Source organism: Lissotriton helveticus, chromosome 7 (assembly GCF_964261635.1).
Source record: "Lissotriton helveticus chromosome 7, aLisHel1.1, whole genome shotgun sequence".
In the NCBI taxonomy this organism is placed as follows: domain Eukaryota; kingdom Metazoa; phylum Chordata; class Amphibia; order Caudata; family Salamandridae; genus Lissotriton; species Lissotriton helveticus.
Window position 1 is genome coordinate 744,821,653 of NC_136068.1, and position 72,089 is coordinate 744,893,741.

A 72,089-nucleotide genomic window follows, 5' to 3' on the forward strand; every position below is an offset into this window, starting at 1 on the left:
CTTAGTATTTTTAAATAATTAAAAAATATAATATATAAATACTCATTTTTATAAATTTTAGATTATGGAAATGTTTGTAAAAATATATAATATATAAAATAATAAATCAATACTTTTTTAAAAAAATATTTAAAATATAAAAAAATAAATCAATGCTTTTTTAATTTATATTAAATTATAATTTAAATTATAATTGTAATTAAATTATTAAAAATAATTTATTTAGCATTTTTTAATAATTAAAAAATATAGTATATAAATACTAATTTTTATAAATTTTAGATTTTGGTAATTTTTGTAAAAATATATAATATATAAAATAATAAATCAATATTTTTTAAAAAAAATATTTAAAATATAAAATAATAAATCAATGTTTTTTAATTTATATTAAATTATAATTTTAATTATATTTTAAATTTAAATATAAATTTAAAATAAAATGTTAATTTGATATTTAAATATTTTATTAATAATTTAAATATTTCATCATTTATCATTTATCAATAAACATACATTTAAATATAATGCGTTGTAAAAGTATATGCGTTGTAAAAGTATATGCGTTGTAAAGGTATTTGCGTGGTAAAAGTATGCGTGGTAAAAGTATGCGTGGTGAAAGTTTTTGCGTAGTAAAAAATGCGTGCTAATAGTATTGCGTGGTAAAAAATGCGTGGTAAAGGTTGTTTACCGTTCCTCGCACGCACAACAGTTCACTAGTTCTTGCACCAATCCTACACACACACTCACTCACTCTCTCCCTCCCTCGGAGCGAGGCTACATCAGTAGACCCCACACACACACCCTCCATCCAACACATCGCCCTCCGTCACAAGACTCTTCCCACTAGTGCAGGCCTGTCCCTCACTTAGTGACACCCAACAGTCCCCCACCTCACAGGGAGTGTCTGGAACGGGGAGACCGAGACATCTGAGACAACAATAATTTGGAAGTGCTCGTCCTGCTTATCGCACACTGTTTCATGGTGAAGCAGAGCATCTCTAACCCCAGGAATAGTCATGTGTGTCTGAAGCCATCACTGCATCCGTACGGAGACCCTAGTCAGTTGTTTTACCCCACTGGGAGGTGGTCTGAAGAGTGTCATCTATTCTGTATGTCTGCTGTTAAATTGGGATCCATTCTTGTTATGGGGGCAATGAACACCTTTACTTATACCCTTTATACATTCTAAGTGTTTCGGTGTACAGCTGTACATAAGTACTCTTGTGTGACATATAGTTTTATCTAAAGAGTTCGGAGTAGCATTAAAAATGCAATAGGTCTCGCCTTTAATTAAGTTAAATTCATTTGCTTTGCTGATGGTATTGTATAGCAAAGCAAATGGCTTTAACTTAACGAAAGGCAAGACCTATGGCATTTTTAATGCTTGTTATCCTGGCCCTTCCTTCACCAGATTCGCAGCTTCATACCGGACTCCTCCTTTCACCTCAGCCTGTCATCTCTCCTAATGGCCCCCCCCCCCTTGTCCTCCTGCCCCTACCCTCTCCTCGTTACCCTGTACCTCCCTTCATCAGAGGCTGGCACTTTTTTTATTTCCCATTAGCTCGTTCTCCAGTGCCACAGGGTCGTAAAAAACATAATTTTCAATGCCAATAGCTCCAACTTAAACAAATGCGAGACCTATTGCATTGTAAATGCTTGTTTTATTGAAACTATATCAACACTTCTCAGTAAAGGAATAGCTTAGCTAATGATGTTATGAAGAGATAATGCTATTGGTAATAGATTACCGGATAGCAATTCATCACCAATAATGCTGCTTAGACTTTAATAGGGCTGTAAAAGATCACAAGTGTTTCCTGAGGTTATTTTTAGGAAATTAGTTCAAAAGTTTGAGTTGCAAACATACAGGGTAAGTAAAATTGGTCAAAACATGATCTAACATTGGGTTGGTTAAACACAAGTCAAAACACTGACACATTTAGATACTGTTTTATAGGGAATTTAGTGATAATGGCCATAATTCTCTATATATAAAGTGCTTTAACAACCACTTGGCAGACATTACCTTTTTTCTTGTCTCCCACTCTTTCTCAGTTTGCTCTTTTATGCTGTCTAATCTAAACTTATCTCACAATCTGTCCCCTGTTACACAACACCCTGTCTTTCTCTGTATCCGTGTATTCCCCTTCCTTTCGCTCCATCTTCAAGTCTCTCCTCTCTTCCATTCATTTCCGTCCCTCCTCTTTCTCTCCAATTCTCTTCCACTCTCTCTCTCATTATTTTCTTGCTCCTTCTATAATCACTTTTCACTCACCTCCTTTCACTCCCAAATATTCCTTTTCCATCACTCCCTGATATTATCTTCTGTATTCCATTTTTTCAGCTATGTTACCTTTTGTCTTTCTTAATCATCCTCTTTTCCTCTCACTTTGTAGCTCTTTGCTCTTTATCTCTTCTTTGTGGTTTTGCTCTCATGCCTTCTTTCTACCTCCTGCTTTTTCATCTTTTTCTAGAACCCATTCCTTTTTCTCCTCTCCCTGCTTTTCACTCTTTCTCCATTGTTTTCTCTTGAGCAAACCTCTCCATACGGGTCTGCGAGAAAGCGTCTTTTTGTGTGTGGTCACTCCCATTTTTTGTGGACAAATGCTGCTGTTTTTTTTTACTTTGTGTCCTGGGTCCCCGCTATCCAGGCTCTATTGCAGGTGCTCTGAACCCTATACATGTAAAATTGGCACATTTAACTTTTCTATAAGGCCATGGGATATGGTGCCTAAAGTGCACCCATGACATACCTTAAGTATTACCTATGGTGTGACCAGGCAAACATGACTCCGGGACTGCCACTGCAATCTGGCAGCCGCTGTTTAAACCTGCAGCTCAACCTGTCGCAAAAACCCTTTTTTGACCTGAGAAAACCTTCCTTTATAAATATTAATATGCTGCCCCTAAGTAGTGCCTTGCAGCCCACAAAGCAGTGCATATAGTTTAGGATCAGGACCAGTTAGAAATATGGCTAAACCAATAGTGTTTTGTATACTTGGCATGAAGACCAGCTGGACTGTGCCCTGGAACGTAATGCACTTCAACGGGACCTCCCCTCTTACAAGCAGATTTTAGATGACACCTGGACAGGCCCATTCATTTGTCCTCCCAATCAGGCAAGTACCAAACCCAGTGAGGGTGCTGAAGAAGCTGCCCCTGGTTTGGCGTGACCACAGAGGAGAGGCTGCTTATTACCCTGGCCAAACCTCTAGGTGGGCACACAGGCTCTGCACAAAAGTAGAGGGTTTCCTCCATCTTGAATTTAGTGAGTGAGGGGCACTGTGGAATTGTCTAAAGTACCACCAGCATGCACTGCTGCAAAAGTGGGTAGGGGTACCCCAGGAACATAATACCCATTGGTTAGGGAGGGGCCAGGAGTCACCCCCACCCAAAAACTAGTGTCAGGCATTGATATAGCTTCCCAGGCACCCTCTCCAGAACATTTCTTGGACCTGTGGAAGAACAGAAGAGGATGGGGCCTGCTGCCTGTGCCCTGAGAGATGCCCTGAAGCAATGGACCTGCTCCTGACTGTAGTCAGGACAAAGAAATGGTCCTGCTACTCCCATCTGGCCCGTACCAACTGGTCCTGACCTCGACCCTGATGGTGGCCTCTGCTAGAGTGAGTCTTGATTACCAAGTGCTGCTCCTGAGGTCTTTGGACCATGGCTGTTCTAACTAGACGACCCCTAAGACCTCTGAAAACCTTTGACTTTGAACACTTTTTGGACTTCAATTCCTCCAGAGCATGGGGGCAAAGCTGCAAAGCTGATTCGCATAAGGTGTGACCTCGCTGGGCTGAAAAAAACAGTTTTCCCCCGGTTTGAGCTTTTCCGCAGCAGCAAATCAGTTTCAGCAGGACGTAGGGAGAAGGTATCCAGCCTCGCAGAGCCCTCATTTTACATCACCTGTAGTTTGCCCCCCTGGAGGATTCTGAGCTCCGAGAAAGAGACTAAACCCAAGGTTAAAAGTTTGACTGGGCGAACGTGCCAAAAGTATCCAATCCTCAAGAGGACTTCCCTGGGCACAACATTTTAATTTCCCTAGCCTTTTCCATCGAAACCAATGGATTGAGAGATAACTCGCCCAACACTTATGCAACTTCATGGAAGCTTCCTCAGATACAGCCTGCAGACTCATCCTGTTAAAAGATTTTGATTTCCAGAAAAAAGACTAAGACCCGAGGTAAAACCTCTGAACCAGCTAAACCTGTTTGGCATATCTGAACCAGGATCCATTGTGGTGACCCTCAAATCACAGTCTACTGCAACCATTGGCTACTATTGGCACTTTCTGCTTTTTTGGTGCTATTTTTACTTAGATCTTTAAAATCGTTTATCTCTGTTTACTCCTATTTCTGGTTTATTTAAACAGTTTGATAACATGCCAGTAAGGCACTACAAGCAATTCATATTATATAAATTTCTTTAAAATTAAAAATACATCATGTTTCTTTAAACCTCTATTCATAGTCAATAAGATATTTCTCCCCTAAATACATATACATCTATTACATTACACAGATCATAAGTACAGACTATTCTAAAAACCGCAAAATGGAATTTACCTACAGTATAACAATATCATTATTATATTTTATAATCATTTTTTGTGTGCAAAATACAGTTTTTGTACAAAATACAATTATTACAAGGGGTAGTGGGCCTCAACTTCTTATTTAAAAAAAAGCATGGGCAAAAAATGATTATAGAAGGTGAATACAGTGCTAGAACCATCCAGTTTATGCTTCATATCTTATAATAGACTGTAAAACTAGTAATTAAAATCTATTTCTTAAAACCCCCAATTCTTAAATAGGCAGATCAAACCTCCACATTCCATAAGTATAAATCTATAGCTATTTGCCACTCAAATCAACTAGCCATTGACAGAAATATCCTTATGTCAAAACACAATTTCATAATATTACACTTTAAAGTTGGAGGTCATTAAATCACTAATATGGTGGACCTGTAAAATTCTAAAAACGGGAGTAGCAGACTTCTTATTTGATCAAAAAATGTGCCAAACACAATTATATGCGTAAGAGACAATGGGGCATATTGACAGAAGGGACAAATACCCATTTCCTCCCCAACCTGTTTGACTGACTTCCACTTTATAAAGGCTGGGACCTGCCCAAACCGGACCTTAAAGGACCACTTCCTGATGTAACCGATTTTTATATTGTGTAAATATGGCTGGATAATATACCCATCATAGTCTGACTCCAATAGGTGCTGCAGGTTGTCTCCATTACCCACATCATCTAGATCACCCTTCCTGGAGCTCTCTTTTGTCAGGCATTGTAATATTTGTTTCTGCTGTGATACAGCCATGTTTTGCAGTTCAAACCCTAAGGAAATATCCAGAGAGGCCTTAATAGCTTGGAGAATGACAGCCCGTTGGACACTTTTCCTGCAGGTAAAATTGTATTATTTGCCTCAGGGAACCCTAAGCCGGCTTTAAAAGACAGGACCAATAATTAAGGATCCTCTGCTTGTATTCAAATATATTAGTGAGGCCCAGCTCTAGCCTAAGGGCACTGTTGGCAGAGCCTCTGGGCAAGCCAAATCATCTTTTCCAGATATTAGATTCAATGATCTGCAGTTGCTTTATGTTCTTTACTGACATAAACTCACAAGTGAACAGTACTAAGTTTAAAATTTTTGCATTATACGTCTCTCTTAAGACTTCGATGGACTTATGACCCAAAGCGAGCTCCAACTGATGCAAAGCACCTGCTATGCCCTTGGAACGGACCTCTTGAAAGTCTATATTAGCTTTAAAGTTTAGGTTACATCTGAAAAGAAGGCCTTAATATCTATATTCTTTTACCACCTCCACTTGATCGCCACTTATCCACCACCTGTGCCTGATGAACTTCACACTTCTTTTCGAAAAGACCATTATCTTTGTTTTAGACGTATTTTTTTTCATATCATTGGCCTTGCAGTATTCTGAAAAAAGCATCCAGTTGCCTCTGTAGGCTAGCCGTCGTAAGGTCCAATAGCACAGTTATCATCAGCATAGAACATTGCTGAAATGGCCTCTACTCCTAATTTTGTCAGAAAAGAGTAAACCTGGTTTAATACTGTCATAGCATCTGCAATATGAATTGAGAACAGGAGCAGCACCAAAATGCACCCGTCTAAGCCCATTGAGCGTGACTGTTTTTCTGGACAAGGCTCCATTGACCTAGTTCAATCCTTGTCCATGAACCCTCATGAAACTGAATTATCAGCGTTAACAAGTCAGATGTACAATTCCATTGACACATTTTATTCCAAAGTAACAATCAATTTATTGTGTCAAACACTGTTGACAAATCAATGTTTGAAACATAGCGGGCTGTTTCCTTTTGAGGGCATGTTCTTTAGCTAAAAGATTTCAAATTAAACAGCTCTCAATTGTTGAATACCTTTACAGAAACCCATTTGGACCTTTGGTAAAACTCTGGCACTGATTGCCCAGTCTTCCAATAAACCCAGCAGATGTTTTGTATAAATCTTACTGGGAATGTCCAACAGGGTAATCATGCGATAATTTGAGGCCGGTCTCATCCACCTTTTTTATACAACAGAACCCTGATACTTCCTTTCCAGTGTATTGGTAGGTCATGTCCACTTATTATCACACCAAACACCGGAGCCAGCAATTAAGCCCACAAACTCTTTGTTGTCATTTAGTTAATTAAATGTTACTTTATTTTTAGAAATCAGAGTGGGATTTTTATTGTGTTGTATTTTTGACTTTTTAACTGTTTTGGTATTTCCAAATACTTTTCACATTCTCTCTAAGTTAAGTGGTCTGCTCTGTACCATAACTACAAAGGTTGAGCTCAGGTTTAAATTACTGAAACCTTTAACTGGACCAAACAAGATAGCGTTATCGTCAATGGACGTCAATCCACCCCAACTACTAAAACTCTTAATAACAGTGCCTCTCACTGTGCATCTGCTTACATACCCTTCTACAAGCGGTCCAATCACTATTCTCATTAGGTCTATTTGAAGAGAGATGCAGGTCTAAGAGTTGAAAGACATTAAGTCAAATCAGAGGAAAATATTTGAAAAGGCGTGGCAGATAGTACCCACTGTGAAACTATGCCGCAGCATAACATTTCATGTGAGTTAAAGCTGTGCTCTTCCCCATATCCACCCTGCTCACCAGTACGGAGTGTGGGAGCACTATGGGTATGAAATATTTTTGGGGATGCAGTGGACTCAAATTCCTATTTTGGGGTTTTAAGATCTTGAATGTTAAATGATTTTTATTAGAGAATAAAGCACAGAAAGTATAAAAACTAGCATGTTCAAGTAGTAAAGTAATTAAAACAACTTACAATTAAAACATATGAAAAAGATGCAATTAAGCCAGAGATTAACGAAGAGTACATAACAAGAAAAAAATTGAACATTAAGAAAATTGAATAGAACTTATCTATGTATGAACTAGAATATAAGAAACTACAGTAAGAAATGTTATTATGAAAAGGGGAAAAGAAAGTAAAAGAAATGGGGAAAAGTAAGAGAGAAAGAGAAAAAGAGAAGAAGAAGGAAGGATAAAAGAATAGGAAAAAAGAAATTATGGAAGAGGCAAGTTAGAAGATAAATAAGTAGTGAACGGTAACCATAATAAATCAGATTTGATTTGTAGGTAGGTTGATACATAAGAAACTGAATCAATTCTGTGTTCATCACAAATTACATTCCACCACTGTAAGAAGGATAACTTAGAAGTGTCTTTCCAGCAAATTAATATAACCTTAAATGCAACAGCAATAAATAAGTCAAATAAAATAGATTTGGAGGGAACCTGGTCAAAATCAGGCGACATAGTGCCTAGAAATATATTATGGATACTAAAAGGGAGATTATAGGAAAAAATCAATTAACATTTTGACCAGATATTTTTCCAAAAAGTATTAACCTGAGGACAATAAAAAAAGTAATTGTAATAATGAACCTTCAGCATTAAGACAGGACCAACAAGAGGATGAAACCGAGTGGTTGAATTTGTGAAGTGAAGAGGGAGTAATAACAACTCTATTGTAAATAAAATATAGAGATTGTGTGATGTTTTCAGCCTTGGAGGTTCTAAAGAGTTTCTGCCATATTTTGTCCCATTGATGAACAGTCAATATTTGAAATAAGTCAAGTTCAACCTTAGACTTAGTGCAAAGGTATGGTACATTAGATAAAGCTTTATATATGACGAGGTACTAGGTATAATGTTAGAGGGAACATCATATAGAGGAGTTTCAGGTGAAAATGAAAGTGGGAAAGGTTGAGAGGTGAATTTCTGTAGGCAATTTTGAAGAGATGGAACTAGAACATTATATTGTTGAAGACATGAATCAGGTAGATTATAAATCTCTTGTAATTGACGGAAAGGCAGAATCACATAATTAGCATACATTTGAGAAACATATAAAATGCCTTTTCTTTCCAGTCTTTGTAATAAAACGATTTGTGACGAAATTTAATATGTCTGTTAAACCATAATGAAGAAGCTAGGAAAGATTGATATTCATCAAAAGGTTTAAAGAAAAGTGTATGTAATAGGTGATGAGGGTATTTCAAAATCGGATACTGAGAAATAAAAGTACTGTTGGTAATAACTATCACATCCTGAAAAGAAAAATAATTTAACAAGGAACTTTCAACGGAAACCCAAGAAGGTTGAGATACATCTTGATAATCTTTAGACAAAGCATAAAATTGGCGAATCAAAAATGCATTATGATACAATCTAAAATCTGGAAATTGTATACCCCCTTCAGATTTGGGACGGGATAGTTTGGATAGTGCAATACGAGCACGTTTATTGTTCCAAAGAAATTTAGTACAAATAGAGTTAATCTGGGAAAAATAATAATCAGGAATTTTGAAAGGTAACATTGACAAAATAAATAATATCTGGGGACAATCATCATTTTATTTGTATCAAGTCTACCCCACCAAGACAAAAATAAGGGAGACCAAGAGGATAACAAATTGGTGACTTTGAGTTTCAGGGCAGTAAAATTATGGGATAATGTATCACAGATATTAGAAGAAAACCAAATTCCTAAATATTTAATTTTTTGGGGGCACCATGTAAAATTAGTAGAATCAAACATATGTTGATAACAGGAGTCATTTAAAGGCAAAATCTCAGTTTTGGAGAAATTTAGTTTGTAACCGGTAACTTGAGAAAATGATAACATTTCCTGTAGAAAATGTGGTAGAGAAGATATAGGGTCAGACATGTAAATAAGAATATCATCTGCATAAGCAGATAGTTTAATGTGATGGGATTTTACTTTAAAACCAGAAATCTGAGAGTTATTTCTGAGTTGTTGAGGGGAAAGGGGGCAACCTTGGCGTGTACCTCTTTGCAGACAAAAATAAGGGGAGAAAAGACCATTAACAAATACACACGCTTTTGGATTTGTGTATAGCAATTTAACATACAAAATAAACTTTCGACCAAAACCAAACCATTGTAAAGTATAAATCATAAAATCCCAATTGATCCGGTCAAAAGCTTTTTCAGCATCTAATGATAGAGCTGCTAAAGGGGAAGGGTATTTTTTGCTGAGAGTAAGAATATTAGAAAACATTCTGGCATTATCAGAGGCTAAACGACCTTTGACAAAACCAGATTGATCTGGATTAATAAGAGTAGGAATAACATTCTCCAATCTGGTGGCTAATATCTTAGCAAAAAAGTTAGGTTTGGGGCGGGTGAGGGGTAACGGCAACCTGAGGCAGGGGTGCTATTCTACTGGAACCAATCCGGTTAGATATAGCACAGGTTCTCCATGGGAGGAGGGGGTGGAGGGGGGAGGGGGCACAGGGATAGTGGGGGGGGTAAGAATATACAGAAAATTCCTCATTTGTCATTTTGATGTTTCCTCACACTTTGTCGGTTATACATCTTTTTGTGCTGTGCTATTAAATTTAATGGGGGTGGCCTGCTTAGCGGCATTTTTCTTGCTCCTTTCTTGTCTCGAACTGAGGTTGGGGGGGGTCTTGAACATTCATGATGGCCAATCTAAAGATACTATCATGGAATGTTAATGGTTTGCGAACTAAGGCTAGAGCCAGAACCTTGTTGCAGTACCTTAGAGACTCCGATGCTCAGGTAATCATCCTTCAGGAGACACATTTGGTTCAGGCAGAAATCGAAGCATTGGTTAAGGTTAATAAATGGATTGATTTCGCAATTTCTACTTCTCAGTCCCTGACATCTAGAGGGGTATCACTTATTTTTAAGAAAAGTCTTAAGGGTAGGCTTTTGGATTCGAAGGTCGATCCGGAGGGTAGATGGGTTATTGCTTCCTTGGCGATCTTGAGTTTTCATGGCCATAGTTGGATACTATGGTCCTAACCAAGATGATCCATCTGCTTTGAAAACCATCTTCTCCCATCTTCTGTCCTTCCCTGAGCCGGTACTATTTGCAGGGGACTTTAATATAGTTTTAGACCCCATTTTATACAAATCTCCTAACAATCGATCCAAAGTCCCGTCAAAATCAAGATTCTTTTTGCTGAATGCAATGAAGCAATATGGATACGTGGATATTTGGAGGTTAAGGTCCGGCCAGCAACAGGGTATTTCTTTTAGGAATTATAAGTACCATCACCAATCGAGAATAGACTTTATACTGATTAATGAGAGATTGGTAGACGCTGTTAAGACCATCAAATACCTTCCCCTACACCTATCAGATCATTCGGCGGTGTTGTTGGAACTTATAATATCATTAACAGTGCCAGCAAGGATCTGGTCTTTTGATCGTTCGCTACTCTCCCACTCTGAAGATCTTCCTACTTTAAAGACCGAGGTAGCGTCCTTTATAGAAATAAATGTAGGTTCGGCCGGAGTAGGACTCGTCTGGGACTCTCTTAAGGCATTTTTAAGGGGCTTAATTACATCCAAAGTTGCCTATAGAAGAAGAGAGTATAGAGAGGCAGTGGCCTCTGTTGAGGCGAATATAGCAAGGGTCCAATCAGACATTGACTCTAATACCACCTGTACGGATCATGCTCAGTCATCTTTGCGAGAACAAATACTTTCCTTAAAGGGTCAATTAGCCTCAATTCTAAATCAGAGGATACAGGAAAGATGGGAGGCCAGTAAAATTGCACATTTTCAGTATGGGGAAAGTGCTGGGAAACTACTGGCATGGAAAGCCAAAACGGATCAGGTCTGTAATAACATCGACATGATTAAAGTAAACAATGTCCCTCTGTCTGCAGATAGTGATATCAGAGAAGCCTTCAGAGATTATTTTCAGGACATATATCATGAGAACAAGGTATTGGATCCTGACTTAATTAAAGATTGGCTTGATAAAATCTCTCTCCCACGCCTTTCTGTTGATCAGAGAGAGATGCTAGATAGAGAAATCTCTGAAGGAGAAGTGATGACAGCTATTCTATTCGGAAGGTCAAGAAGGGGAAGGCATCCGGGCCAGATGGCCTACCTGCTGAAATCTATAAAAACCTGGAACAAGAACTTGTCCCTTTTTTGACAACCCTGTTTAATCAGATACTCTTGAATGGGGTGCCTCCTCCAGTATCATGGAATAATGCTTCCATTACTGTAATATTAAAACCTGGAAAGCCATCATCAGCATGTGGTTCATACAGACCAATCTCGATTTTAAATGGAGATTATAAACTATTCTCCTCGATTCTTGCGGATAGACTAGTCTCAGTTGCTCCCACAATTTTACATCCAGATCAAAGGGGGTTCATTAGGGGGCGACAGCTTTTTGAATTAACTTATGATCTATTGGGAGCAATAGACTTAGCTGTTTTGGAATCCCTTCCTTTGGCCACCCTTATGTTGGACGCCACCAAGGCCTTCAACAGGGTCAATTGGTTGTACCTGTCGGAGGCCTTGGCTAAGTTCAATGTGGGGAGCCGTTTTCGTCAGGCGATTAGTCTTCTGTACCAGCACCCTACTGCCTGCGTTCTGGTCAATGGGATCTTATCTGACCCTTTTAATATCTCCAGGGGTACCCGGCAGGGCTGCCCTCTCTCCCCACTCCTTTTTGACCTATATGCCGAACCCTTTGCCCAGACTTTGAGGGATAATGTTAACATCAGGGGTTTTGTATGTAGGGGTTGGGAGAGAAAGGTGGCCCTGTACACGGACGATATCCTCATTTTCACGTCTGCACCTAATTTGGCCCTTCCGGTAATTTTCAAGAATTTGGTGAGGTGTCGGGCTATGAAATTAACACAATAAAGACTGAGATGATGATTTGGAATATTGACCAGAATTCCCTAAGTCCTGATGTACGACCGAGCAAGGGGATGAGGTATTTAGGACTGGAGGTTGGTGGGGATATTGATCAGATTGCTTCCAATAACTTCTCGAGGGTGGCTAAGGAATGTCGCAAGTTGCTTCAAAATTGGGCTCATCTTCCATTATCTTTATTGGGTAGGGTGAATCTTATCAAAATGTCCATCTTACCCAAGATAACTTTCTTATTTAATATTATCCCTTTATATTTTGAACCTTCCTTGATTAAAAAATTACAGGCCGACATTAACTCTTTTATTTGGAATAAACATCTTCCAAGAATTTCATGGAAAAACATCAGGAGACGTAGGGATAAGGGTGGCCTTGCTGCACCAGACTTGCAGATCTATGCCTGGGCTTTACAGCTAGCACATGCTAGGATGTTATTAAAGAATCCAACTGATCTTCGATTAGGCTATATATATTCTACATTGTTGTTGGCAGAGGGTGTGAGCCAGTCATGCTTTCTTTTTAAATTTGGAGATACCAAGTTTAAAAAAAAAATCAAGCTGAAGATTTTACGTGGCATGGCAAGAATGTGGGCTGAGCTGACAAAAGCTATTAAAATAGGGTACTATGGTAGTAGAGCGCCTTTGTGGGGTCCTCCCAACAGTCCGACCTGGTTGGATGATACACTTGCTCAACCTATCAGAGATGCGGGCCTTTTGGTGTGGGGAGATTTATTTGTTGATGGTGTTCTTTTACCCTGGGAGTCTGTAACGGGGTCTACAGGAGGGCTCCGGGGGATGTCATGTCTCCACAGAAACTTGGTGCCTGTTACCCCCAAGGCGGAGGGCGGACCGAGGGGAATCCTGACTTAACGATTGTGCCTCCCCCCCCTCTCTCTCTTCCCTCATCGCAGGACCTCGGAGCCAGCGCGACGGATCAGGAATGCGAGGAGTGGCCCTTTAACTCTTGGACTGATTCGGAGTGGGAGGAGCCAGCCTATCACCGCTTCCCGACAAAAGGTGAGCATACCGAGGACCAGGGGTGCTTGTTCACCCGGAGGTCGGCGGGAAGGAGTGTTTTGTGTGCGGAATTGCAAGAGGAGAAGACGGAAGAAGGACGAACTGAGGACGAAAGGAGAAGAACATCGGAGGCAGGACGAGAGGAGGTCGGGAGGAGCGAAACATCGGAGGAAGGAGGTCGGAGGGAGCCCACCCGCGCCAGTGGAAGCGAGAGACCCCGTTACAGCACGAGAGCAGACTCGGCGCCTGCAGCGGACGGAGGAAAGCCAGGAGGCCACCGTTCCTGTGAGCCGCCCAGCCACTCACCCAGGGGAGGTGCGTGGCTCAGCCAGGTGCGTGACCGGATTAAGGGCTGGGTAGTAAACAAGAGTACAATAGGTACAAACCCACGGGACGTCTGACCACCCGGTACCCTTTCCCTGTGCACCTATCCCCCCTCACTTTAGGGCACTGTAGAAAAAGAGCACCGGTGTGAACTCCCTTCACTCCCTTCCCTTTCCTGTTTGTGTTGGACGGAACTCTTACACAGGTCTTGTCTTCTCTTTTACTTCTGGGCTGGAGAGCCACTCCCCACGGCGTGACGGACTCCGAGGAGGAAGAACCCCCGCCGCGAGTACCGGAAGGGAGTCGCAGAACCGAGAAGGTCCGCCACCGGAGGAGAAGCAGAAGCCGGTCTCCCAGAAGACCCCCTTCTTCGAGAAAGAGTTGTACCGACCAGTTATTTGCCTCAATAAAACCCCTCTTACCCAGAACACGACTACTGCCTATCCCTGCTGCGCTGCCACCCGCTCCCAGCGCTACAGAGTCTTTACGAAATACAATAGGTCCGAATTTTGCGAGACTTAAATATCTACAAATATCCAGCTGGTCTAGATCATACAGTACTTTACCATCTCGAGGACCTAAATTTCCGTTGGGCTCACACAGTTATCTTATCACCCTTCTACTGGACAAGCCCCGTTTAAAAAAGAAATTTCATCTTGGTACAATTTAATTCTGGAAGAACTGGATGGTGAATTTTTGTTACCAGATCAGCTTTGGGCATCGCATCTGAGCAACCCCAACCTGCAAGATCTTTGGACTACTTCATGTGACATGTTGTGGGATATTGTTAAGCCGGCATAGTTACGTAGAAACCATATTTTTACTGTACACCGAGCTTACTACTCGCCCCTGAGATTGTCCAAATTTGACCAGGGGAACAGAGTAGCATGTGCAAGATGTGATCTTATAGCCGCAGCTGATACTCACATGTTCTTTGAGTGCCCCCAATTAGGTATATTTTAGGAATCCATAAGTAAGACTATCAATTTCAATTGTAACTAATATTGTTCTTGACCTTACTTCCGTAATATTTGGTCTTGTAGATGGGTTTCCCTCTTTGGCAAGGAAGCTGATTTTCTATTCTATCCTACTCGCTAGGAGGAAGATAGGTAAAAAATGGAAAGACTTTTTATCTACCTCAATTAATGACTGGTACACTTCGGCCTTACAGGTTTCCAAGTTGGATCTGGCCAGAGCCGGGAATCCTGTGAAAAGATCTTTTTGGCATCTCCTGAGGTGGGATCATTGAGAGTCTGGGTTTTTTTTCCCCCCCAGGTCCAATGATTAAGCCATCATTCCCATCCTGGGGTAGAGCCGCATTAACATGCTAACCTAGCATTTTGGCTGCATTTTTGACACCTTTATAGGATTCTTTTTTGCGATAGCTGCAGGTCTAGGCGCAACTGCTGAGGGATGAGCACCCCGTTCCTTTCTTCTATCCCCACCAGTCGACAGTACTGAGGCAGCATGTTCCACTCACCGGCAGTTTGTACAATCGGAACCTAGGTGGCATATGAGGACAAAGAAAGAAAAAAAAAGAAAAAAAAATATCTTACCAAAAATGTTACAGTCATAGTTGATTAATGATATAGGGCGAACATTCTTACAGAAGGAAGGGTCTTTATTTGGTTTGGGAATAACAATAATAAGAGCTTCTAAAAAAGAACCAGAAGCTTTAGAATTGGATAGAAAAGAATTAAAAAGTTCCAGTAATTTGGGAGCAAAAATAGAAGAAAAAGCTGAAAACAATTCTACTGAAAAACCATCAGGGCCAGGGGCTTTGGATTTTTCAGAGACTTAAGGGCATCAGAGATTTCCTGGAGAGAGATATCATCTTCAAGAGAGGTAAAGATATCAGGAGAGGAAGCAGGTTTGGGAATATTTTGAAAAAAAGATGTGAAATCTCCCTCTGTTGGGTTAGTGGTTTCTGTGTATAAGATATTATAATACGATTGAAAAGTATCAATCATATCAGTCAGAAGAAAGGAGTTGATTGTTTACTTCTGAATGTATAGGGCCAATAGTTTTGCATTCAGATTTGATTTTTAAATAGTTTGCCAACATTCTTCCAGCCTTATTTTGGCCCCCATGATATTTGGATTTGATCTTAAGGAGGACGTTACAAGCATCTACTGTGGCAATTTTGTTTAGATTAGATTTGGCTTTAATTAAATCTTGTAATGCGGAGGAGGATTTAGAAGAGAAGTATGTATGTTCCAAAGTTTTGATTAGACTGAGAGTTTCTTTATATTCCTTACTCAACAGTTTTTTCTTCCTAGAAGCATAGGCAATGGTAAAGTCCCTAAATGATGCTTTGAAAGCGTCCCAATTATTATGTATTGAGGTATCTAGAGATTTGTTAATTTAAAAAAATTCCTTAATAAAAGTGGTCGCTTCTGTAAGAAAAGTACGGTCAGATAAAAGGTAATTATTAAACTACCAGCGACCTTGTTTGAGTGGTGTTAGAGATGTATCAATAACGTGGAATCAGGAGCATGCTCAGAAATAAAAATGGAACCAATTTCAGAGGATTGGTAATAGTGATTTGGAGACTAAAATATAGTCAATACCAGATCTTGTGTGATGAACAGGAGAGAAAAAGGTAAATTCAGAGACATCAGGATTACATGTTTTCCAGGAATCGAATAAAGGACATGAGGAAATAGCTGATTGGAATGATTTGTAGGTTTTATCAGGTTTAAATTTATAATTTGAAAGTCTGTCAGAAAAAGGATCTAGCCAATTATTAAAATCTCCACCAAGTATCACATTAGGGTTAGATAAAGATATCAATTTCATTTTTATAGTGTGCCAGAAATCTGGGTCTGATTTCACCGGACCATAAACATTAAAAAAAGTAATCAGTGTTTTGTTGATAAGGGCGTCAACTAACACCCAACGACCGGCAGAATCACATTCTGAGGACATAATTTGAGCATGAATAGATTTGTGAAACAATATAGCAGCCCCACCATGAAGATCAATAGCTGGTGAAAAAACAATCTGATTAACCCAATAGCGTTTGAGTTTTAAAGATTCAACATCGTTACAATGGATTTCCTGTAAAACAAGCAACTTGAGCATTAAGTTTAGTCAAATGAGACAATACCTTTTGACGGGATGACCTAGACCACGAACATTCCACGAGACAAATTAACCGTGTAGTTGGATTAGGTAATATGGCGAGAAACAGGAACATGAGACTGCATATTCAACATAAAAGAAACTGTGGGACCAATGAAAACAAAGAAAGACACCAATTATTCTGTGATTAGAAGAGAACAGTACAAAGGACAAGACGTAATGAACAGTAGGATCGCTGACATAAAAGAAGAATAAAAATAGGAAGAAGAGAAAGGAGAAGAAGGATATAGAGATAAAAAAGGAAGTAAGTAGACGGATCAAAAATGAACACTAGAATCGTCAGAAATGGAAGAAAAATAAAATGAAAAAGGAAAGAAAGAAAGAAAGGGGGAGAAGGACAGGAAGATAGAAGAGCGAAATAAGTAGACAGATCAAGGAGGAGAATCCAGACCTGAAGAAAGAGAGAAAAACGAGTTAAGAGAAGCATGGTGACTACGAAGAACACGGACACCCATAAGAGAAAAATATCAAAAAGAAGAACCTCAAAACGAACGAAGAGAACCAGCCACAAGTAAAGATTATGCAAGCCAAACATTTGTAAATAGATTAACAATCATGAAAAGGAAAGATAAGTTAGACATTTTGTGAGCAACGGATCGATCCTGAAATAAAAGGAACATTAGTTATTAGTCTCCATACCGTGAAATGAAATGGTATTGAGGAAAAGTTAAGTTTTGCAGGGTCATCAAAAGAACGTGACCGACCATCATGTGTGATTTTACAGAGGCATGGGTGAAGAATTCCATATTTGATGTGGAGTTGTCTCATTTGAGGACGTATAGCAAAAAATTCTTTACGACGGGCATTCGTAGCATTAGAGACGTCTTGGGAAATAAAGATGTTATGGCCTGACCATGTTAGACGACGTTTAAGCCTCACTGCTCTCAGGACATGCATAAGTTTGGTAAATTCCCAAAAAAGCATTATAATTCCACATGGCTTGTTTGACATGGGATGCAGACGGCCCAGGCGATGTGCTCTCTGAATGTTAAGAAGAGACGGTGCAGCTTGAAGATCCAACAATTCTGGAAGAAACTTCTCTAGAAATGCTACCAAGTCAGTCCCTTCAATATTCTCCGGAGGACCATAAAGGCGTAGGTTATTTCTGCGATTACGATTTTCAAGGTCCTCAGCGTGAATTTTTAACTTGTGGATTTCTAGTTCAAGTAGTGGGATTTTCACAGAAACATCTTGGATATCGCTAACCCTTTGCTCAAGTTCCAGTACTTTACGCTCCATGATGATCCATCTTGGTCATAAAAGGCTGCAGACCACGTACCTCATCTAATATAGAGTCCAAAACAGGATTCTGCGAGGAGAGAATAGGAGAGGGTGGGTCGTTCTTATGCCTTTTTGGTTTTGTACCAGTGAAGGAGGATCTCGCAGCGTGAAGGTCGTTGGCCATAATGAACACTTAAGATGAACAAGTTCACTTATGAGGCTTATGTTGATAAAGAGGTCGGTATGTCGTATGTTGCAACAAACAACAGGACTTGTGGCCACCAAAAACTAGGCATGAGCGATTTCAACAGTATATGGTCATCCAAATAAGGAAGCAAAAATTCACTATGAGGAAAAATTGACCCATAATGCCATACATTGAAGAAAAAAGCATCCGGAGAGGCAAGAACCTTTCAACACATGCACCAGGTTGATAAGGTGTGACTAATATCAAGAAAGGTTCATAGTAATTCAAAAATGACAGAAAAAACAAAGTCACTGACAGAAAAAAAAAAGTTCCATTAGAATGATAGAGATGAAAAACGGGTGAAAGGAGCCATAAATACTAGGAGGTTGAGGCTCACAAAGTATTATACATGAAGGACAACTCAGCGAGGGGCAGATTATTGTTGCTTGGCATGCTGGTACACTCGTAGGCGGCAAAAGCGGCAGAAAAACAAAGACGCAAGTGCTGCATTATAAAAGGGCAGCTGCTCGCTTCGTTATGAGGAGATATCGCCGCTAATAAAATACCGGGTAACGAAACAGTAAATGTCCTTGAAAATGCCCACCGCAGACTCACCGCATTGCTATAATGCCGCGACCGCTACAGTATAGTACAATATCGGGCAAAAGAGGTTCAAATAAACTAGCACAGTCCCACGTCGGAACGGAGCTCACGCAGGGTCCGCCATGTCGCTTCAGCAGCCAAGCCACGTCCCTGGGTTTTAAGATCTTAATTGAAAACATCTTGTATTTTGAATCCAATGAAGGCGGAGAACTATGCATCTCTCCTGCCTTCTCTATATCAAACGACAGAAACCTTGCTGGTGTGGACAAACAAATCTATTCAGCTTCTTCATATTCAGATGGGGTGTTTAATGCAGCAGCTGGCGACAGGGGCAGACACAACTATTCTTTACTTCTTTCTCCGGGAAAGAACCAATTTCAGTATTAGCCAGCAGAGACTATGGATAATATCCTAAAGATGTGCTCAGTGCAGGGATGGACCCAAGTCTGCGTCATCCCCTGACAGAGTAGTGAGATTTATCTAACCATACCTCACTTCTTTATCCAGAGAAAGTTCTCACCAAATATGTAAAGTCAAACGACACCCCGGCACTGAAGCTGCCAAGCATGATGGTATTCACATAGAAGGCAGCAAAATCACCATGTGTTTGAGTTTTATGCACCTCAGTAATGCGCAAAGGGAGGAAAGTCAGAGCCTACACGCATGTAAGTGAACCCATGGCAACTGTCTTCTCAAGCTGCACACAGTTGAATAAACGGAAATATGAAAACAGAATGTGCTAAGTGACACTCTAACAAACGTGACCTGAAAGGAAATGTGAAGAGTTTCTGACTTCTGACAAGAAGACTAGGGTCTTGCATCAATGGCAACCGGGAGAGTCCTTTAAATTCCAGGTATGGGATAACTACCACCTAATCCCCTTGCAAAGTTTGGAATCAGCAAGCTGAAGAAAACGTCATCAGTCTGTCAGAAAGGACTGCACGGTCCCAGCTTTGATGGAGAGAGAGCGGACTGCTCCGGAGGGACATTAGAGGTGCCCTTGCTTGAAGAAGAGGCTGCTCTGAAGGACAGGGCCTGCAAAGAGCAGAGGTGACACAAATTGAGGCCCCGGCTGCAACAGGGTGTGAGACCTGCACAGCTGTACAGGTCTACCATCCTGGGGTATCTCCACAGCATAAGCAACTGCAGAGACAACTCAGGGGGTTGTAGAACTAGATAGTGAGTGAGGATCACCACATCATCTAGCACCTGGAACCATCCAAAGTGCTAGAGAGTTTTCAACTGCGATCGGGTCCTGAAGAGCCTACACATACCAAAGGAATACTGACACCAACAGAGGAAACTGCAATCCTAAAGAGGGTTCACTGCTGCGACTAGGGTTGGGAAACTAGCTTGTTTTGGTGAAGGGTTTGTGACTGGGGCAGGGGAAGACCCAAATGACTAGATCTCATGGACCCCAAGAATCACCAACTGGTGCAACCTTCTCTTAACTGGTTGTGGTGCAACTTACCTAAGGTTGTCGGTGCCAGTGCCCCTTTTTCATGAACTGCTAGCCCGTTGGCTGGGTCATGGCCAGGCCATCTCCACTCTTTGGCCATGCAGGGCAAACACCTTCCAGCATAGTGCTGATCTGCAACTCCTGCAGTCATTGCCTGCCTCGATGGAGTTTAACAAACGTCCCAAAAAAGTCCAGGAAGGTACTGCAACATTGCATCGCAGGAAGGGAGCGAAAAGTGCACATATTTGTGGGACTGAATTGCTGTCATGAGAGTGAACCCTGCTACAAAAGCCAATTATCGCACAGAGATTGCCCTCGCGGGGTCAAGGGCCAATGCACTTTACCTTTAAATACTGTGCCCCAGATTACTCTTGGTACTGAATCCCATTAGTTCCACTGATGAATGCTCACTAATAATTGTGTACAGCGTTTTTAATTGTGCTAGCAAATTTAAAGTATTTTCCTTTTTAAAAACAAAGTACTGGCTGGTCAAGGATCTATTGATTGTTATTTTATGTCATGGCTGAATGGGGATAAGTGACAGGCACTGATCACCAGAATCTGCTCTTCCCTGGTTAATGAAACACCTTAACGTAATAGTCAGCTTCTCCTTCAGTCTTTGCTTTCACATTAGGATTATAATAATGATGTGCCATCAAATTTAGAGCACGTGGTGGCAAGCAGATTCCAAAGATTCCTGAAGTCAAAACATTGGGCTTTCCTTTCTTACAGAATATAACATAGAGGACCTAGCCTGGCAGTTCGGGCTGGACTGTTCCCAAGAGAAACAGGGTCAAGACTGATTTGCATATGGCTGGGTCTGAACTGGGGTGGCAGAGTGAGCAAAAGAATGATGGATTAAACCCAGATCTCTTAACTGGGGTGAGTGGTTGAAAAGTTTCAGCACTCCGTCCATCATCTTGTTGTGTTGGCTATAAAATAGATTAAACTGGCTGCTCTGCTTAACAATGGTTCTTAGGCTATTTTTGCCTGAAGGGGCGGGCTGACCAATACATAATTTGGCCAATACAAAGGCTTTTTAGGAAGGGAACATGTTGCTTTAGGTCCGGTCACCTGGTGGATTACTACTGTAAGTGTTCACATACTTTCTAAGGTACCCAGGTTTCTAAACCTAGTTGTAAATCACACCATCTACAAGGCAGCTCTCATTCCCTCGTTGTCACCATATAGACAGATACCAGGCCCTCAAAAGTAACTCTGCACAGCCCAGGAAAGATCTAGCCAGTGCACACAGGCCAGCAAGCATCTTTGTTGTCATCCTCCTGATGGATGCTGTTAGCAGATTATTGTAGCTCTGGGGTTCACCTGCGCCTGCATCGGCTTCTGTGAAGGATATTTGGCGTCCCACACCAGCAGTGTTAAGGCCATAAGACATGCTCCTCAAATGTGGTACAGTCCCATAGAAAATTTCGGTCACCTTAGATCTGGACCATTCACAGAAGCCCTCAGCCAGCGCTATCGAATGATAGGGACGAATACCAAGGTTGCATCGTCCTGCTTCTACCTCATGTCCCTTTCTTCCACCGTCAGGCACGCCCTATCTCCATCTCACACTTTCTAGGCTTTTTCATCCCTTCTTTCTTTCTTTATTTTCCACTCTTTTTCTGTCATTCTCTTCCTCCTTTCCCGCTTTTGTGTTTTTCTCTCTCTTGCTCTGGCTCAATGTCTGATGAGGAAAAATAAGTGCTGGTCGCCAAAAATGAGTGCCAGTGGGCCCCAACTGCAACCACCAACTCAAATTCAGCTCTGGCGATCCGGCCAGGGGACCAAACAGTTACCATCTAGCTCCTGTAGGGGTTCTCTCAGTTGCCCCAATATTACCTATTACAAATATATGGCACCATTTGGTTCGAGATAAAGGGGAATTGAAACACAAATCAGTGGAGGTTAATACCCCAATACTTGGCCATCCCTAGAGCGCCATTGCTACATGTAACATCGATTCTAAGACCGCTCGCAGACAACACCAACTGCGCACACATTCACAACAATTACTAATCCTCGCAAGATCTGCAGGGCCTTAAATGTACCCTCCATGGGCAATACCTGCTCCACACCCACTACCCAGCAAAGCTACATTATGCCAACTTGTTAGCTTCTTAGAATATAATAGATCCTGAGCCTGACTTTAGGCTAAGGGCACCGAGTGCAAATCCAACTCAAAACTAGTGCTTCCATGAGACTAAGTACCTGGCAAAAGCTGTACTGTACAAGAATACATAACAAAACATTACTTGAGAAGCTTTTTGTTCAAAATGTGGTACACCAAAAAGAGGAGAAATCTTAAAAGCAGTAAAAATCTCATCAAATTGTCATAAAATAGAAATGTGTATTTTATTTTCCTATTTTTAATCAAATCTACGGATATCCATAATTGCACCATGGCCCGTGAGATGTATTTTTTTAAAGAAAGTAAATCATTCCATTCTGGGACTTGTAGTTTTTCTGTTTTCATTATAAGTATAGGCTTAAAAAGCTCAGCACGCACATAGCTCCTGGTTACAAAACAAGAAATGCTTAAGGTGTCACATGACATGTGGTACCATTTTTTTTCTTACTTCTTGCACATCATGCTGTACACCCAATGGACATCAACTTCTGGCCACATTATACACACAGCCCATGTGCCTCTGAACTGCACATCACCCAGGGGTCTCCTGGGATACAACATCTAGCGCTCATCTGAGGGGTGTTACCCTGCGCTCCTCGGGGGTTCATAACTAGTGCGCCTGATGGGCATGAGATCCTGTGCTCAGCTTATGTGCATCACCGTGTGCCCACAGCTGCACATGGCTACGTGTAACTGTGTTGCTTTAAATGTACATGCACGGGTCTAAGCGCACACATTTCTAGGTCTCGCCTGAGCCAGTGCATGCGCTGCCCTGGCGAGACTCTTAGTAAGGGTTTCAGAAAATGCTACCACTGTGGCCTAGAGCTTGCGATTACGCGCGCGGGCGCATGCTTATGAGCAGAGGCGCCATCTGGCTTTCCTCTCTCGTCATGGGTCATCAGCTGTCAAGATACGAGAGCTTTCCATCACATTCCTGAAGTCGCTAGCTTCCTTGTTCATTTTGAATTCTGCATTTTCAGAATGTGTTGTAGTTTATCCTGTTTCCATACGCAGTTACACTTCTAAGAATACAGCCGTTATTAGAGCAGTATTCTCCGAATCTGAAGCAAAGATAACACCCCGTAAGATGCCTGCAGAAAACGTCTATTCAAGAAATATTCCATTGTGCCCTTTAAAACTATGAGAGTTTAAAATTGGAAGGCAGTGAGACAGCCTGCGTGAACTGTTTTCAGTCCAGTGTATGTCTACACATGCTAAGGCCTGGTTTACTCATGCAAATCTTGTGTTAGTCAAAGTATCGCTTAAACATTGATGTGAAAAGAGAAGCATTTTCTGGCAGGTAATTTCCCTTAACCCACCAGTCCATTTGCATGCATAAGAGGAAAGACAAACAATGCGCGTGTGCAGATTGCGCGTGCACTTGGGTTTTTTAAGCTTGTGCACTTGTGTTTTTAAACTCGCGCATGCTCTGGCCCTCTGCCTAAGCCTATGCAAGCAATTGGGGAGAACATAGCGCACCGGTCCTTTAATGTTTGTGCACTACCCTTGTTTAACAACTGGAGAGTCAAAATACTGAGCCAAAGAGGAAGGATCTGGCTTTTTGGAAATCTCTGCCATAAATAATCATGATCAGTATTAAGCCTAGCTCACTATCGCATACATTAATCCCAAGCCCATTCAATGCTTGTGCAAACATTGCAACTACTTACACTCGATGGAAACGAGCAGCTATGAACAAATATCTCAAATTAAGTGAAATAAAGTGCTGTCATGGTCTTCTAGTGGATATGCATATATAACTTACGTACAAATACACCAGTGTCTGTTTTACAAGTTTAATCCCATGCTGGACAATAAACTGTATAGTTACCTTTATACGAGGACAGGAACGCTATATAAAAAAAAATAACAAGCAAAAGGTAGTTCTTGCACCAGTCCATGGGATAAATATTTGATGTAGCCAAGGCAACCGATGTTTTCAATAGACGTTATTATAAAATAATAGCATCTCATCACCTGCTGCCTTGATTATTTGTTTTTAAAAAAAATATTTTTTGCAGAAATGAAGCTTTGATTATTGTTCAATTCCTAGGATCTATTTGTTTTTCAAACATTGCCAAGTAGGTGACAGTTTTGACGGACACGGTTTCCTGCAGATACTTCATCTTATAAATATTCACCAGGCCTCAAACTGATCTGGAAAAAGTATCCCCAGCATTAATACAACCAGGGCCATCAGGTTGACCCATGCAGCTCTAGGCATGACCCCACCGGCTGGAAATGAATCATGTCACCGGAATATATTAACTAGCAACGAGTGTGCTGGCATGAGCTCATGTTTTCCCTGAGCTCTCTATGTATGCTTCACGAGCTCCAACCGCATCTTGGTTAAATACCTCCTCTGAAGGTTTCAAGGTTCAAACCTTACTGTAAGTGCCAAAAATGGTTGCCTTTGTCAGTTCCTCATGACATCTGCAAGTGGTGTCTTGGCTCTGACTAAAACACTGCAGCTTGCTACATTTGTTCTCTAATACCTGAGGAACACGCCAAAGCCATACTTCTTCTCCCACAGGTAAGTCTGCTGTGAAGGGAATATCTACCAAAAGGTATTTTCCTGCAAAAAAAGCCATTGGAAGTATTGTAGGAACAAGAAATCCACAACCTTACATGAAACGGGACAGTTCTCAGGACCATTTCGCTGTTCACTGATTTCAGTCCTCTGAGCTGATTTTGAAGCTGCAGAAGATTCTGTCGGAATTTTTGACTCACTCTTCCAACCCTGTGCGGATCAAGGCCTTTCATCACGCCATGTTTAAAACCTTCAGGGCGACTCCAATACCCTCTGGGACACTCCCAAAGGGCAGATTTGCATTTTCTAGCTTGGGAACTCCGCAGCTCCTTCGGTACGCCTCTTAGTTCTTTGTCTCCACAAATTCCAATCTCCTCTCTTAAAAAGAAGTTTTCGACCACGGTGCCATACCTTGTCTGGGGAAATCTACAACTTTGCCCACTCCCCACTAAACAGTCGTAGTGCCAAGTTCAGTGTTGTAATCAGTAGTAACTACTGATATTTGCCTGGATAGAGGAGATATTTGGCTCTGACTCTATTCTGTCACCATATTTGATAAGATTTAGGGGTGCACATATTACTTAGAACCTGACAGTCTGCTTTGCCTTTCTTGCTCTGATGCAGGTCTTTACCTTGACTTACAGTATGAGAGTGACCTAGATAACCCTCCAGATGGGAACATCCCTTAGTCCTCTGGTGCCCTGAAAAAGGAGGTGTCATTTGCGATGGTGTGTGTCAAGTGTCAAGATGTCGAAACTCTGGATGTGATATTGCCATCTGAGGTACCCAAGTTTAACTTTTTTTTTTTTTTAATTTTATTGAAATTAAAACATAACAAGCAACACAATACACTTCACAAGGTAAAAAGTCATTTTCGGGAAGCACGTAGGGACGGAGAGCAAGTCCAGTACTTATGCATACAGGATTTCAGTTATCAATTCCAAGGTGAGGTGAGGGGCAGCAAGGAAACCATGCAATACATACAGTTAAAGTGCGAGAACCAGGAATGACATTTAGGGAGACAATGGGATATTAAGGGCAAAATCCTGAGGGGGAGTACATATATTCCCACGATAGGCATTCCATTGAGACCAAATTCTGCTCCACTTCTTAGGTCTGCCCCGGGACAAGTACACCGTCTTTTCTCTGAACATGCACCAGTCCATATTTTCCTTCCATGCAGATATAGTGGGCAGTCTGTGGGAACCCCATAGTTGCACAATGTCCCTTTTTGCAATCATGTTACCGAGGGTTTCCCAACAGATCTGTGCAGTATTATAATCATTCGGTTCCCATACATTAAGGAGACAACGTCTGGCCTCAGGCAGGAGTGTAACCCCCGTAACCCTTTCCATGGTGGTATGTACTCGGGACCAAAACCTAGCCACCTCAGGGCATTCCCACAGTATATGAAGGAAGGTGCCACTCATACCACATCCACGTTTACACAGACCATCCACCGAGTGCCCCATACGAACCAGACTCGGACCAGTGACATACACTCGATGTAGGATCTTGAGCTGGACGAACCGAAGGCGAGCAGGGATGGCCACCTCCTTAGGGGAGGACACGGCCAATTGCCAGTCCTCATCGTCCAGCTCCAACCCATCAGCAGTCCACAAGGCCCTAAGGCGCACAAGCAAGTCGACTCTGTTGTTAATGAGCTTTTTATAAATCAGCGAAATTGTGCTGTCAGGTACGTAGCCATCAAGGATACGGTCCTCCAGAGGCGAGGACTCGGGGATCTCCGTCCTCTTGGGGAAGGCAGACAACAAGGCATGCCGTACCTGGACATACCGAAAGAATTCCTTATCGTCAAGCTCATATTCAATCTTTAGTGCCTCAAAAGTCTTAACATTCCCTTTGGACCAAAGATCATCAATCTTGCTTATACCTATCATGTCCCATTTAACAAAACCTTTAGACCGCCACAAATTGCCCAAACCATCCGAGTCATACAACGGAGTTGCACGGGACAACCTATCCCTCCAACCCAGAGCAGCAATGCATCACGCAACACTCGCACAGCAATTTTAGTGGGCCCGGCCAAAGTCTTATAGGGTTCTTTAGAGTACAGCGCCCTGTTGAAATTTCCACCAGGCAAAAGACACTTATCCATTGCAAAGGCTGGCATCAAACCGGGGGCATAGGTGGCATGGTTAATAGCACTCAGTTGAGAGGCCCAGTAATAACGTCTGATGTCCGGGAGGGCATTACCGCCATCGTACCATGGAAGAGTGAGTTTGGAGAGGGCAATGCGCGCATGCCCATCCCAAATCAGCCACCTCTGAAGGCTCTCCACTTCTCGAAAATAGCCAGGGGGAATAGGATCGTAAGAGTTCTGGAGGGCATATAAAAATCTGGGTAGCGACATCATCTTGAAGAGAGCCGCACGTCCCAAGGGTGACAGAGGGAGCCGGCGCCATCGAACAACATCAAGCTGGAGCCGCTGAAGGGGGGCTCGAAGGTTACGGTCGTACCGAACGGCGGGATCCAAGGAAATGTAAATACCCAAATACTTGAACCCGGACGTAGCTAACTGGATCGGGAATCTACTGGGCAACGGAGGAAGCTCTCCGGCCAAAACATAAACACAGGACTTGTTCCAATTGATGACAAGGCCCGAGTTCTTCCCGAAGGAGGTAAGGACATCAAAAAGCACATTAAGGGACTTCCGAGGGAACGTGAGGTAAAGGAGGATATCATCCACATAGAGCAAAATGCGGTCCTCAAAGTCAGGAGTCCACCGAATGCCCTTCAGCGAGGGCTCCCAGCGAAGCCACTCAGCTAACGGTTCCAAAGCAAGGGAAAAAAGCAATGGGGACAATGGACAGCCCTGCCTGGTACCTCGGCCAAGCGTAAAAGTGCCAGAGACCCTCCCGTTAACAACCACCTTGGCCAGCGGCCTCTCGTACAGAAGCTTGACCCAGGCGATGAATGTCGGACCAAACCCAAACTTAGCAAGAGTAGCCCAAAGATATGGCCATTCGATGGTGTCAAAAGCCATAGTGGCATCAAGGGAAGCCAAAATGGCCGGCTCAGTCAGAGTCCCAGCTCTCGCGAGAACTCCATGGAGCCTCCGGAGGTTAAGGGCGGTGTTACGGTGCGGAATAAAACCGGATTGGTCCGGATGGATCAAATCACCAATCACCCTAATCAAACGAGTGGCCAACAATTTAGCAAGTAGTTTGGGTTCGGCATTAAGCAACGAAATAGGCCTATACGAAGCACAACGATCGCGTGGTTTACCCTCCTTGTGAATCACAACTATAGTGGCCAGACGCTGATCGACGGGGAGGACACCAGAATCAAGGGCCTCAAGGAACATGCTCCTTAAGTGAGGCGCCATTTTGTCTGGCCGCAGCTTATAGAGCTCAATGGGCAAGCCGTTGGGGCCCATGGCCTTACCCGACCGGAGGGCACGGATGGAGATTGCGACCTCGTCCATCGTGATAGGAGCATCCATTAAGGCCCTATCCTCATCAGAGAGGCAGGGCAAGGCAATATCACGCAGCAAGAGCGTTCATCCCTGTCACTGACCGAGGCATACACCGTCTGGAAGTGGTCCACAAAACACCCAACAATACCCACCGGGTCAGAAACGTGCTCACCAGTCAACTTCTCAATAACAGGCACGACTCGATTCATTCTCTCTTTCTTATCCAACCATGCAATCAATTTACCCGCTTTGTCACCCACATCATAAATTCTACCTTGTTGCTCTCTATTCATGACTTTCACAGCGTCAGTCACAAGGGCTCTATAGTCTGCCTGCTTCAAACTAAGGGAGCGCAATTTAGCAGGGGAGACATCACCATCGAGATCGCTCTCAAGCACAGTAATTTCAGATTCGATGCGTGCAAGTTCTTCACATTTAGCCTTTTTAACAGCAGCAATCAATGACAATGAATGCCCACGAACCACAGTCTTGAAAGCCTCCCACAATGAGATAGAGGAAGAAACAGACCCCACATTTTCAGTAAAGTAACAGTCAATAGCCTTCACCAAGGCGGAGCGGGTCGCAGGATTCCGAAGATACCACGGATTGATAGGAGCAACTCTACCTGCAGTACCCACCCCAGCCTCAACACTACACCAAAGGGGGGAATGATCAGAGATGCCCCTGGGAAGATGGCGGATCTCCCTAATGGAGGACGATTGCGATGCAGGCATAAGGAAATAATCAAGTCTGGAAAGGCTACCATGAGCCCCGGAATGGAACGTATATTGTAACTGTGTAGGATGCATGAGTCTCCAACCATCCGTTAACCCAAAGGTCTCAAGCAATTCACTGAGCCACATTTGGGACCTAGGCAAGTCCCGGGGGGGGGGGGGGTAACGATCAGTAGTGCCGGAAACCACAGAGTTAAAGTCCCCGCCGAGAATCAGAAAACCTTCAGGCAGCCCCAGGAGAAGCCGCCCCAGGTCTGCAAAAGTAGTGGCCTGTAGGCCTGGAGGGACATATACGGTGACTACAGAGAGCGTCTTACCCTCCCATCTCCCAGAGAGCGCAGCATAGCGACCTCTATCATCAAGCATGATATCGTCGATTTCGAGGGGAAGAGAGGACCTAATCAGAACCCCCACCCCTCTGGAGCCAGAGGTGAATCCGGCATGTGCGACTAACCGATACCCACGTCTATTCAACGCTTGGCAAGCATTCCCAATTAAGTGCGTTTCTTGCAGTAGGATAATATCAGGGGAGTAGCGTCGAAGGAACTGCAGCACCACCCCTCGTTTTATTCTGTCTCCCAAACCATTGACATTCCAGGATAGCAGTCTCAACTCACTAGCCCCCATCCCAAGAAAGAACCAGCGCCCCACCCCCACGAAGTCCCGCAGGAGAAGGAGCTAAGCAAACAACACGGTGCCTTGTGAAGGAAACAAAGGAACAAACATACCCAACCCCCACCCCCCAACAAAAACTCGTTACAACACCCCCCACCCTGCACCCCTGCATACGAACTAGAAACCACCCCAACTTGCAGTGTGCCTGTCGCCCAATCATTAAACTAATCTACACAAAGAACCCCAGGAGGAGGAAAAGTCCCCTACACCCACGCCACCCCTGGACCCATCAAAAACAATAATAAAAGAACAAATAGCAAAACTCAGGAGAAAAACGATAAGGAACAGACGTCGGGAATCGTAATGTCACTCTTGATCCGACGCGCCCCCCTCGGCTCCACCGGGGTGCTCAGATCGATCATCCCTTTGCGGCAAAGAATCAAGCCAGTCACTGACACTGTCCGGACGGTCAAAGAAGAAGGTTTGTTCCCCATGTTCGATCCGAAGTCGAGCCGGAAACAGCATAGCATACTTGAGGCCCAGGTCTCGTAGCCGTTTCTTCACCCCCTGAAACCCCAGTCTCTGTCGCTGGACCTGAGGAGTAAAGTCCGGATAAAAGTTCACGGTGTTATTGTCGAACTTCAAGGGGCCATGCTTCCGAGATGCTTGGAGAATAGCGTCTCTATCCCGAAAATGGAAAAGCCTAGCAACAATTGGTCTCGGGGGGGCACCAGGCTGCACCTTCCCGCCCGGGAAACGGTATGCACGCTCACCTGCAAAGAACTTGCTGAGTCCGGCGGGAGCTAGATGATTTAGGACCAGGTCCTCCATAAGGAGATCGACAGCAGAATTATCGGGATTTTCCGGCACGCCAATGATGCGCACGTTATTGCGCCTGGCCCTGTTGTCATGTTCCTCGAGTCGACGGGCCATCGAGTCGTGTAATGATCTCAGGTTGCCGATCTCAGTCTGTACGTCCGTGACATCAGCGATCAGGCTGGAGGTCTTTAAATCCAACACTTTCACCCTCTCATTAGTTTTAGCCATGTCTGCTTGAATCAGCGTGACATCCACCGCCACAGTGTCGATTTTAGAAGCAAGAGCCTCATATTGCTGTCCCATAGAGGCCTGCATGCTTGAAATGGCAGTCATGACTTCACGAAGAGAGACATCTGCGGGCGCGGTCGGGTCAGCCCTGGGGTCGTCAAGAATACAACCGGTACCACCGGGGGTGCCCATCGGTTGGGTGTATCTATCCATGGCGTTAGTCTGGGTATGTCCCCCGCGGACCGGCGTCTTTGTCTTGTGCTTCTCCAGCTCTGGTTTGGTGACCATATTGGAAGCTGTGCCCCGAAGGGGCCCCCTAGACCTGGTGAAAATGGCCGAACCTGGTGGGGCCAGTAAAGACAAGAAATGAGCCAAAAGATGATTAAACGGCAGCAGAGCAGGGGGGCCAAAACCCCTCAGGAGAGGCAGAGGCCGACAGCAAGGCAAAGCCACACCAAGTCCGGAATAGGTCTTAGAGAGTGTCAGCAACAGAAACCGAAAGTGGGGATGTGGCTGACCGGGGAGGCTCACTCCAGCCGTTGTTGTTCAACTACTCCCCGGCCAGTAAAACAACAGAGCACCCCGGCCACGTCCGGGGCAGGCCGGAAAAATGGAAGTCGATGTAAAAACAGCTCCCGACGTCCAAATTCAATTTTGAAAAGGATGTTGAGGTCCACAAGAGTTCGTCTTCAAAGGCCCATGTTCAAAATAAGGATATGTTAAGGATAGTTGCAGAAGGGCGGCACGGGTCTCGGGAGCCCTCTGCTCACGCGACCATCTTGGATGCCCGCGTAGCTCCTCCCAAGTTTAACATTTTGATGGAAATCTTGCAATCTACTTCTTCAGTTGCACAGCCCTAGCTCTAGTTTCATGAAGCTTATATAGCAACCTGCTGTGTCTTCCTGTGAGAAGCCATACTTGGGCCCTACAGTCAACAGTTCAAATTGACAGACCTTGTACGCTTGCTCCCCGTGGCCCTAACTTCTTGTCCATCAACTTGGTGGTTCAGGATTTGTCAAATCTGAATGCATTTCCTAGTCCTTCTGGACAGAAAGTGTCAGATGCTAGACTCCATAGACATTTGCATCAGGCAATTTCACTCTGTGAATGCTACATAAATGGTAGGATGCTATTCCCATGTTTTGTGGGAATTGTCCAAGCTAGCAGTCACAAGCGTACTACAACATAGGCAGAAATCCTTTTCCGTATTGGCCAGTGATTGCTTGATTGCCTCAAAACAGATCCTGAAGAACGGCTTGGTTTGTATGGCTACTGTGGCCTGGTTTATTGTAATGTTCGAAGTGTTATTCCAATTTGCCCGCGTGCGTTCTGCCAGCTTTTTTGGAAAATTCAGGCTTGTTTGATGGACGTGGCTGTGAATTGAAGATGGCTTTTCGATAAAGAGACCTACTCATCCCTGTGTACTTCAAGAACAGCAGCATATGACACACTCACTCGAACTAGCTTCACCAGCAAGGCAGTTCCATCTGTAATACAGAGTTCTTGTGGTTTCCAAAGCTCACCACTCTCAGCAGAGACAGCCTTTTCAGGCAGAGGTGGATCAAAAGGTCTACAGCAACAGCAGCAGATCTAATCCAGTCCCCACTTATTCTGCTAGATCTGCTGCCTCAAAACCTCCCCCCTGTTTTCTTGCCCCCCATTCCCCTTTACATGTCCCCCCTTACACCACCATCTTCTAGGGTGGGCAAAGGTCTCCCACTTTTCTGCCACATGAGAACCCATCATGACAGACCACTGGGTCATCTAGTTGATCTGCAGGAACTAACCCCTATTATGCCTGTTCCTCCCTTTGAACCACCGTCCTTCCTCCAAGATGTGTTCTCCAGCCCACACCTATTTCCTCCATGGTGAACGCAGGGACCAACAAGATCGTGACTATGTAAGACAAGCATTGGCATAGCCAATAAGGTCTCGCTTTTGTGACCTTATGTGTTTATTTTGAAGTTTTGGCTATGTTGTAGAGTATTGTGGCTGATGTGTTTTATGTAGAAAAGTTGTAATAAAAAGTGTTATATGTGGTACTTAGTGGTATTATGTGGAGTGTGTTGATGTTGCATTGAGTATAGTGCAAGTATGTGGTGTGTGATTATGTGGTACTGAGTGTTGTTATATGTAGTGTATGTAAATTGAATTGAGTGTAGTTATACATTTGTGGTGTGTTATTACGTGGCACTGAGTGATATTATGTGGATTGTATTAATATTGTATTGAGTTGAGTGTAATTATGTGGTATGTAATTATGTGGTATTTTATGGGGTGTATGTTGCATTTAGTAGACTGTAATTATTAGGTGGCATTGGGTGGTATTATTTGGAGTGTATGTAGCATTGAGTGCAGAATGAATATGGAGCATATAATTATGTCAACAAAAAGAGGGGGGCAGGAGCTTGTTAAGGTCCAGTGTCCCGCTCCTATATAAATGACTATATCAATGAGGACACTGTTCCGTGGTAATGTGATGTATTCCTATAGGTTCTGTATCGATTCCCCTATTCCTGACCCTGTTCTGGTTAATACTTAACTAGCAGCCGACCCACGGTGCAAAAAAACGTTATCTGATTAAGCCACACCACGGCACAGAAACGTGTTATCTGATTAGGTAATAACGCATGCCATCTAATTAGACAAGCACTATTCCTCCAGCCCCTGATAAGGCATACGGAGTTCTCAAAACAAATCAAACCTATGACAACCTGGGAAAATCCCTGCGGCCATTGTTTTGATTTCACCGAGAACTTCAGCAAAAGAATGTGCGAACAAGCCCGTTCGTATGACATCCTTATTGACGTATCCATGTCCATCCTTACGTCAATCTCGACACCTTACAGGTATAAATATTACCGACATTGCCTTAAGCAAACACACGCGGTGGTGACGAGATCGGAGCAGCGAGACGTGCTGAGGAGCCCAGCAGAGAGCGAAGCCCACACGCGCTGCCCTGCCTTCCTGACGCGCTGAGAACGAGACGCTGTTTTCTCCTGCCGAGAAATCCAGCTCCGGCGCTTCCAAGCAGCCCTCGCAGGCAGCTGGAATATCAAGACCAGAGACGAGAGATACCAGCCCTCAACCATTCTAGATCTCAGGTACAGAACTGAACAACCCCTTGCAGAGAATTCTTGAGTCAGTCACTTGGCAAAACAAACTTAACTTAAACTGCTACTTATCTACTCCCGCCCACGTATTAGGCTTAGGTCAGGTACACTGGGGTAGGCGTGGTTAGAAGCACCAGTTGAGTACGATTAGTCAATGTATATATGTATATATCTATTTTATCGATTTTAAATATCATATGGCTTAGAAACCATATCAATGCTTCTGCAGTATTATTTTATACTTCTGCTTTTATTGTATGCACTTTACTTAACCTTAAGTATTGCAATAATATCGATTCATTTCTCTTGTACGAGAAAAGAGACTGATCAATAAATACCATCTTTTATTGAACACGCCCGTCTCTTCCTTTTCTCTACAAACTGGTGAAACTAAGAATGCACGTACTGACTGAGTAAAATAAGTTGTCTTTTGTTTTCACACGACTCTAGAGATACACTCTTGATTGGGGGAGAGCAAAGTTGTCATGTTCTATGGTTGTCAGAAACTAAATCCCTTCTTGTCTATCCAGGGAAGTTAAACTCCTCCTTGTCTATTCGAGAAAGTTTCTAGTGAACTCTGAGCTAGCTGGCAAAACCAAAAACTTTAAGTCTAATATCGTCAGTAGAAGACCTAGTTAACCTCTGCCCTAGGTCTATACTATTGAAGATATTATTCCAATGCGCAGAGCCTATTGGGATAATAGGAACTACACTACATGGCGCCCAAACGTTTGGATAGGCGATAAAACTAACGCAAGACATTAGAGTAACTCAGTCGTGCTTTTTCACACAGAACCCCTTTTTTCCCATAATACTCCAAAGACGTCTGGAGTGGGTGAAAGGTCATATCTGCCAAACCTCGCAGGAGGAGACTCCTATGTATGGTTCTTGGTTTAGTCAACGTTGAAGGATACACTGTTCCAAAATATTGTGCATCTAATCTTTGTTTCCATAGAAACCTGATCTGCAAACAAACAGAATAACCTTCCTGTCGGTAAAATGGTAGACAGTGATGATGAAAGGGAGACAGCTAGACTAGCAGCTGAACTCCTAGCAGCTGATGATACTCTGCTACAAAATGACCCGGATATAAAACTCATCCCGGTCAACATAAGAAAATCTATAACTTTGAAACTTATAGCAAATGGACTGACATCGAGAGGTGGTACAGTCATATTCGTAATTGAGGCACACGAATATCGGCAGACAGAGGTATTCTATTCATGGATGAACTTTCCAGCAGCGAACGCTGTAACAAAAGAGTTCCACTATTATAAAATAGAGGAACCACCGGATACCTACACTCCTTTCGAGGAGGTAGAAGTACCACTCAAATTCCAAGAGCACCTGCTCTTGTTTGATGGCGCCCTAAAACATAATAATCACATCACCAGGCTCGGTCCACTAGGTAGACCAGGAGCAACGTGGCCGGTCCTATCCGGATATACACCACATCCAGACATTGAAGAAATGTCTGCAGCAGAGCTTCTAATACAGCTAAAACAACTAATCAAAATACATAGACAATTAGTCCAATATGTAATGCGGACTTCAACAATCCAACCAGCAAGTAAAATTCCACAGCTGACCCCTCATCAGGGTAACACAAATAAAATTACACCACAGAACATACAGTCCTGTCTAGGTAAAGTACCCGCAAAACGGGAACAAATACCTTTCTGGCTAGCACAAAAAATCACTCAAATAGAGGCGGTGTTTCCAGACACCACCCCTGTAGATAAACACAGGATTCTGACTATCTGTCTTCAATGGGAATCGCACCACACGTGGAGGACTGTGACACTTGGGGTACAGTCTTTGCTTCCATATACACGAAAACACATGGTGTACCATCCATGTCAGTAATACCAGATGTGCTAAAACAAATTCAAGATGAATATGATCCAGACCCGCTTTAACTCTTGGTATGAAATTACTGAAAGACTTCAAGCAGGTCTCGGCTATATTATTAGCCAACATAAAGGGAGAAGCAGCAAACGTGGCGATCCGCCAAAGGTTAAAAGAGACAGACATAGCGGACCAACCAACTGAAATTGCCAGAATCATAGAGAAATCTTATGAAGAACTAGGAAGGGATAGTCTGGGTGGAATACCGGTAAAACCTCAACTGATTGAAAGTCCTGAAAAGATATTTATTAAAAATAATTTAAACACTCAAAAAAAGAGCTGGGATGGAAACAAACAATCCAATCCTAAAGAAAAAAGATTCCAGTCCAGAGGAAGGTCTCCTCGGCGGAGAGAAAGATCTCCGAACCAAGGACGCAGGTCTCCCCAAAGTGAGCCCTCTGGGAAAAAATACAACCTTAGAAATAGGGATAATATAAAGAAACCTGATAGATATCAAGATAATGATACACGTCCCTCTCAATCTTTTCAGACTTCCTCGCAGAAATCGGAAAGAAGAGGACGATCAGAACACAGGGAAGAGCACGTCAAGTCCAAAGACAAGGAACCTGCTCATCCAAATAAAAAGTTACAATTTCCAAAAAAGAAGGTAGCCAGTATTAAAGTAGTCAAAGATGCCGAGAATACTGAGGACACAGCTGAAAAACGGAGAATGGGCTCAGACAATGCTAGACAGCGCAGCAGAAGTGAGCATAGCTCGCAAAGTCCTTATGAATCATCTGGAGACAGTGGACACGAATGAATATATTCAAGTGGAAACTGCAGACACCAGAGTTAGCAAACCTCACAAAATATATGAAATAACATTACGTATAGAGGGGGATAAGACTAGAAAAATAAGGGGTCTCTTTTGGGATAATCTCTCCCAGGGCTATGACATCCTTCTAGCTGAACGAGACTGGCCACCCGAGTTTGTCAGAGAGTGCCCTCATGGCGAAGAAATAATTATGCCTGCCTTCTCAAATCATATTCCAATTCATAAAAAATATACACTTGCTAGAAAGTGGGCAGTAGCTCAAGCTCCTGCTTTATATAAAAATCATGTAGGATGGGATGAGGACTCTCCTCCTCACAAAATCCAGTTAAAATCACAACCTACTGCACAGAGGCAGTACCCAATTAAGCAAGAAGCTAAAAAAACAGGTAAAAGAGATCCTAGATCAACTTGAATACCAGGGGGTGATTGAAACTTGCACCTCACAAATGAACAATCCTTTGTTTCCTGTCTCCAAACCAGATAACTCATATCGTCTAGTTTTGGATTACAGACACCTTAACTCATGTTGCAAAACCTTTGCAGTACAAAACTCACATAGTGCTGCACTAATGAATAACATAGTACGCAAAAAATACAAAACAACATTAGACATCTCTAATGGCTTCTTTTGTCAAAATATAGCACAAGAGAGCAGATATTTGACTGCATTCTCGGTAAATGGCTCGCAAAAAAGTTTCTGCCGTTTACCCCAGGGGCACAAGAATAGCCCAGGATTATTCTCAAAGAGAGTAACAGAATTACTACAAACATACGATGACGAGGCATTATCATATGTCGACGACATTTACCTAACAGATGATGACTTGGATACTCACTTGAAGAGAGTGAACACCATAATACTTGGGTTCGCAGCAGAGGGTTACAAATTCAACTTTAAAAAATCAAGAATTGCCCATCTAACAGTCCTGTTTTTAGGATATGAATTATCAAGTGAAGGCAAAAGCCTGGCTGACAATTTCCTAGAGAAATGTGCTGTACTCCAAGCTCCTAGAACACTAAAAAACTTACAATCAATTCTAGGCTTCCTAAATTTCGGAAGAACATACATTGCAAATTATGCAGAAAGGGTCAAACCCCTTTATGATCTAATAAAACCAGATTTTAAAAGAATCAATTGGACTCAAAAACACACAGAAATGTTGAGATCTTTACAAACAGACATGCTAATTAAAACAAAATTAGAAACACGTGATAACACACGTAATCTTGTGATTCGAGTCATCCCAGGAAGATGCGGATTCACATACCTGACCTCTAATGAGGGAGAAAAGGTACCAATTGCATACAAATCACACTTGTACACAGAAGCTGAAAAGAAGTTCAGTATTAAAGAAAACATTGTTCATGCAGTTCAAACGGCTATAGCAAGAGAAAAAGACAACGCTGACGGTAGACGTATCACAGTCAGAACAGCGGAGTCAGCCTTTGAGGCATTAACAACCCCATGTAATTTACCAACAACAGCGTTGAATCCAGAATGGATACAATGGGTGAATTCGATAACAACGGACAGAGTAAAATACTACTTCGATCCAGAATTAAAGGAATTAAAATATCTAGAATATGAAATAATATACCCTCTGCCAATCGACATTCTGCCTTTACGACAATACGCCTGTGTAATACATACAGATGGGCATGCTCAACCCTCAGTTTGGGGAGAGCTGGCTTACAAGGCAACATGCGAAATTGTAAAGGAAGTGTGGCGCGGAGGTAAATTAAGACCTCTACTTACAAAAACACACTCAGTGGAAAATAATTCAGAACAACAAACTGAAATTATAGCGTTAAAAATGGCGCTAGATAATGCCGATCGCGAATTCCCGACACTTATAGTGTGCGATTCGTATTACTGCGTCAAATCATACAATAACGATTTACAGAAATGGATTCAAAACGGTTACAAAGATGACACAGGTGCAACAATAAAGCAAAAAGTGCTTTGGGAACAAGTAGCTCTTTTACAGAAAGAACTACCAAAAACTCACGTGATACATTCAGTGAGTCATCAGCGTGATGGCGTTCACGTTGCAGGGAATTCATTGGCTGAGAAAGCCACAACGGCAGCAACTAAATCGGCTTCCGTAGTCAAGAAAAAGCGTACAATAAAACACATTGACGGTGAAACTATGCTGGCGGTGAAAACGTCATCAAAAGGCGACTGCTCAGCACTACCGATCAATTATCCACTCAATTATACATACATAATCGATGCAAACTCCGTTCCTTTTGCTCGAATCCCTGGAGTGGGGGATAGAGTGATTCCAAACACGGACAGGAGAGGCTTGTTAATAGCTGACGCACATATGGGTGAGGGTCTCAGACACCTTAAACAAAAAGATTCTCTGGAAGAATTACAATCAGTGTACTGGTGGCCAGGCATGAGCCTGCATCATCAGATTTATGTAAAAAACTGCCCAGACTGCAATAGAGATCGCAGTGGCGAGCGAGGAGGACTATTACCATGGCACCTCGCTCCAGAAACACAACAAGAATAAAAGTACCCATCACAAAAAAAGCGTTATATTAACACATAAAGACTAATTTACACTCATGATGTAGGACCCCAGCGCTCGGCTGACGTCTGGACTGTTATAAAAAGATTTACGAGTCTATAATGGCATATACGCTAGGAGCATGCTACGTTTTGACTAATGTATCCCCTTTAGCCTTCAAACTTATGGGGAAGCAAGGCCAGATGAGCATAGCATAGCGGGACTCTTCTCACTTCCTTCCTGAGGGATACGGGATGGTGTAAAGAAAAAACCAAGGGCATAAAGCAATCTATAACAGCGAAGGTATTAGGTTCGGGTGCTGGGTGGGTCAAACATCTAATAAGTGTCCAACGTAGTCTAAATAACCTGCCAAGAAATTCTCTGAGGGGATTCAGTCCGTACGAACTATTGTTTGGAACTAGAATGATGGTCTTAGATCTTGACAGTCAGACTTCAGTGGTTAAAGAAAAAAGCTTTGATATCAAAGATCGTTTGGCTATTTTACAGGACTTAAACGAAACAAGGAAAGACCTGAGCAACATAAAGTTGAAACAACAGCCAACGACCACTGAAGAAAAACCACCTGTCCCAGCAAGACCTGTCTGGATTCCAAAAGTCGGGGATCTAGTCAGAGAAAAGATCGCGGTAAAGAAGGAATTTGGGCCTTCTTACAGAAAAGCAGTTCCTGTCTTGTCTGTCAACGGGACAAGATCAGTAGTACTACCGCCCCTTGCTGGTAAAAAGGAGAACCGAGTTGTATCCATCGACCTGGTTAAACCACAATCATGTGGCCGATAACAAACAGTAGGCCAAGTGGACTCCCGATAAGTAGCAGAACACCAAGGTTTGCTACAAACACAGAGGTTCAATCTAAGAGGCTACTCACATTTGAAATGCCAAAAGAACAACAACAAGGACTATGCAACAATGCTATGGAACTTAAACCTCTAAAAACCCAAATAAAAACATTTAGCAGAGACACACCAATCTACAATGAAGTAATAAATGACTATGCTGCTGCAACAAAACACACTGATAAAGCAAATATCAATCCTGAAGCAATTGGAACAATAGACAGAACGGCATCCGGTTACTTCATCAACTTCAGCGATTCATCTGAAAACCTGAGTGAATCAAAGGAACAAAAATCAACAAAAACCTTTAAAAATAAAGCTAAGGAACTTTTTCAACATCTGAAAGAAACCTATCTGATTTCTCCATGGATTGAATTCTGGGTGGCCTTAGGTGCACTTATCCTCATACTTTGGCTCATCATGGTACTATGTTTGGGACACTTCATTGAGGGGAAATATGCTAAAATGGACACAGCAAGCCAGAAAATCAACTTGGTCCTCAAACCACACACATCTTCACACATCAAGAAAAGGGAACTTTCTTCAGTCAACTTCACAGCCAATCCTATACCCGGTGGGGTAGCATGGGACAATACTGATTATGAAATCTATGGTCCGGTTGAAATCCTGAAGTATCCACATCAAATCAAGATCTCATTGAGTGACTTTGTAAAACCAAGCTCAGTTGCTGATGATTGGGACGTTGAAAGCATTAATAATATGATGTCTGACCTAGTGATGTCTGCTAAATTTACAAAACATGATTATTTGCAGGGTTCGTCTAATTATGATAAAATGTTCTGCTATAATCACTATAGTAATCATTACCTGCATAAATCTGCACAACCTAGAAATGTTTTGAATTATAATCAATGGGAACACTGTGCAACCCCTCCAAAAGGTAGCTCAAGAACTTTTTATGACAAATATTCATATTTTTCAGGGTTCAACACAAGTAATGCAGAAACATTTTATTTCAAATTATCAAATAAGACAGGTACGAAGACCATGCTTACAAACACTAAATTGATATATTCAGACTCGTTTTTTGAACAAATGAGTGCATGTGGTTTTGATTACTGGGACAAAAATGTTGAATTAAAAAGTGTTTGGGTACAAAGGAATGGCAAGTACAAGGTATGGAATCATTGTTTAGAGCCTGCATGATCCCAGAACAAATGATATTTTTGAATGACACTATTCAACAAACTACCTGTCTTGGCCTAGCCAAAATCAAAGAGTTAAACAAACCGTCTATTCCAAAGCCAACAATGAACAGTAATAGCTCTACAGATGAGGAGATAGACGTAAACCATATATTAAGCCAAAACAGAACACATCCAGATTGGAAAAAGTGGTTGATCTGGCCCACAGATACTAATAACTGTCAAGACAGATTCCTGAACAAAATCCAGGGGTTCAAATTGACCAGGCCAGACCCTAGATATTCCCAAAGACAACACCCAGGGATAATTACCACGTACAGTGTGGGCAAACTCTGCCTTCAATGGCTACAAACATCCACACTGTCTGAAATTAAGCAACACCTAACTTTACTTACTGATGGTGCTGACTTGCGTGATTTCATTATGGGACCACGCAAACAGCGTCAAAAACGCTTCATAGCAGCCTCTGTATATGCAGCTTATAACGAAGCCTGGAAAATAACTCAAATTGAAACATCAGAGAAAATACGGGAAATTGACCGTATTAATTTGGAAAAATCACTTTCTGTGGTGGACAATGGGTTAATGACTCTGTCCTCCAGAATATACTCTTTGGACAGCATTGTGTCTTCAGCAATCGACATAATATCGCAAGACTTACTGTTATTACAACACGGTCAGTCCCAATTGCGTTCTATTGTACAACTTGGCTGGACGTTACAAAATCTGCGTTCAGGCTATGTGCCTTGGCGTTTAATCAACACAACGTCACTGTTCAATATCTTTAACCTTACTGATAAACAAATCAGTATGGCACAGAAGGGTGCTGATTATACAATCCTGAGCATTGAGAAACTCGAGAGATTACCATTGACAATGTCAGAACGACCTGTCAGTGAGTGGATTATACATGGAATAATTAATATTCCAATATCTACTTTCAGGTTTCAATACTGCCAAAAATATATACAGGCTGGCATGTACGAAAAATTGGGTAAAGGGTACATTAAGTCAACATGGAACTTGCCCTATTCACATGCATGTGTCAGTAATAAAGGCCGGAAAGTGTTTCTTAGTGGCGATAATTGTGCCATGTCACTAAGCGGTACACTTCTGTGTAATGGTATTAGTTTACACGGAGCCTGTGAAGGGTCCTCAAATATCCTTTCATGTCACCAGCTAGGCACACCTGCGACACAAATAGAACCATTCTTTAGGAGACTATCGAACGGGAGTTACATTATAATTGTAGACCGCAGATGTTGTAGCTTGGTGCCCGGAATAGCTTATCTCATAACTACGACTGCGAAGGTCATGTGCTGTGAACGAGTATTGTTCCCCAGCGCAATGCCAGATAGGGAGGCAAGGTTATGGCCGAATTTGAAAATTTCTTCCATTAGAGTTGATACTTTAAGCAGAATGAAAACTGTGCTCCTTCAGACGCCGACCAGGCTCACGTCATCAAAAGAAACGTATGATCTCCAAGTTGCAAGGACAACGGCAGAGATTCATTCATTGTTATCGACTAATTCCCCCATACATTTCGCAGAAATCCTGAACGAAATCTTAAATATTTCTGATACCAGTGGAGTCTCAAATGTATTTAAGACAGTGTTTTCAGGGGCTCTAACACCATTTAAAGCCATTCTGGGTATTTTTCCAGACTTTGTCCATTCCGTCTTTGGTGGACTTCCTCTCCTTTTGGGACTAGTGGCAGGAATCCTATTTTTGATCCTGTTATTTCGCTATGGCAAACCGTGTCACAGACAAAACACCTGCGACAAGGGAAGAAACAATCCTAGCCATTGGATACCGGGACCGGATATCTAAAATCCTTGGACTGTCCCGGCTTAGAGACCTGAACATGACTTGGTTTCTTTCATTTAGACCTATGTGGCAAAGCTGTGTTTTACCTGTACTAAGGTGCTTGCTATGCGGAGAAGAATGCGTGTTGGACACCTGTCTGACGCTACAATCGGATGCGCCAATGGATGCAGAAACTTTGTTGGGTCCGGTTACGGCTCATGCATTGTGCTGTCCCCAGCGGCTACCAATCCTGATGACGGCATTCGTGGAGACTTCACCACTACGATTAAGGGGTAGTGAGGTTCAAGATGAAAGCAGCATCGATCAGGTACGACCTTCTGTCAGCTATGCTGATCAAAACATCAATGAAGGCAATCATGCTCATGAATGCATGGTAACATCTTTTTCCGAGTTAATGGAACTTTCACAGGAAGCTGTTGACAGCTTTTTCGAGAGTCTAAATGATATGATGTTCTCACCAGAGCAGAAATAATGACTTTTGAACAAGCTAGCACAAGGCGTTCCCAACACCCTGAAGTTGGCCTTCAACTTTGATAATAAAGTATCATGAACAATTTTCTCCAGTTTACGGACAGCAGAACATTATTTTTCAGCGGCCCCAAAAATATTTTACAATTTTTCGGGACACTTATCTTCTGCTTAAAGTAGAAACTATTCTTAGAGAACTATATTTCTATTTTAGGAATTTTAGAGTCATTAGCTGCCCTCTGGCCTGTTCATAAATATTTTATTTTGTGATGAAATGGTCTCGCATTTTTTTTCTGTATTAAGAGCCATTTCATGTGTAATTTTCATATTTTATTAATAATGATGTATGAATATGCGTGATTTATTTAGCATTAATATACTGCTTGAGTGCATATAATGTATATATATATCTTTTCGTATATTTCATGTTTCAAAATGCATATGGATGTATTTTGGGGTGGTACGGTATACACATGCTCTACTAGTATATTTACTATGCCTAGATCTTGTAAATATGGACATAGTCAGCGTGGAGTGGGTGTGATGTATTCCTATAGGTTCTGTATCGATTCCCCTATTCCTGACCATGTTCTGGTTAATACTTAACTAGCAGCCGACCCACGGTGCAAAAAACCGTTATCTGATTAAGCCACACCACGGCACAGAAACGTGTTATCTGATTAGGTAATAACGCATGCCATCTAATTAGACAAGCACTATTCCTCCAGCCCCTGATAAGGCATACGGAGTTCTCAAAACAAATCAAACCTATGACAACCTGGGAAAATCCCTGCGGCCATTGTTTTGATTTCACCGAGAACTTCAGCAAAAGAATGTGCGAACAAGCCCGTTCGTATGACATCCTTATTGACGTATCCATGTCCATCCTTACGTCAATCTCGACACCTGACATTGCCTTAAGCAAACACACGCGGTGGTGACGAGATCGGAGCAGCGAGACGTGCTGAGGAGCCCAGCAGAGAGCGAAGCCCACACGCGCTGCCCTGCCTTCCTGACGCGCTGAGAACGAGACGCTGTTTTCTCCTGCCGAGAAATCCAGCTCCGGCGCTTCCAAGCAGCCCTCGCAGGCAGCTGGAATATCAAGACCAGAGACGAGAGATACCAGCCCTCAACCATTCTAGATCTCAGGTACAGAACTGAACAACCCCTTGCAGAGAATTCTTGAGTCAGTCACTTGGCAAAACAAACTTAACTTAAACTGCTACTTATCTACTCCCGCCCACGTATTAGGCTTAGGTCAGGTACACTGGGGTAGGCGTGGTTAGAAGCACCAGTTGAGTACGATTAGTCAATGTATATATGTATATATCTATTTTATCGATTTTAAATATCATATGGCTTAGAAACCATATCAATGCTTCTGCAGTATTATTTTATACTTCTGCTTTTATTGTATGCACTTTACTTAACCTTAAGTATCGCAATAATATCGATTCATTTCTCTTGTACGAGAAAAGAGACTGATCAATAAATACCATCTTTTATTGAACACGCCCGTCTCTTCCTTTTCTCTACAAACTGGTGAAACTAAGAATGCACGTACTGACTGAGTAAAATAAGTTGTCTTTTGTTTTTACACGACTCTAGAGATACACTCTTGATTGGGGGAGAGCAAAGTTGTCATGTTCTATGGTTGTCAGAAACTAAATCCCTTCTTGTCTATCCAGGGAAGTTAAACTCCTCCTTGTCTATTCGAGAAAGTTTCTAGTGAACTCTGAGCTAGCTGGCAAAACCAAAAACTTTAAGTCTAATATCGTCAGTAGAAGACCTAGTTAACCTCTGCCCTAGGTCTATACTATTGAAGATATTATTCCAATGCGCAGAGCCTATTGGGATAATAGGAACTACACTACAGTAATGGGCGCATGTATGTCACCCAAGTAAGCGAGAGAGGGAGGAGAGAGAAGATAGAGAGAGGTTGGGGAGAGAGATAGAGGGTAGAGGGAGAGAGTCAGAGGGAGAGCGAAGAAAAGGAAGAGAAAAGAGGCAGTTGTTTATCCCCGGTTTCAAGGATCCAATCCCGAAGGGGAAGTCCAAGACTTGCCTCTCCTTCGCCCTCACACACCCCAAAGGATGTCATGCTTCATCATTGGGCTTTTGGTGCTCCTCGTCAGACTGGCACTGCAATGTCTGACGGGCCCCCGAAGGGTCTCTTTAGCGGAGATCTTTTAAAAGCGAATACGCCGTAAAGTGCGTGCAGATGTGGGGGCGAGACAGGTTAGAGGGTCGGATTCTACGTGGGAGAAGTGGTGTGGTGCGTGCAGGTGAAGTTTAAAAATACCTAAGGGCATCCACTATAGGGTTTTTATTCACGTGGTGTCCTTGGTAATCTAAAAAACCGAAAGGTTAGTGAGTTACGTGGGGCTTTAATGTGCCAGTGTAACTAGACACAAGGTCGACAAGTTTCACGGTTGTGGTGTCTAAAAGTCGCGTTTCTTCAGGACCTAGAAATAAAGAGTATGGAAAGTGCACGTCAATCTATAAGAGAAGAGATGGGTTTCAGGCTGATAACCCTGTCAGGGCCGTGGGCTACCCTCGTAGGTAGTTCCTAGAGTGGTAGAGTGATCTCTGTAGGTTGATCTAGCCACGTGTGCCCTGTAGTCATAGTCTTGTTTCCGAGGCTGAGCGGCGCTGGTGGCTCTTGTTTCCAGTGGCTGGAAGGGGTAGGTGCGGAGACTCGAGCTCGGGGCTACAACCTGTACCTGGATGCTTGCACAACCAGCTCCGCTCAGCCTCGGAAACAATAATATGAGTAATTATGTGGCATAGAGTGTATTATGCAGAGTGATTTTGTGTTGTATTGAGGAGAGTGTAATTATGTGGAGTGTAATTACGTGACACTGATTTGTTTTATGTGTAGTGAATTTATGTTTCTTTGAGTAGAGTGTAATTATGTTGCATGTAATTATGTGTTAGTAAGTGGTATTATGTGGAGTGTATGTTGTATTTAGTAGAGTGTAATTATGTGGTTTAATTATGTAATTATGTGGTTTAATTATGTAGTTGTGTGTTTTGTTATGTGTAGTGTATTTATATTGTATTGAGTATTGAGTAGAGTGTAATTATGTAATATGTGGCATTGAGTGATATGTGGATTGTATTAATGCTGTATTAAGTAGAGTGTAATTATGTGATTAGTAACTATGTGGCACTGAGTGGTATTATGTGGGGTGTGTGTTGTATTTAGTATCATATAATTATGTGGTATTGAATGCTATTTTGTGTTGTATAGAGGACATTGGCATAGCCAATAGGTCTCGCTTTTGGGACCTTATAAGTATTAGTTATGCAGCTTAATATCCTTGGTGCAACAACATCAACTGTTGCATGGCTAAACACTTATAAGGTCCCAAAGGCGAGACCTATTGGCTATGCCTATGCTTGTTGCTCTGTGGCAGTTGTATATATACATTGTTGTCCTGCGTGCCCTATAGAAGAGCCAAACCTATTGGCTTTGACAATGTGTATTCTCTTTCATTGCAGCCACAGAAACATAAGGTGCAAGTAACTCTTATGTCAAGGGAAAAGAAAGCAATAACCGTGGTAAACCAAAATGCATTTCACACATTTAATGGCCATATTTTTTGCACAGTCCTGGAGCACCACATTGTGGATTTTGTGAGACATGGCAAATAGAAATTGCAGTGAAGAGTTGGGACGTTAATATCCCCTGTAATGCGAACAGGTACGTACCTGTGCACCGAGTTCCTGTCTGCTTGTGAAACTGGTATCCTGAGTTTTATTTAGGACTTGGCGTCACACTAATCTAGCATGTGGACAGAAGCCGAGGCCGGTCCCAGAAAACAGGAGGTCCATGTTGTGTGATCTTATAGTTTATCAGACCTTTTTCCTGATGCCCGTGAGAGTGTGGACTACTGACCCTCTTGTGTTAAGTTCTATTATGTGAAAGTCATAACCTTGCACTGACATGCTGAGGCCTATCCACAAAGGTAAATATACACATGTACATGTATGCTTTTGTACATTTACTACTACACCTAGTGGGAAAGTATAGAGAGAATTATTAAAGTTTACTAGGCTTGAAAAAAAAGACCAAGATAATTTGGTGTATACTATAAAAGTAAACTAATGTTAAATATTTATATTCATCCCAGCACTAAAACAAATGCCACAGGACACTAACTCATCAAATTAAATGCATATTAAATAATGTAAGTATATTAAAGTGTAAATAATTTTTAAGCACTAAAATAAAACCCCACCCTTCCTAACATTTTTATTTACATTTTGTTAGTTATTTTATTTAAATTATACATTTTTTAAAAGGTGTTTATTAAATTAAGTTTATAACATTTCAAAATCAAATAATCAATTACATATACTTTTTCAACAGTACAAAATATATTTTAAATACTGAAATGATCTAATTCATTTAACATTAGTTCCTATGGGGTGTTATTTTATTTCCCTGGCTCTATTGTTTTCTGTGGATGTTTAGTAACTTTAATAACTGTGACTGATGCTGGACTTGTTCCAAGGCTGGGCTGGAGTACATTTACTCCTGTTTTGACACTTTTTGGGTGGTAGTAGCTTTAGAAGAGTATTTATTTAATTGATATTCTGTTTATGTGTTTGTATTAGCATGCCCTACTTGAAGACTCCCAAATTTCCAGCCATTCCCCTTTGTCCCTACCACATTTACTACCAACATATCTAATCTAACTAAGTGTGCAGAGATCTCCACACAGAAAAGATAGGGGAGGCGGAGGTCTCCAAATGAAGGTTTGTGAATAGCATTTTGCAGAACCCGAGTTGTACTATTGTAGTTGTAGTTTACTTACTACAAAATGTAGTTTGTGAATAGGCCTTCCGTGTACATGTTAAATGTGCATATAGTATGGTTGTAATACATGTGTGGTAAAGTGTGTGTGAGAAAGAGAGAGAGAGTGTGTGTAGTTTTTTTAAGCCACTGGGATCCATTTTGGAAGTCCTGGTTTAGCATTACACAAGATGGAAGATTAAAACCCCTTGCCCAGACAGCCAAAGAATATTGTCTGCATTTTTGTAGCCTGTGGGTGGAGATCCAGAAACTGAGTTGGGGAGGATGAGGACAGGGCGACCTCTAGAAATGTCATGAAGACTGTTAGCAAGGAGTTTCTTGAGCACTGCGATTTGGTTGATGATAGATTCAAGGGGTGGGGCTGCAGCTTCTCCTGTTCAAGGTGAAGAGATTTCAAGGTCAGACCTGCCCTTCTGTTTATTCTTTCTTATTTTTTTGAGTTTTATATAGCGCGAACTAGACCCCAAGATATCAGGTTTCAGAGCGCTTTACATGAGCACCAATTTCTACAGATGGACACATTCATTTTTGTTAGGCACGGGGAGATTACGTGATTTGACCAGAATCACAAGATGTTGAGAGTCATTGACAAGACTCGAACCTGGTTCCCCAGCTTTGAGGTTGATCACTCTAGCTGGAAAGCTACATCCCAATTACTTCTTCAGAAAAACTGATGGCAGCCACTGGAAAGCCTTCATACTTCATTGCACCTATGTTGTAGGGTGGTCCTGCTCCGGAGACTGCCCCAGTCCTACCTGCTGTTAGAGACATCACTTTAACTCAAATGTTGTGTTTGGAGAGCAGACATGAAAAGGTCATTTGAAAACAGAACCAACAGAAACCGGTTCTGGTGGTTTAGACAGTGGAGCCACTTTACCGGTCTGGAAAAGGTGTATGAACATGGGATCTAATCTGGCCCATGTTATTCCAATTCCAAGTTTTTCATGACCAAGGAAAGATGTGCTCCCCAGAATGCTTGGACTGCTGTGTGACTAGGGGGGGTATCTTCCCGACAACCAGCCCCCTGGAGGTGAGGGGAAATCACCTGAAGTTTGCACTTTAGCTGGAAGATCTTGGCTTACGGCCTACAAGTCTACTAAGGAAGGAAAGAAGTTTGCCTGGTCCTTCTTGTGGAAATTCTGTCCAGAAGGAGACGCACAAAGGTTTCCTGGCATAAGTATCAACCAGAGAAAACGGACTGCCTGAGAAAGTAAAACCAAGAATGACGTGTTGCAGGTGGGCTTCCCGACTTCTCTCCACAGTTCCCATGAGAACTACAAACCAAAGGTTGCTCAAATTCTAGCATACATGTGCCCCCCACGTGCCACAGTGGGAGTGATTAGGTGCTGCTGCCACGGAAAGCACAAGATGCTGCAATGCTGCTGTGGGTGAGCTGGTTGGTGTAGGAAGGCTCCAATAGCTAGTAACGCACCAAGTTGTCCCTTCAGTCAGGTGGGGGCTGCAGCTGCCTTGCTGTTGGACAGACCTGCGTTCAACCAGTGGAGGGCCACATTTGACAAAGACATCATGATTGCTACAATGCCCACTGAGCTATATCCACCCGAAAGCTCTATTCCAATGGTGAGCTGCTCACACCAAAGACATAGGTTGCGGCTTCCATTCTGGATCCATGGATCTGGGTAGGTTAATGGTTAGGACCCCTCTAACTAACCAGCATCTTGCGGGGTGGTCTTACTCCTGTGGAGCGATACTCCAAAGGAGCTATACTTTTCTGAGGTCCCAGCTTCTACAGCAGCTCCACAACCTCAAGATTGGGGTAATAGAAGCATTTTTTCAGACAACCACAATCGGTGTATATAACACAAGGTATGGGTTACCCACAAGGGAACTCTTTATTAATATTACCTTAGTTAGGCTGAGTCCCCTACGTAGATTAAGCATGACAATTTAGGTCATGAAAAATTGCCAATAGATCCCGTTTGAGACTGTGAAAGGGCAACAAACATGTTGACCAGATCCAAAAGAACAACTCCCAAGGATCATCCATGATTTTAACCTTAACAAAGACCCTTGCACATTAAAAAATATTTTAAGACGGATCTTTAGTTAATATTAATCAGCCATTTCTGAAGCCCGTCTACTCTCTATACAGCGTCTACTCAGGCAGACTCTTTAGCTAAATAACAAAATATCTCCCGCAAAAAGCTGCCTCGTGGAGTTTGTAGGGCATTGCTGCTCCAGCCCTACAAGAAGCATATGCCACCAAATTGGTGGGTGAGGGCACTTGCTCCTAAATAGTCATGTAGTTATTGCCCCTAAAAAGGTCCTCCTGTCATAAGAGACAACTAGGACCCCTTTTTTTCCGGAACAGTACACCCCATAGATATTTTTCTAGGTTACAGCTGACCTGCTAATTGACTGGCACAGAGCCAACAAATGAGTTCCCCAAACCTTTTCCTGCAGTTGGAACTGAAAACTGCAACCAGTTGGCTCGAGCAGGATTACTTGAGACCATATCAACAAGAGGGGTAAGAGCGAGAGACCATGGCATGACGCAAAATGATGGGGTCCCCCCCACCAGAATGTGAAGAGGGGCCCATAGTCTCCCATATCTCACAGACATTCATTGGTCTTGAGCTAAATGGGGTCCCCCTGTACCGCATGGGTTGAAGGGCATGCGTGCAGCCCCTGTCAAGTGAAGTGGTTGCACATGTGAACCACAGGCCTCTCAAATGGCAGAAATGCAAGACCTCTGCGATCCACTAACCTCAACAGTCGCTCCAGCCATCCCTAAAATACCTTGTGCCTCATCCAGGTTCAGATCCTTCAAACTAGTTTTTATTCTTCCACAGGAATGCCTTCACCAGCGAACTCTTGCCCACAAAGTTTCTTCCTGCATACCAGAGTGCCCCATTAAAGCCACCACCCCCATCCTAGAATAGCAGCACAGTAGACTGCTCCCTACAAGAAACACACATACACTGACCTCTTCTGTGGTACTATGTGCTATTTTTATTGTACTGTCACTGGTTTATCCCAGTCTTCACCAAGCGTGCTCTTTGCCTACTATGTTCTCAGTAACCAGAACATTGATATGTGCAGCATATGTGTAGAACATGCTTTGCTAAAAATAAATTCTTGTAGCACCCTACTTTGAACCTGGATCCATGGTATTTCATTAAAATCATGGGTGTTTGCAGAACCCTCCAAATCCCAGTGAACCAGTCCTTTTCAGATCTATAGGCTTAAAAATCATGCCACACAAAGGCCAATCTGAGGAGAAGCTAGTGAAATAAATGAACAAGTTGAAGATTTCCACAATCGCCGGAGGGTGGGTGTGTTTTTTAAACAGGTACTGCCCTCTTCAGTATTGTATGTCAATAGAAATAATGTCCCATAAATATAGCAATTGAATGGAGCAATATACCACTTTACTTGGTAAAGTAACTGTGCTTCTTGTAATATGGGCCAGCACCAAATATACATTGTTAGAAATCAGTTGCAACTAGGTAGATGTTGTGGGGCATATACAATCTCCTGTTGTACATAGAAGGTTGCAACACATTGGCAGGATACCATCAGTTAACGTTGTGCCCATTTTGGTACTTACTTTTTCTCTAATCCACATCATGGATTGGTGCTTACGTTTGCGATTTTCCATTTTTTATCTGTGGTGGCGCATCTTCTTTGTGCACATGCTTATTACATATTAGGAGGAGGAGCTACTCAGTAAGCCACCAAAATGTAGGCCAAGAACAATGCACTTTGGCTTTGGTGGAGCTGGAGGTGTACGAGACTTGTACTTTTATTTTGCTCTTCTGCAGCTAGGACGTTTGAAAAGTTCACTGATGCACTTCTTCAGGGCCAGAGGGGCACTGTGTTTATAAAGGATAAAGTACCCCCTTGCATTGCATTATAAGGATGTTGCAAGTTACCGAGGAGTTCCATAACAATACAGAGGAACAAGGCAAAAGGCTGAATTCCTTTATAAGTTTATAAAACTCAGATGTGACTTGCAATATCCTTATCATGTACGCCAAGGGGTACTTTATCCCATATAATACAAGGTTACAAAATCATCTTTTCCACATACCGCTTAAAACCTTGATGCATGGCTCTTTCATATGAAAGCATGAGCATGTTTGCAAACATGAAGAATTGAAGAATGAAAAAAAACTATAGTGCAAAATTTAACAAATTAAAACCCTGGTAGGTATTTGTTGCAAATAGATGTTAGAAACAGTTCAATACATGTCCGTTTTTAGAATTAAAAAAACCTGTAGTAGCTCAGAATGTGTAGAAACACGCAGAAAGATTCTAGGAGTGCAAAAAATGAACATTCGATCTGCTTGTCATAGTAAGCTACTAAAATAGAAAAGAAGAAAGAAAAGCAACGTTCAGTTTTCGTTGCTTTAAACAGCTGCTTCAATTATGCTCCATGAACGGACCTGCATTTCACCTCGGCTGCTAGCTCAGGTAGTATTCATTGTGACGTAAGACTGTAATTACTTATACTAGTCGAGTTCTGACATCTTTTCTTTATAATAGGTGGGTGAGTGCATCACTGGCCACCTATTATAAAGAAATTCGACAGGACTTTATACAGGGATTGCAGAATCCCATGTATTATGAAGAATGTTGATTTTAAAAGCGCCTGCTCCAGAGTTCCTTGTTCCTCCAGTCGTTTTGAGGCAATAAAAAAATGTCGAAATAGATATGGTGATTAATGTTCCTGCCAGTGGCTACCAAAACTTGAGGGGGACCCCCCCCCCCCCCCCCCCCCCCCCCCCCGCCCTGCAAGGTACATAGAGTCCCAGCCCACCACTTTGCTCAGTGTACTGGGCCTCCTGGAGCTAACTCCACGTACCACGGGGCTGTTAGGCCACTGGTTCCTGCTTGAGAGAGAGAGAGAGTTGTGCCTAGTGGTAGTTTTGACTCATCAAAGTAGCACAGAGGGTCAAAATGCCTGCTGTAAATAATATTTACCACTCAGATCACAGAATTGTATTGTATGTGGATAGCTAAGTAGAATACTGCTTTTGTCACAGATCCTTTTGTTACTTACATGGGGTCTCACCCCCATGCAAGTGAAGAAACACCCTCTTGAGATAGCACTGGCACACATGTTGCAGCAGTGCTCTCTGTATTAAAGAAGGGGGAACATAATCGTCTGAAGCCCCTTCTGTAATACCAAAGTGCCCCCAGAGCACTTCTGTAATATGGGCCCAGGTGTTTGCTTCCATACATACTATCAGATACCAGGTGATTTAAAAAAAAAAAAAAGTGAAATTTTCCATGGTGGAGAGCTAGTTACAGGGGAAATGGAACCATCTGTGCCAACATACATGGTTTATTTTTGTTTGTGGGGGGAAATATTTTCCTAGTTGAGATAATTCTTCCTCTGCACCCGCATCAAATATGGTGATCAATTGTTCCCCTTGCCACTTCAGAAGTGGAGTTATGCCAGCCCAATGCAGGAGTAAATTTCCAAACACTTGCAGGGTGGGATGGAGACGAGTTTGGTAATGCCTACAAACATACACGTTTCTGGACATCCCGAAACTGCCAGAGCAAACCTTGGTTTGGAACGCCATTTTCACAGCTACTGATTTGGAGGTAGGAGGGTAGTGGAGAAATCCGCTCTCGTAAAGATATATGACTGCCAACAATCCCCTTATAGATTCCCGACAGAAGTAGGAAACACAAGTTTGGTGGTAAACTTACTTTTATGGCAAAATGTTCCTGTTTTATTTTAGTGTTTGCAATTGGAGCATCGATTTTAAATTAACCTACAGAGAGAAAATATTAGGTTTGTTTGGACGTTAATAATATATTTATTCCCATCATAATTTTGGATAGTACACCTTATTTGTCTTTTTAATGCTACCGATATATTTGAAATACTTGTAAAGTTTAGTTTGGAAAGAAAACAAATGTTTGAATTTATGTGTCGGGAAAGCTTTTTAAGGACTAAAACTGCATTATTAAATTGTCCAGCCCTGAGCAAAGTATCATTAGAATGGAGCTACAAATGCTCAGACGCAAAAAGAACAAGCAATGGCATAGCCAATAGGTCTTGCATTTGGGACCTTATAGGTTTAGCCATGCATTTTTGACATTGCACATAACAATGCCTTTTATTTTTGTTTTAGTTTTTAAAACAAATAAAGGGCATTGTCATTTACAAAGCCAATAGCATAAACTCGCGTAAATGCGATACCTATTGTATTGCAAATGCTTGTTAGAAAATGTAGCAATGTTTCTGGCGAGCACACTTGACACCCGAAAGTCTAACACCTTTCACCAGGTGACCATGTGGTCATCCCACTGACTCCTGCCTCCCTTTTATTAATTACTCCAACTGGTCAGCCCAGGACATATCTTGAGAATGAAAATGAGGTTGCTTGACCTTTCTGACCCTGGCCAGCAAAGGGCGTGCTCGGAGGGACACAGAGGTCAGAGCAGGGTGCCCTGGAGTTGGTTGCCATGGTGATGCTGCTGGTCCCCAGGGAGGTCCCTACCAGAAGAAGCAGAGTCCCGGTCAGCGCTGGAGGTCATCGAGCCGGCTTCGATGCATTAGGCTGTGGTCAAGGCAGAGGGGATTGTGTGGGCCTGAGGATTTCTGCTGGATTCATACCTCTGCTCCCAGCACGTTGGCAAAGACAGGGCTTGGAGAATCCCAGACCCGTCTCAGCACCGACGAGAGGAGAGAAGGCCGTGGAACAAGGGCACCAATGTGGGCGGGAGAGCATGGGACGTGGGGTAAAGGATAGTGGAGAAGGAGGAAAAAGGGATGAGTGGGAATGGGGAAAGTGTGAGGGAGAAAGGGAGAGAGAAAACATGTGAGAAAGTTGATGGAGAGGAGACATGGGAAGAAAGGAAGGAGAGAGACCGCAGGGACAAGGGAGAAAAGAGGTATTAAACGTTTGAGACAGATGACACGAATGGGTGAAAGGAGGATGTGAGGAACATTAGCGAGAGCTAATTGCATCGGAGAATGGATAATGTGACATCAAATGAGGAAGATAGGAACTTGCAAGAGATAACACGAATGATGTAAAGAAGAGAAGATCCTTGGATAGGAGAAGATGTGAAAAAAAAAAAAAAACGAAGGTTGAGAAGAAGACCGAGAGAAATTAAGATTGGGAAGGCGGGAATGAGTGAGAGGAGTTTGAATTGATCGAGGACAGGAAGAAATGAGATGGAGAAGGGAAAGATAGGGTCTTGGAGAGAACGCAGCGGCAGGTAGAAAGAAGACTTGGAGGAGGGTAAAGAAAGGCATGGGCAGTCCTCCTCCCTGCCACATTGTGGGTACCAATGATCCCATAATGGAGGACAGCTGAGGGCTTCATCACAAAGTTGCTAAAAACAACTGGACTGCTCGCGGAGGACCAGATATCCCAGTTCAGTGACAGTCTGCAGGGCTCCCTTAGAGGTATAACAGACGCCCCTTCAGCAATTGTAGCTGGGCTGCTCTCTGCATCTTTGTCCATCCTGGATGAGTGGGATAATTAAATAGAGACCAAGGCAGGGTGTTACTGTGTCGTACAGCAAATGTTTGGGCGGGGGTATAGTAGGTCACATCTGGCAAACGCTTTGGTGGTGGGGAGGGGGCAGGCATCTTGTAGATCTCGGTTATTTCAATTCTGTGGCACATTCAGAATGATGAGATGGTTAAGGTAATTTAAAAATGGGCGGCATCTCCAAGAGCGATGTGAGAGGTGTGCCGCTAGTGGGTCTAACGATGGGGGCAGCATGCCTTCCTTTAGTGAAGGAGACATTAACGCGAAGGGGGAGGGGGTGCCCCTGGCTGCCGACATGATGCGCTTCAACTGAAATTGGTACGGAAAAGCAATCTACGATGGTACTCTTTGGAATTACTGATGTGGAGAAACTAGTTATCACATGACAGGTTGGCGAGTTGGTAGTGATGGTACAGGTGGAGAAGACGTGCGGCAGCGACTCAGAGTTGGAGTGTTGGCAGCGTTTGATTCTGGCTCAATTTCTCTCCTGAAGGGTAGCAGACTTGTGTCAGTAAAAAAAAGGAACATTCACCAGTAGGCTTTGGTCTATGTGGCAGTCGTGGCCATTGCTACTTAATGTGGTGGAGGCTTGTTGCGCGTGTCGGGGGGGCACTACCCGGACACGTTTCAGACACGGTGCCAAGGCAGCCATCATTGGAGGTCCGGAAAGCAATGGATCAGGAGCGCTGGTGGGAACGTTGCAATGTGTGCCAAGTGACTACGTTTTGAGGAAACAGAAAGCTATAACAAGTGGGTGGTGTGGGGGGAGTGCGGCTGAGAGCACACACAGCGTTTCCCTTGTGGGAGCAAGCAGGGGCACCATCTGTTTGAAAGTTAATTACATACAGATGTCACCAAAGCTCGCTCCCGCAAGGGAATCGTCAAAAATGCACGCGTTGCCATTGAAAGCAAAGCGGGCACGTTTTTGGCAGAAAAAGCGAATCGATTTCTAAAGGTCTCCTCCTATGCAGGCAATGCGCGCTGTGTAGGCGAGACCTAAAAAGTAAACATAATGTAGTGGCTTGTCAGGAAAAGCTTTATTTCAGTCTGTCTGTTCTACACACGCAGCAAATGCTCCTACTAAAAACAGATCAAATGCCTCTGTATTGCCCACTCTCTCTGAACTTCAGACCTTCTCCCATATTATCTTGGTGGGATACTGCATCACCTGCCTCACCACTACTTCTAGCGCCTATGCCGGACTGAGAGGCACCTGCAGTGATGATGAAAGTACTTTCCAGCGCAGTAATTGCCCACCTCCCCCCATCATCATCAAATACAAAAGGTTGTCTCGTGTCCATCCCGTTAGGTTCAGGGGGAAAGCTGCCATGGTGATCCTAGTCAAACGGGAAGGGGGGCGGTGTGAAATCAGTAACTATGGATTCTCAAGGCCCACTCACGAACAACGCGTTTCTCCCACCACTATCTCCAGACAGGGTAGGCATAGGGATGGCGTGACACTGGCCTTGCTGAAAAAAGGTATGGTTGCAACAAAGTTTAGGCCCTAAAAAACCATACTGTGGCCCTGGGCCTGAATGCGGTTTGAGTAGACCTGTGGAAGGTATTGTAACAGACAACTCATGGTAACAAGCATTTGCAATGCAATAGGTCTCGCATTTGCAAGAGTTTGAGCTATTGGCCTTTTATTTATGTGTTAGTTTTAAAATAAAAGGCATCATCAATTACAATGCCAATAGCTTAAACTCTCGTAAATACGAGGCCTATTTCATTGTAAATGCTAGACCTATTGCATTGTAAATGCTTGTTAATAACTGCTATCAAAATCCTCCACAAGGAAAATGTGCTGTGTGAGCATGACGCCTTAGTTTCTTTCCCTCTGCTAGTGTATTAGTAGGGAAGGTCGTCAAGGAAGCCTCAGGTGTTTCACTGTAAAAGTTGATAAATGCGTTCTATTATTGACAAGAAATGCAAAGTTAGACAAACAAGGTAAGAGACAACAAATAATTCATGAGCATCAAGGGGAAGGGGCATTAAATAACGAAGCTTGTACCCAGCTGTTGAATCTGGCAGGTGGGGCACAACATATGTCTGGGGAAAATTACAACTCTTATGTCGAGAAAGTTTATGACTGGGAGTTCAGTAAAATAAGATGCACAGCTAGGCTGGGGTCAGATTACAATGTATATATGAGCATGCAAATCTTTGCTATGCAGCAGCACAAGTGGGCAAATATTGGTGTGCAAAGAGCTTACCTTACTTACTAAGCGCATGAGACATGCGCCTACTCTCCAACGTGCACACTAGGTTAAATAGGCCTGGAATGTCAGTGTGGCATATCCTAACACCAGCACGCACATTGTGAAAGAGGAAATGTATTATCTTTGCACTGGTGAAAGTGCATTGTATAGAGTGTTGGACGCGGTCTATTGTGTGCTGTTCAAAGTGCCCTCCAATACTTTACAGACATTGCTCCTTAACTTCTGAAGACATGGAAATTAAAAAATCTCAAAGCGGTGCAGAAAATGTTGACAATTGCGCAGTATTCGCTGTCATACTGGCAGGCCCAGCTCAATTCTTGTGTTTAGCCACGTACAATTTCTGGTAGAATCTTCAGTAAGTTCTATGAGACCAGATGTTTTAATGCAGGCTAATCCTCCTCCTTGTGATTTCTCCAACTGGCACCTGGCGAGATGCTCAGGACTCTCGCAGCACACAAAAGAAACAAGCATTTGCAATGCAATAGGTCTCGCATTAGGAAAGTTTGAGCTATTGGTCTTGTAAATGACACATTTTTTATTTATGTGTTGGTTTTGAAAATAGCGAAATTAATAGCGTTGCCATTTGCAATGCCAATACTTTAATTGTTTGCAAATGTGACACCTATAGCATTTGCAATGCAACATGTTTTGTATTTATGTGACTTAGATGTATTGATATTACAAATAACAATGGCTTTTAATTTTTCTAAATAATTAATACTTAAATAAAAGTTATTGTAATTTATAATGGCAATAGCTTAAACTTTTGTAAATAACTTTTGTGAAGATTATGTTCAGTGTATTTTATTGTGACGAAAATCCAAGAACAGAAGTGAAATATTAACATCTTTTTATGACATTTGTAATAAAGCTTGAAACATTGAGAGAAAATATTTGAACCAGTTGTTGAATGGTTGCACAGATTGATGCTGTGTTGGCGCTCAGTGATGTTGTGGTGGCGACGAGTGATGCTGTGGCGTTCAGTGATGCTGTGGTGGCGCATAGTGATGTTGTGGTGCCCCTGAGTGATGCTGTGGTACCCCTGAGTGATGCTGTGGTGATGCAATAGATAGAGTGAGTGCGATAGATAGCTAGAGGGAGGGCGAAAGATAGCTAGAGGGAGGGCGATAGATGTAATGTAATGTAATGTAAAAATCACTTATATAGCGCAAAAACTGTCACCCTATGGGTATCCTGGCGCTTTTAGAAATGGTGATGGTCAGCACGTTACCAGCCCATAATAGGCAGTGAAAGAACCAGTTTTCCATCCTAGGACACAACCAGGTTTTCAGATTCTTTCTGAAACAGGTCCATGAACTGGCCTGTCTGATGGTCTGGGGCAGCTAGAGGGAGGGCGAAAGATAATTAGAGTGAGGGCGATAGATAGATAGCGTGAGGGCGATAGGTAGATAGCGTGAGGGCGATAGATAGAGTGAGGGCGATAGATAGATGTGTGTGGTTGTGTGTGTGGTTGTGTGTGTGTGTGGTTGTGTGTGTGTGTGGTTGTGTGTGTGTGTGGTTGGGTGTGTGGTTGGGTGTGTGGTTGGGTGTGTGGTTGGGTGTGTGGTTGGGTGTGTGGTTGGGTGTGTAGTTGGGTGTGTGGTTGGGTGTGTGGCTGTGTGTGTGGTTGGGTGTGTGGAAACCACAGCAATGGAGTGCACACCGCTAGCCCCTCCTCCGGATCGCCCCTCGGGACTCTGGTACTTATAGTTCAATAGTGGATCACCCAGGTGGGTGCAAGTCGGTACTTGTTGGACTGATGAATCTCTAGACCCGATACATGTCCCGGGTTTTTGGGTATCGCCCGAGACATGGCTCGGGTTTCGGGATAACTTCCCTCATCAGTAGAGAAAATGGTTAGGGGTGGAGGAGAAGGCCGCCAAACAACCGTCAATGGCCTCGATGCCCGAACCGGCACGCAGGGCAGCATCCAGGAGCCCGTCGGCTCAACGCTCAAGGGAGCCAATTAGTAGAAACCACAGCAATGGAGCGCACACCGCTAGCCCCTCCTCCGGATCGCCCCTCGGGACTCTGGTACTTATAGTTCAATAGTGGATCACCCAGGTGGGTGCAAGTCGGTACTTGTTGGACTGATGAATCTCTAGACCCGATACATGTCCCGGGTTTTTGGGTATCGCCCGAGACATGGCTCGGGTTTCGGGATAACTTCCCTCATCAGTAGAGAAAATGGTTAGGGGTGGAGGAGAAGGCCGCCAAACAACCGTCAATGGCCTCGATGCCCGAACCGGCACGCAGGGCAGCATCCAGGAGCCCGTCGGCTCAACGCTCAAGGGAGCCAATTAGTAGAAACCACAGCAATGGAGCGCACACCGCTAGCCCCTCCTCCGGATCGCCCCTCGGGACTCTGGTACTTATAGTTCAATAGTGGATCACCCAGGTGGGTGCAAGTCGGTACTTGTTGGACTGATGAATCTCTAGACCCGATACATGTCCCGGGTTTTTGGGTATCGCCCGAGACATGGCTCGGGTTTCGGGATAACTTCCCTCATCAGTAGAGAAAATGGTTAGGGGTGGAGGAGAAGGCCGCCAAACAACCGTCAATGGCCTCGATGCCCGAACCGGCACGCAGGGCAGCATCCAGGAGCCCGTCGGCTAAACGCTCAAGGGAGCCAATTAGTAGAAACCACAGCAATGGAGCGCACACCGCTAGCCCCTCCTCCGGATCGCCCCTCGGGACTCTGGTACTTATAGTTCAATAGTGGATCACCCAGGTGGGTGCAAGTCGGTACTTGTTGGACTGATGAATCTCTAGACCCGATACATGTCCCGGGTTTTTGGGTATCGCCCGAGACATGGCTCGGGTTTCGAGATAACTTCCCTCATCAGTAGAGAAAATGGTTAGGGGTGGAGGAGAAGGCCGCCAAACAACCGTCAATGGCCTCGATGCCCGAACCGGCACGCAGGGCAGCATCCAGGAGCCCGTCGGCTCAACGCTCAAGGGAGCCAATTAGTAGAAACCACAGCAATGGAGCGCACACCGCTAGCCCCTCCTCCGGATCGCCCCTCGGGACTCTGGTACTTATAGTTCAATAGTGGATCACCCAGGTGGGTGCAAGTCGGTACTTGTTGGACTGATGAATCTCTAGACCCGATACATGTCCCGGGTTTTTGGGTATCGCCCGAGACATGGCTCGGGTTTCGGGATAACTTCCCTCATCAGTAGAGAAAATGGTTAGGGGTGGAGGAGAAGGCCGCCAAACAACCGTCAATGGCCTCGATGCCCGAACCGGCACGCAGGGCAGCATCCAGGAGCCCGTCGGCTCAACGCTCAAGGGAGCCAATTAGTAGAAACCACAGCAATGGAGCGCACACCGCTAGCCCCTCCTCCGGATCGCCCCTCGGGACTCTGGTACTTATAGTTCAATAGTGGATCACCCAGGTGGGTGCAAGTCGGTACTTGTTGGACTGATGAATCTCTAGACCCGATACATGTCCCGGGTTTTTGGGTATCGCCCGAGACATGGCTCGGGTTTCGGGATAACTTCCCTCATCAGTAGAGAAAATGGTTAGGGGTGGAGGAGAAGGCCGCCAAACAACCGTCAATGGCCTCGATGCCCGAACCGGCACGCAGGGCAGCATCCAGGAGCCCGTCGGCTCAACGCTCAAGGGAGCCAATTAGTAGAAACCACAGCAATGGAGCGCACACCGCTAGCCCCTCCTCCGGATCGCCCCTCGGGACTCTGGTACTTATAGTTCAATAGTGGATCACCCAGGTGGGTGCAAGTCGGTACTTGTTGGACTGATGAATCTCTAGACCCGATACATGTCCCGGGTTTTTGGGTATCGCCCGAGACATGGCTCGGGTTTCGGGATAACTTCCCTCATCAGTAGAGAAAATGGTTAGGGGTGGAGGAGAAGGCCGCCAAACAACCGTCAATGGCCTCGATGCCCGAACCGGCACGCAGGGCAGCATCCAGGAGCCCGTCGGCTCAACGCTCAAGGGAGCCAATTAGTAGAAACCACAGCAATGGAGCGCACACCGCTAGCCCCTCCTCCGGATCGCCCCTCGGGACTCTGGTACTTATAGTTCAATAGTGGATCACCCAGGTGGGTGCAAGTCGGTACTTGTTGGACTGATAAATCTCTAGACCCGATACATGTCCCGGGTTTTTGGGTATCGCCCGAGACATGGCTCGGGTTTCGGGATAACTTCCCTCATCAGTAGAGAAAATGGTTAGGGGTGGAGGAGAAGGCCGCCAAACAACCGTCAATGGCCTCGATGCCCGAACCGGCACGCAGGGCAGCATCCAGGAGCCCGTCGGCTCAACGCTCAATGGAGCGCAATGGAGCGCACACCGCTAGCCCCTCCTCCGGATCGTCCAACAAGTACCGACTTGCACCCACCTGGGTGATCCACTCCTGAACTACAAGTACCAGAATCCCGAGGGGCGATCCGGAGGAGGGGCTAGCGGTGTGCGCTCCATTGCGGTGGTTTTTACTAATTGGCTCCCTTGAGCTTTGAGCCGACGGGCTCCTGGATGCTGCCCTGCGTGCCGGTTCGGGCATCGAGGCCATTGACTGTTGTTTGGCGGCCTTCTCCTCCACCCCTAAACCATTTTCTCTACTGATGAGGGAAGTTATCCCGAAACCCGAGCCATGTCTCGGGCGATACCCAAAAACCCGGTACATGTATCGGGTCTAGAGATTCATCAGTCCAACAAGTACCGACTTGCACCCACCTGGGTGATCCACTCCTGAACTACAAGTACCAGAATCCCGAGGGGCGATCCGGAGGAGGGGCTAGCGGTGTGCGCTCCATTGCGGTGGTTTTTACTAATTGGCTCCCTTGAGCTTTGAGCCGACGGGCTCCTGGATGCTGCCCTGCGTGCTGGTTCGGGCATCGAGGCCATTGACTGTTGTTTGGCGGCCTTCTCCTCCACCCCTAAACCATTTTCTCTACTGATGAGGGAAGTTATCCCGAAACCCGAGCCATGTCTCGGGCGATACCCAAAAACCCGGGACATGTATCGGGTCTAGAGATTCATCAGTCCAACAAGTACCGACTTGCACCCACCTGGGTGATCCACTCCTGAACTACAAGTACCAGAATCCCGAGGGGCGATCCGGAGGAGGGGCTAGCGGTGTGCGCTCCATTGCGGTGGTTTTTACTAATTGGCTCCCTTGAGCTTTGAGCCGACGGGCTCCTGGATGCTGCCCTGCGTGCCGGTTCGGGCATCGAGGCCATTGACTGTTGTTTGGCGGCCTTCTCCTCCACCCCTAAACCATTTTCTCTACTGATGAGGGAAGTTATCCCGAAACCCGAGCCATGTCTCGGGCGATACCCAAAAACCCGGGACATGTATCGGGTCTAGAGATTCATCAGGCCAACAAGTACCGACTTGCACCCACCTGGGTGATCCACTCCTGACTACAAGTACCAGAATCCCGAGGGGCGATCCGGAGGAGGGGCTAGCGGTGTGCGCTCCATTGCGGTGGTTTTTACTAATTGGCTCCCTTGAGCTTTGAGCCGACGGGCTCCTGGATGCTGCCCTGCGTGCCGGTTCGGGCATCGAGGCCATTGACTGTTGTTTGGCGGCCTTCTCCTCCACCCCTAAACCATTTTCTCTACTGATGAGGGAAGTTATCCCGAAACCCGAGCCATGTCTCGGGCGATACCCAAAAACCCGGGACATGTATCGGGTCTAGAGATTCATCAGTCCAACAAGTACCGACTTGCACCCACCTGGGTGATCCACTCCTGAACTACAAGTACCAGAATGCCGAGGGGCGATCCGGAGGAGGGGCTAGCGGTGTGCGCTCCATTGCGGTGGTTTTTACTAATTGGCTCCCTTGAGCTTTGAGCCGACGGGCTCCTGGATGCTGCCCTGCGTGCCGGTTCGGGCATCGAGGCCATTGACTGTTGTTTGGCGGCCTTCTCCTCCACCCCTAAACCATTTTCTCTACTGATGAGGGAAGTTATCCCGAAACCCGAGCCATGTCTCGGGCGATACCCAAAAACCCGGGACATGTATCGGGTCTAGAGATTCATCAGTCCAACAAGTACCGACTTGCACCCACCTGGGTGATCCACTCCTGAACTACAAGTACCAGAATCCCGAGGGGCGATCCGGAGGAGGGGCTAGCGGTGTGCGCTCCATTGCGGTGGTTTTTACTAATTGGCTCCCTTGAGCTTTGAGCCGACGGGCTCCTGGATGCTGCCCTGCGTGCCGGTTCGGGCATCGAGGCCATTGACTGTTGTTTGGCGGCCTTCTCCTCCACCCCTAAACCATTTTCTCTACTGATGAGGGAAGTTATCCCGAAACCCGAGCCATGTCTCGGGCGATACCCAAAAACCCGGGACATGTATCGGGTCTAGAGATTCATCAGTCCAACAAGTACCGACTTGCACCCACCTGGGTGATCCACTCCTGAACTACAAGTACCAGAATCCCGAGGGGCGATCCGGAGGAGGGGCTAGCGGTGTGCGCTCCATTGCGGTGGTTTTTACTAATTGGCTCCCTTGAGCTTTGAGCCGACGGGCTCCTGGATGCTGCCCTGCGTGCCGGTTCGGGCATCGAGGCCATTGACTGTTGTTTGGCGGCCTTCTCCTCCACCCCTAAACCATTTTCTCTACTGATGAGGGAAGTTATCCCGAAACCCGAGCCATGTCTCGGGCGATACCCAAAAACCCGGGACATGTATCGGGTCTAGAGATTCATCAGTCCAACAAGTACCGACTTGCACCCACCTGGGTGATCCACTCCTGAACTACAAGTACCAGAATGCCGAGGGGCGATCCGAAGGAGGGGCTAGCGGTGTGCGCTCCATTGCGGTGGTTTTTACTAATTGGCTCCCTTGAGCTTTGAGCCGACGGGCTCCTGGATGCTGCCCTGCGTGCCGGTTCGGGCATCGAGGCCATTGACTGTTGTTTGGCGGCCTTCTCCTCCACCCCTAAACCATTTTCTCTACTGATGAGGGAAGTTATCCCGAAACCCGAGCCATGTCTCGGGCGATACCCAAAAACCCGGGACATGTATCGGGTCTAGAGATTCATCAGTCCAACAAGTACCGACTTGCACCCACCTGGGTGATCCACTCCTGAACTACAAGTACCAGAATCCCGAGGGGCGATCCGGAGGAGGGGCTAGCGGTGTGCGCTCCATTGCGGTGGTTTTTACTAATTGGCTCCCTTGAGCTTTGAGCCGACGGGCTCCTGGATGCTGCCCTGCGTGCCGGTTCGGGCATCGAGGCCATTGACTGTTGTTTGGCGGCCTTCTCCTCCACCCCTAAACCATTTTCTCTACTGATGAGGGAAGTTATCCCGAAACCCGAGCCATGTCTCGGGCGATACCCAAAAACCCGGGACATGTATCGGGTCTAGAGATTCATCAGTCCAACAAGTACCGACTTGCACCCACCTGGGTGATCCACTCCTGAACTACAAGTACCAGAATCCCGAGGGGCGATCCGGAGGAGGGGCTAGCGGTGTGCGCTCCATTGCGGTGGTTTTTACTAATTGGCTCCCTTGAGCTTTGAGCCGACGGGCTCCTGGATGCTGCCCTGCGTGCCGGTTCGGGCATCGAGGCCATTGACTGTTGTTTGGCGGCCTTCTCCTCCACCCCTAAACCATTTTCTCTACTGATGAGGGAAGTTATCCCGAAACCCGAGCCATGTCTCGGGCGATACCCAAAAACCCGGGACATGTATCGGGTCTAGAGATTCATCAGTCCAACAAGTACCGACTTGCACCCACCTGGGTGATCCACTCCTGAACTACAAGTACCAGAATCCCGAGGGGCGATCCGGAGGAGGGGCTAGCGGTGTGCGCTCCATTGCGGTGGTTTTTACTAATTGGCTCCCTTGAGCTTTGAGCCGACGGGCTCCTGGATGCTGCCCTGCGTGCCGGTTCGGGCATCGAGGCCATTGACTGTTGTTTGGCGGCCTTCTCCTCCACCCCTAAACCATTTTCTCTACTGATGAGGGAAGTTATCCCGAAACCCGAGCCATGTCTCGGGCAATACCCAAAAACCCGGGACATGTATCGGGTCTAGAGATTCATCAGTCTAACAAGTACCGACTTGCACCCACCTGGGTGATCCACTCCTGAACTACCAGTACCAGAATCCCGAGGGGCGATCCGGAGGAGGGGCTAGCGGTGTGCGCTCCATTGCGGTGGTTTTTACTAATTGGCTCCCTTGAGCTTTGAGCCGACGGGCTCCTGGATGCTGCCCTGCGTGCCGGTTCGGGCATCGAGGCCATTGACTGTTGTTTGGCGGCCTTCTCCTCCACCCCTAAACCATTTTCTCTACTGATGAGGGAAGTTATCCCGAAACCCGAGCCATGTCTCGGGCGATACCCAAAAACCCGGGACATGTATCGGGTCTAGAGATTCATCAGTCCAACAAGTACCGACTTGCACCCACCTGGGTGATCCACTCCTGAACTACAAGTACCAGAATCCCGAGGGGCGATCCGGAGGAGGGGCTAGCGGTGTGCGCTCCATTGCGGTGGTTTTTACTAATTGGCTCCCTTGAGCTTTGAGCCGACGGGCTCCTGGATGCTGCCCTGCGTGCCGGTTCGGGCATCGAGGCCATTGACTGTTGTTTGGCGGCCTTCTCCTCCACCCCTAAACCATTTTCTCTACTGATGAGGGAAGTTATCCCGAAACCCGAGCCATGTCTCGGGCGATACCCAAAAACCCGGGACATGTATCGGGTCTAGAGATTCATCAGTCCAACAAGTACCGACTTGCACCCACCTGGGTGATCCACTCCTGAACTACAAGTACCAGAATCCCGAGGGGCGATCCGGAGGAGGGGCTAGCGGTGTGCGCTCCATTGCGGTGGTTTTTACTAATTGGCTCCCTTGAGCTTTGAGCCGACGGGCTCCTGGATGCTGCCCTGCGTGCCGGTTCGGGCATCGAGGCCATTGACTGTTGTTTGGCGGCCTTCTCCTCCACCCCTAAACCATTTTCTCTACTGATGAGGGAAGTTATCCCGAAACCCGAGCCATGTCTCGGGCGATACCCAAAAACCCGGGACATGTATCGGGTCTAGAGATTCATCAGTCCAACAAGTACCGACTTGCACCCACCTGGGTGATCCACTCCTGAACTACAAGTACCAGAATGCCGAGGGGCGATCCGAAGGAGGGGCTAGCGGTGTGCGCTCCATTGCGGTGGTTTTTACTAATTGGCTCCCTTGAGCTTTGAGCCGACGGGCTCCTGGATGCTGCCCTGCGTGCCGGTTCGGGCATCGAGGCCATTGACTGTTGTTTGGCGGCCTTCTCCTCCACCCCTAAACCATTTTCTCTACTGATGAGGGAAGTTATCCCGAAACCCGAGCCATGTCTCGGGCGATACCCAAAAACCCGGGACATGTATCGGGTCTAGAGATTCATCAGTCCAACAAGTACCGACTTGCACCCACCTGGGTGATCCACTCCTGAACTACAAGTACCAGAATCCCGAGGGGCGATCCGGAGGAGGGGCTAGCGGTGTGCGCTCCATTGCGGTGGTTTTTACTAATTGGCTCCCTTGAGCTTTGAGCCGACGGGCTCCTGGATGCTGCCCTGCGTGCCGGTTCGGGCATCGAGGCCATTGACTGTTGTTTGGCGGCCTTCTCCTCCACCCCTAAACCATTTTCTCTACTGATGAGGGAAGTTATCCCGAAACCCGAGCCATGTCTCGGGCGATACCCAAAAACCCGGGACATGTATCGGGTCTAGAGATTCATCAGTCCAACAAGTACCGACTTGCACCCACCTGGGTGATCCACTCCTGAACTACAAGTACCAGAATCCCGAGGGGCGATCCGGAGGAGGGGCTAGCGGTGTGCGCTCCATTGCGGTGGTTTTTACTAATTGGCTCCCTTGAGCTTTGAGCCGACGGGCTCCTGGATGCTGCCCTGCGTGCCGGTTCGGGCATCGAGGCCATTGACTGTTGTTTGGCGGCCTTCTCCTCCACCCCTAAACCATTTTCTCTACTGATGAGGGAAGTTATCCCGAAACCCGAGCCATGTCTCGGGCGATACCCAAAAACCCGGGACATGTATCGGGTCTAGAGATTCATCAGTCCAACAAGTACCGACTTGCACCCACCTGGGTGATCCACTCCTGAACTACAAGTACCAGAATCCCGAGGGGCGATCCGGAGGAGGGGCTAGCGGTGTGCGCTCCATTGCGGTGGTTTTTACTAATTGGCTCCCTTGAGCTTTGAGCCGACGGGCTCCTGGATGCTGCCCTGCGTGCCGGTTCGGGCATCGAGGCCATTGACTGTTGTTTGGCGGCCTTCTCCTCCACCCCTAAACCATTTTCTCTACTGATGAGGGAAGTTATCCCGAAACCCGAGCCATGTCTCGGGCAATACCCAAAAACCCGGGACATGTATCGGGTCTAGAGATTCATCAGTCCAACAAGTACCGACTTGCACCCACCTGGGTGATCCACTCCTGAACTACCAGTACCAGAATCCCGAGGGGCGATCCGGAGGAGGGGCTAGCGGTGTGCGCTCCATTGCGGTGGTTTTTACTAATTGGCTCCCTTGAGCTTTGAGCCGACGGGCTCCTGGATGCTGCCCTGCGTGCCGGTTCGGGCATCGAGGCCATTGACTGTTGTTTGGCGGCCTTCTCCTCCACCCCTAAACCATTTTCTCTACTAATGAGGGAAGTTATCCCGAAACCCGAGCCATGTCTCGGGCGATACCCAAAAACCCGGGACATGTATCGGGTCTAGAGATTCATCAGTCCAACAAGTACCGACTTGCACCCACCTGGGTGATCCACTCCTGAACTACAAGTACCAGAATCCCGAGGGGCGATCCGGAGGAGGGGCTAGCGGTGTGCGCTCCATTGCGGTGGTTTTTACTAATTGGCTCCCTTGAGCTTTGAGCCGACGGGCTCCTGGATGCTGCCCTGCGTGCCGGTTCGGGCATCGAGGCCATTGACTGTTGTTTGGCGGCCTTCTCCTCCACCCCTAAACCATTTTCTCTACTGATGAGGGAAGTTATCCCGAAACCCGAGCCATGTCTCGGGCGATACCCAAAAACCCGGGACATGTATCGGGTCTAGAGATTCATCAGTCCAACAAGTACCGACTTGCACCCACCTGGGTGATCCACTCCTGAACTACAAGTACCAGAATCCCGAGGGGCGATCCGGAGGAGGGGCTAGCGGTGTGCGCTCCATTGCGGTGGTTTTTACTAATTGGCTCCCTTGAGCTTTGAGCCGACGGGCTCCTGGATGCTGCCCTGCGTGCCGGTTCGGGCATCGAGGCCATTGACTGTTGTTTGGCGGCCTTCTCCTCCACCCCTAAACCATTTTCTCTACTAATGAGGGAAGTTATCCCGAAACCCGAGCCATGTCTCGGGCGATACCCAAAAACCCGGGACATGTATCGGGTCTAGAGATTCATCAGTCCAACAAGTACCGACTTGCACCCACCTGGGTGATCCACTCCTGAACTACAAGTACCAGAATCCCGAGGGGCGATCCGGAGGAGGGGCTAGCGGTGTGCGCTCCATTGCGGTGGTTTTTACTAATTGGCTCCCTTGAGCTTTGAGCCGACGGGCTCCTGGATGCTGCCCTGCGTGCCGGTTCGGGCATCGAGGCCATTGACTGTTGTTTGGCGGCCTTCTCCTCCACCCCTAAACCATTTTCTCTACTGATGAGGGAAGTTATCCCGAAACCCGAGCCATGTCTCGGGCGATACCCAAAAACCCGGGACATGTATCGGGTCTAGAGATTCATCAGTCCAACAAGTACCGACTTGCACCCACCTGGGTGATCCACTCCTGAACTACAAGTACCAGAATCCCGAGGGGCGATCCGGAGGAGGGGCTAGCGGTGTGCGCTCCATTGCGGTGGTTTTTACTAATTGGCTCCCTTGAGCTTTGAGCCGACGGGCTCCTGGATGCTGCCCTGCGTGCCGGTTCGGGCATCGAGGCCATTGACTGTTGTTTGGCGGCCTTCTCCTCCACCCCTAAACCATTTTCTCTACTGATGAGGGAAGTTATCCCGAAACCCGAGCCATGTCTCGGGCGATACCCAAAAACCCGGGACATGTATCGGGTCTAGAGATTCATCAGTACAACAAGTACCGACTTGCACCCACCTGGGTGATCCACTCCTGAACTACAAGTACCAGAATCCCGAGGGGCGATCCGGAGGAGGGGCTAGCGGTGTGCGCTCCATTGCGGTGGTTTTTACTAATTGGCTCCCTTGAGCTTTGAGCCGACGGGCTCCTGGATGCTGCCCTGCGTGCCGGTTCGGCATCGAGGCCATTGACTGTTGTTTGGCGGCCTTCTCCTCCACCCCTAAACCATTTTCTCTACTGATGAGGGAAGTTATCCCGAAACCCGAGCCATGTCTCGGGCGATACCCAAAAACCCGGGACATGTATCGGGTCTAGAGATTCATCAGTCCAACAAGTACCGACTTGCACCCACCTGGGTGATCCACTCCTGAACTACAAGTACCAGAATCCCGAGGGGCGATCCGGAGGAGGGGCTAGCGGTGTGCGCTCCATTGCGGTGGTTTTTACTGGTTGGGTGTGTGGTTGGGTGTGTGGTTGGGTGTGGTTGGCTGTGCGTGTGGCTGTGCGTGTGGCTGTGCGTGTGCCTGAGCGTGCGGTTGAGCGTGTGGTGAGCGTGTGTTGAGCGTGTGGTTGAGCGTGTGGTTGAGCGTGTGGTTGAGCGTGTGGTTGAGCGTGTGGTTGAGCGTGTGGTTGAGCGTGTAGTTGTGCGTGTAGTTGTGTGTGGGGTGATGTTTGTGTGTGGGGTGATGTTTGTGTGTGGGGTGATGTTTGTGTGTGGGGTGATGTTTGTGTGGTTGTGTATGTGTGGTTGTGTGTGTTTGTGTGGTTGTGTGTGCAGTTGTATGTGTGTGTGTGCGTGGTTGTATGTATGTGTGTGAGGTTACAGAAGGATGTATGTGGAAGAGAGCAGCAGATCAGCACAGCAGAAGAGAACAGGGAGTTAAAGAAGGAGGCGGGTGGAGGAGAATAGCAGATCGGTACAGGAGAAGAGAACAAAACAGGGAGCTAGCGATGGAGGCGGTGGAAGAGAGCAGCAGATCAGTACGGGAGAATAGAAGAGAACGGGGAATTAGAGAAGGAGGTGGGTGGAAGAGAGCAGCAGATCAGCACAGCAAAAGAGAACAGGGAGTTAAAGAAGGAGGCGGGTGGAAGAGAGCAGCAGATCAGCACAGGAGAAGAGAACAGGGAGTTAGAGAAGGAGGCGGGTGGAAGAGAGCAGCAGATCAGCACGGGAGAACAGAACAGGGAGTTTCAAGTAGGAGGAGGGTGGAAGAGAGTAGGAGATCAGCACAGGAGAAGAGAAGAGAACAGGGAGTTAAAGAAGGATGTGGGGTGGAAGAGAGCAGCAGATCAGCACAGGAAAAGAGAACAGGGAGTTAAAGAAGGAGGCGGGTGGAAGAGACAGAAGATTCGCACAGGAGAAAAGAACAGAGTTAAAGAAGGAGGCGGTGTGGAAGAGAGCAGCAGATCAGCACAGGAGTAGAGAACAGGGAGTTAGAAAAGGAGGCAGGAGGAAGAGAACAGCAGATCAGCATGGGAGAAGAGAACAGGGAGTTAGAGAAGCAGGTGGTGGAAGGAAACAGCAGATCAGCACAGGAGAAAAGAACAGAGTTAAAGAAGGAGGCGGGTGGAAGAGAGCAGCAGATCAGCACAGGTGAAGAGAACATGGATATAAAGAAAAAGGCGGGTGGAAGAGAGCAGCAGATCAGCTTGGGAGAAGAGAACAAGGAGTTGGAGAGGGAGGTGGGTGGAAGAGAGCAGCATAACAGCGCAGCAGAAGAGAACATAGAGTTAAAGAAGGAGGCGGGTGGAAGAGAGCAGCAGATCAGCACAGGAGAAGAGAACAGGGAGTTAAAGAAGGAGGCGGGTTGGAAGAGAGCAGCAGATCAGCACAGGAGAAGAGAAGAGAACAGGGAGTTAGAGAAGGAGGCAGGGTAGGAGAGCGCAGCAGATCAGCACAGGTGAAGAGAACATGGATATAAAGAAGGAGGTGGGGTGGAAGAGAGCAGCAGTTCAGCACAGGAGAACAGAACAGGGAGTTAAAGAAGGAGGCGGGTGGAAGAGAACAACATATTAGCACAGGAGAAGAGAACAGGGAGTTAGAGAAGGAGGCGGGGTGAAAGAGAGCAGCAGATCAGAACAGGAGAAGAGAAGCGAACAGGGAGTTAAAGAAGGAGCTGGGGTGGACGAGAGCAGCAGATCAGCACAGGAGAAGATAATAGGGAGTTAGAGAAGGG